At 46.4% G+C, this 70,696-nt stretch overlaps 1 protein-coding gene across 1 annotated transcript; it reads right to left on the bottom strand.

Moving 5' to 3' along the window:
- Nucleotides 1-30,807: 30,807 nt before the first annotated feature.
- eda2r (ectodysplasin A2 receptor) lies at nt 30,808-58,988 on the bottom strand. The gene is made up of 11 exons (XM_043705266.2): nt 58,854-58,988; nt 53,487-53,573; nt 51,791-51,901; nt 48,270-48,448; nt 46,809-46,894; nt 44,881-45,045; nt 44,220-44,360; nt 42,629-42,728; nt 37,343-37,835; nt 34,282-34,330; nt 30,808-31,665 (listed from the first exon to the last, which is right to left on the bottom strand). The coding sequence occupies exons 2-11, from the start codon at nt 53,523-53,525 to the stop codon at nt 31,652-31,654; spliced, it is 1,377 nt and encodes a 458-aa protein (XP_043561201.2). The 5' UTR covers nt 53,526-53,573; nt 58,854-58,988; the 3' UTR covers nt 30,808-31,651.
- Nucleotides 58,989-70,696: the final 11,708 nt, after the last annotated feature.

The raw sequence follows: 70,696 nt of genomic DNA, 5'->3' as shown, positions 1-70,696 counted from the left end.
CCTGATTAGAAGTTGCTGGGTTCACTCCCTGATTAGAAGTTGCTGGCTTCACTCCTTGATTAGAAGGTGCTGGGTTCACTCCCTGATTAGAAGTTGCTGGGTTCACTCCCTGATTAGAAGGTGCTGGGTTCACTCCCTGGTTAGAAGGTGCTGGGTTTACTCCCTGGTTAGAAGGTGCTGGGTTCACTCCCTGGTTAGAAGGTGCTGGATTCGCTCCCTGGATAGAAGGTGCTGGGTTCGCTCCCTGATTAGAATGTGCTGCGTTCACTCCCTGGTTAGAAGGCGCTGGGTTCACTCCCTGATTAGAAGGAGCTGGGTTCACTCCCTGATTAGAAGGAGCTGGGTTCACTCCCTGATTAGATGGAGCTGGGTTCACTCCCTGGTTGGAAGGTGGTAGGTTCACTCCCGGATTAGAAGGTGCTGGGTTCACTCCCTGGTTCGAAGGTGCTGGGTTAACTCCCTGATTAGAAGGTACCGGGTTCACTCCTGGTTAGAAGATGTTGGGTTCTCTCCCTGATTAGAAGGTGGTACGATCACTCCCTGATTAGAAGGAGCTGGGTTCACTCCCTGAGTAGAAGGTGCTGGGTTCACTCCCTGATTAGAAGGTGCTGGGTTCACTCCCTAGTTAGAAGGTGCTGGGTTCGCTTCCTGGTTAGAAGGTGCTGGGTTCGCTTCCTGGTTAAAAGGTGCTGGGTTCGCTTCCTGGTTAGAAGGTGCTGGGTTCACTCCCTGGGTAGAAGGTGCTGGGTTCACTACCTGGTTAGAAGCTGTTGGGTTCGCTCCCTGGTTAGAAGGAGCTTGCTTAACTCCCTGGTTAGAAGCTGCTAACCAGGGAGTTAAGCAAGCTCCTTCTAACCAGGGAGCGAACCCAACAGCTTCTAACCAGGGAGTGAACCCAGCACCTTCTACCCAGGGAGTGAACCCAGCACCTTCTAACCAGGAAGCGAACCCAGCACCTTCTAACCAGGAAGCGAACCCAGCACCTTCTAACTAGGGAGTGAACCCAGCACCTTCTAATCAGGGAGTGAACCCAGCACCTTCTACTCAGGGAGTGAACCCAGCTCCTTCTAATCAGGGAGTGATCGTACCACCTTCTGATTCGCTCCCTGGTTAGAAGGTGCTGGGTCCACTCCCTGGTTAGAAGGTGCTGGGTTCACTCCCAGGTTAGAAGGTACTGGGTCCACTCCCAGGTTAGAAGGTGCTGGGTCCACTCCCTGGTTAGAAGGTGCTGGGTCAACTCCCTGGTTAGAAGGTGCTGGGTTAACTCCCTGGGTAGAAAGTGCAGGGTTCACTCACTGGGTAGAATGTGCTGATTATACTCCATGGTTAAAAGGTGCTGGATTCACTCCCTGATTAGAAGGAGCTGGGTTCACTCCCTGATTAGAAGGAGCTGGGTTCACTCCCTAATTAGAAGGTGTTGGGTTCGCTTCCTGGTTAGGTGTTGGGTTCGCTTCCTGGTTAGAAGGTGTTGGGTTCGCTCCCTGGTTAGAAGGTGTTGGGTTCACTCCCTGATTAGGTGTTGGGTTCGCTTCCTGGTTAGAAGGTGTTGGGTTCACTCCTTGGCTAGAAGGTGCTGGGTTGACTCCCTGGTTCGTTGGTGCTGGGTTCACACCCTGGGTAGAAGATGCTGGGTTTACTCCGTGGTTAGACGGTGCTAGGTCCACTCCCTGGTTAGAAGGTGCTGGGTTAACTCCCTGGTTAGAAGGTGCTGGGTTCACTCCCTGGTGAGAAGCTGCTGGGTTCACTCCCTGGTGAGAAGGTGCTGGGTTCACTCCCTGGGTAGAAAGTGCTGAATTCACTCCCTGGGTAGAAGGTGCTGGGTAAACTCCCTAGGTACAAGGGTCTAAGTTCACTCACTGGTTAGAAGATGCTGGGTTCACTCCCTGGGTAGAAGGTGCTGAGTTCACTCCCTGATTAGAAAGTGCTGCGTTCACTCCCAGATTATAAGGTGCTAGGTTCACTCACTGGTTAGAAGGTGCTGTGTTCACTCCCTGATTAGAAGGTGCAGGGTTCACTCCCTGGTGAGAAGCTGCTGGGTTCACTCCCTGGTGAGAAGGTGCTGGGTTCACTCCCTGGGTAGAAAGTGCTGAGTTCACTCCCTGGTTAGAAGGTGCTGGGTTCAATCCCTGGTTAAAAGGTGCTGGATTCGCTCCCTGGTGAGAAGGTGCTGGGTTTGCTCCCTGATTAGAAGGTGCTGCGTTCATTCCCAGATTATATGGTGCTATGTTCACTCCATGGTTAGAAGGTGCTGGGTTCGCTCCCTGGTTAGAAGGTGCTGGGTTCACTCCCTGGTTAGAAGGTGCTGGGGTCGCCTCCTGGGTAGAAAGTGCTGGGTTCACACCCTGGGTAGAAGGGGCTGGGTTCACTCCGTGGTTAAAAGGTGCTGAGTTCGCTCCCTGGTAAGAAGGTGCTGAGTTCCATCCCTGGTTAGAAGGTGCTGGGTCCACTCCCTGGTTAGAAGGTGCTGGGTCAACTCCCTGGTTAGAAGGTGCTGGGTTAACTCCCTGGGTAGAAAGTGCAGGGTTCACTCACTGGGTAGAATGTGCTGATTACACTCCATGGTTAAAAGGTGCTGGATTCACTCCCTGATTAGAAGGAGCTGGGTTCACTCCCTGATTAGAAGGAGCTGGGTTCACTCCCTAATTAGAAGGTGTTGGGTTCGCTTCCTGGTTAGGTGTTGGGTTCGCTTCCTGGTTAGAAGGTGTTGGGTTCGCTCCCTGGTTAGAAGGTGTTGGGTTCACTCCCTGGGTAGAAGGTGCTGGGTTTACTCCGTGGTTAGAAGGTGCTGAGTTCACTCCCTGGGTAGTAGGTGCTGGGTAAACTCCCTGGGTACAAGGGGCTAAGTTCACTCACTGGTTAGAAGATGCTGGGTTCACTCGCTGATTAGAAGGTGCAGGGTTCACTCCCTGGGTAGAAGGTGCTGGGTTCACTCCGTGGTTAAAAGGTGCTGAGTTCGCTCCCTGGTTGGATGGTGCTGAGTTGGCTCCCTGGTTAGAAGGTGCAGGGTCCACTCCCTGGTTAGAAGTTGCTGGGTTCACTCCCTGATTAGAAGGTGCTGGGTTCACTCCCTGGTTAGAAGGTGCTGGGTTCACTCCCTGATTAGAAGGTGCTGGGTTCACTCCATGGGTAGGAGGTCCTGAGTTCACTCCCTGATTAGAAGGTTCTGGGTACACTTCCTGATTAGAAGTTGCTGGGTTCACTGCCTGGTTAGAAGATGCTGGGTTCACACCCTGGGTAGAAGATGCTCAGTTCACTCCATGGTTAGAAGGTGCTAAGTTCACTCCCTGATTAGAAGGTTCTGTGTTAAATCCATGAATAGAAGTTGCTGGTGTCACTCCCTGGTGAAAAGGTGCTGGGTTCACTCCTTGGTTAGAAGGTGCTGGGTTCGCTCCTTGGTGAGAAGGTGCTGGGTTCACTCCCTGTTAGAAGGTGCTGGGTTCACTCCCTGGTTTAGATGGTGCTGGGTTCACTCCCTGATTAGAAGGAGCTGGGTTCACTCCCTGGTTTGAAGGTGCTGGGTTCACTCCCTGGTTTGAAGGTACTGGGTTCACTCCATGGTTAGAAGGTGCTGGGGTCGCCTCCTGGGTAGAAGGTGCCATATCCACTCCCTAGTTAGAAGGTGCTGGGTTCACTCCCTGGGTAGAAGGTACCGGGTTCGCTCCCTGGTTAGAATATGTTGGATTCTCTCCCTGGTTAGAAGGTGCTGGGTTCACTCCCTCGGTAGAATGTGTTGCGTTCACTCCCTGGGTAGAATGTGCTGGGTTCACTGCCTGGTTAGAAGGTGCTGGGGTCGCTCCCTGGGTAGAAGGTGCTGAGTTTGCTCCCTGTTTAAAAGGTGCTGGGTTCACTCCCTGGGTAGAAGGTGATGAGTTCACTCCCTGGTTAGAGTGTGCTGGGTTCACTCCCAGATTAGAAGGTGCTGAGTTCACTCCCTGGTTAGAAGGTGCTGGGTTCACTCCATGGTTAGAAGGTGCTGGGTTCAATTCCTGATTAAAAGGAGCTGGGTTCGCTTCCTGGTGAGAAGGTGCTGGGTTCGCTCCCTGGGTAGAAGGTGCTGAGTTCACTCCCTCGTTAGAAGGTGCTGGGTTCACTCCCTGGGTAGAATGTGTTGGGTTCACTCCCTGGGTAGAATGTGCTGGGTTCACTGCCAGGTTAGCAGGTGCTGGGGTCGCTCCCTGGGTAGAAGGTGCTGAGTTTGCTCCCTTTTTAAAAGGTGCTGGGTTCACTCCCTGGGTAGAAGATGCTGGGTACACTCCGTGGTTAGAAGGTGCTGGGTTCACACCCTAGTTAGAAGGTGTGGGTTCACTCCCAGATTAGAAGGTGCTGGGTTCACTCCATGGTTAGAAGGTGCTGGGTTCAATTCCTGATTAAAAGGAGCTGGGTTCGCTTCCTGGTGAGAAGGTGCTGGGTTCACTCCCTGGTTTGAAGGTGGTAGTTTCAATCTATTATTAGAATGTGCTGGGTTCACCCCCAGATTAGAATGTCCTGGGTTCGCTACCTGGAGAGAAGGTGCTGGGTTAACCCCCTGGGTAGATGGTGCTGCGTTTCCTCCCTGGTTAGAAGGTGCTGGGTTCGCTCCCTGGGTAGAAGGTGCTGAGTTCACTCCCTCGTTAGAAGGTGCTGGGTTCACTCCCTGGGTAGAATGTGTTGGGTTCACTCCCTGTGTAGAATGTGCTGGGTTCACTGCCAGGTTAGCAGGTGCTGGGGTCGCTCCCTGGGTAGAAGGTGCTGAGTTTGCTCCCTGTTTAAAAGGTGCTGGGTTCACTCCCTGGGTAGAAGGTGATGAGTTCACTCCCTGGTTAGAGTGTGATGGGTTCACTCCCAGATTAGAAGGTGCTGAGTTCGCTCCCTGGGTAGAAGATGCTGGGTTCACTCCCTGGTTAGAAGGTGCTGGGTTCACTCCCTGGCTAGAAGGTGCTGGGTTCACTCCCAGATTAGAAGGTGCTGGGTTCACTCCATGGTTAGAAGGTGCTGGGTTCAATTCCTGATTAAAAGGAGCTGGGTTCGCTTCCTGGTGAGAAGGTGCTGTGTTCACTCCCTGGTTAGAAGATGTTGGGTTTACTCTGTGGTTAGAAGGTGCAGGGTTCACTCCCTGGTTTGAAGGTGGTAGTTTCAATCCATTATTAGAATGTGCTGGGTTCACTCCCAGATTAGAATGTCCTGGGTTTGCAACCTGGTTAGAAGGTGCTGGGTTCGCTCGTTGCGTCGAAGGTGCTGAGTTCACTCCCTGGTGAGAAGGTGCTGGGTTCACTCCCTGGTGAGAAGGTGCTGGGTTCACTCCCTGGTGAGAAGGTGCTGGATTCGCTCCCTGGTTAGAAGGTGCTGGGTTCGCTCCCTGACAAGAAGGTGCTGAGTTCACTCCCTGGTGAGAAGGTGCTGGGTTCGCTCCCTGACAAGAAGGTGCTGAGTTCACTCCCTGGTGAGAAGGTACTGGGTTTACTCCATGGTTAGAAAGCGCTGAGGTCGCTCCCTGGGTAGAAGGTGCTGGGTTCACTCCGTGGTTAGAAGGTGCTGGGTTCACACCCTGGGTAGAATGTGCTGGGTTTACTCGCTGACTAGAAGGTGCTGGGTTCGCTCCCTGTTTAGAAGGTGCTGGGTTCACTCCCTGACAAGAAGGTGCTGGGTTCACTCCCTGGTTAGTATGTGCTGGGTTCGCTTCCTGGTGAGAAGATGCTGGGTTCGCTCCCTGTTTAGAAGGTGCTGGGTTCACTCCCTGACAAGAAGGTGCTGTGTTCGCTCCCTGGTTAGTATGTGCTGGGTTCGCTTCCTGGTTAGAAGGAGCTGAGTTCACTCCCTGGTGAGAAGGTACTGGGTTTACTCCCAGTTTAGAAGGTCCTAGGTTCACTCCATGGTTAGAAGGTGCTGGGTTCACTCCATGGTTAGAAGGTGCTGAGTTCACTCCCTGGTGAGAAGGTACTGGGTTCACTCCCTGGTAAGAAGGTACTGGGTTCACTCCCTGGTAAGAAGGTACTGGGTTTACTCCATGGTTAGAAAGTGCTGAGGTCGCTCCCTGGGTAGAAGATGCTGGGTTCACTCCGTGGTTAGAAGGTGCTGGGTTCGCACCCTGTGTGGAAGATGCTGGGTTTACTCTGTGGTTAGAAGGTGCTGGGTTCACTCGCTGACTAGAAGGTGCTGGGTCCACTCCCTGGTTAGAAGGTGCTGTGTTCACTCCCTGGTGAGAAGGTACTGGGTTTACTCCATGGTTAGAAAGTGCTGAGGTCGCTCCCTGGGTAGAAGATGCTGGGTTTACTCCATGGTTAGAAGGTGCTGGGTTCACTCCCTGGCTGGAAGGTGCTGAGCTCACTCCCTGGTTATAAGGTGCTGGATTCACTCCCAGATTAGAAGGTGCTGAGTTCGCTCCCTGGTTAGAAGGGGCTAGGTTCACTCCCTGGTTAGAAGGTCCTAGATTCACTCCATGGTTAGAAGGTGCTGGGTTCACTCCATTGTTAGAAGGAGCTGGGTTCGCTCCCTGTTTCGAAGGTGCTGAGTTCACTCCGTGGTGAGAAGGTACTGGGTTCACTCCCTGGTGAGAAGGTACTGGGTTTACTCCATGGTTAGAAAGTGCTGAGGTCACTTCCTGGGTAGAAGATGCTGGGTTTACTCCGTGGTTAGAAGGTGCTGGGTTCATTCCCTGGTTAGAAGGTGTTGGGTTCATTCCCTGGCTGGAAGGTGCTGAGCTCACTTCCTGGTTATAAGGTGCTGGGTTCACTCCCAGATTAGAAGGTGCTGGGTTAGCTCCCTGTTGAGAAGGTGCTGGGTTAGCTCCCTGTTGAGAAGTTGCTGGGTTTGCTCCCTGGTTAGAAGGTGCTGGGTTTGCTCCCTGGGTAGAAGGTGCTGAGTTCACTCCCTGGTGAGAAGGTGCTGGGTTCACTCCCTGGTGAGAAGGTGCTGGGTTCGCTCCCTGGTTAGAAGGTGCTGGGTTCGCTCCCTGGTTAGAAGGTGCTGGGTTCGCTCCCTGGTTAGAAGGTGCTGGGTTCGCTCCCTGGTTAGAAGGTGCTGAGTTCACTCCCTGTTGAAAAGGTGCTGGGTTCGCTCCCTGGTTAGAAGGTGATGGGTTCGCTCCCTGGTTAGAAGGTGCTGGGTTCGCTCCCTGGTTAGAAGGTGCTGAGTTCACTCCGTGGTTAGAAGTTGTGGGATTCACTCCCTGATTAGAATGTGCTGGGTTCACTCACTGACTAGAAGGTGCTGGGTTCACTCCCTGTTTCGAAGGTGCTGGGTTCACTTCCTGGTGAGAAGGTACTGGGTTTACTCCATGGTTCGAAATTGCTGAGGTCGCTCTCTGGGTAGAAGATGCTGGGTTCACACCCTGGGTAGAAGATGCTGGGTTTACTCCGTGGTTAGAAGGTGCTGGGTTCACTCCCTGGTTAGAAGGTGTTGGGTTCACTCCCTGGCTGGAAGGTGTTGAGCTCACTCCCTGGTTAGAAATTCCTAGGTTCACTCTATGATTAGAAGGTGCTGGGTTCACTCCCTGGTGAGAAGGTACTGGGTTCACTCCCTGGTGAGAAGGTACTGGGTTCACTCCATGGTTAGAAAGTGCTGAGGTCGCTCCCTGTTTAGAAGGTGCTGGGTTCGCTCCCTGGTTAGAAGGTGCTGGGTTCGCTCCCTGGTTAGAAGTTGCTGAATTCGCTCCCTGGTTAGAAGGTGCTGGGTTCACTCCCTGGTTAGAAGGTGCTGGGTTCACTCCCTGGTTAGAAGGTGCTGGGTTCGCTCCCTGGTTAGAAGGTGCCGAGTTCACACCCTGGGTAGAAGATGCTGGGTTTACTCCGTGGTTAGAAGGTGCTGGATTCACTCCCTGATTAGAAAGTGCTGGGTTCACTCACTGACGAACCCAGCACTTTCTAATCAGGGAGAAGCTCCCTGGGTAGAAGCTGCTGAGTTCACTCCCTGGGTAGAAGGTGCTGGGTACAGAAGGTGCTGGGTTCGCTCCCTGATTCGATGGAGCTGGGTTCACTCCCTGGTTGGAAGGTGATAGGTTCACACCCTGATTAGAAGGAGCTGAGTTCACTCCCTGATTAGAAGTTGCTGGGTTCACTCCCTGATTAGAAGTTGCTGGCTTCACTCCTTGATTAGAAGGTGCTGGGTTCACTCCCTGATTAGAAGTTGCTGGGTTCACTCCCTGATTAGAAGGTGCTGGGTTCACTCCCTGGTTAGAAGGTGCTGGGTTTACTCCCTGGTTAGAAGGTGCTGGGTTCACTCCCTGGTTAGAAGGTGCTGGATTCGCTCCCTGGATAGAAGGTGCTGGGTTCGCTCCCTGATTAGAATGTGCTGCGTTCACTCCCTGGTTAGAAGGCGCTGGGTTCACTCCCTGATTAGAAGGAGCTGGGTTCACTCCCTGATTAGAAGGAGCTGGGTTCACTCCCTGATTAGATGGAGCTGGGTTCACTCCCTGGTTGGAAGGTGGTAGGTTCACTCCCGGATTAGAAGGTGCTGGGTTCACTCCCTGGTTCGAAGGTGCTGGGTTAACTCCCTGATTAGAAGGTACCGGGTTCACTCCTGGTTAGAAGATGTTGGGTTCTCTCCCTGATTAGAAGGTGGTACGATCACTCCCTGATTAGAAGGAGCTGGGTTCACTCCCTGAGTAGAAGGTGCTGGGTTCACTCCCTGATTAGAAGGTGCTGGGTTCACTCCCTAGTTAGAAGGTGCTGGGTTCGCTTCCTGGTTAGAAGGTGCTGGGTTCGCTTCCTGGTTAAAAGGTGCTGGGTTCGCTTCCTGGTTAGAAGGTGCTGGGTTCACTCCCTGGGTAGAAGGTGCTGGGTTCACTACCTGGTTAGAAGGTACTGGGTCCACTCCCAGGTTAGAAGGTGCTGGGTCCACTCCCTGGTTAGAAGGTGCTGGGTCAACTCCCTGGTTAGAAGGTGCTGGGTTAACTCCCTGGGTAGAAAGTGCAGGGTTCACTCACTGGGTAGAATGTGCTGATTATACTCCATGGTTAAAAGGTGCTGGATTCACTCCCTGATTAGAAGGAGCTGGGTTCACTCCCTGATTAGAAGGAGCTGGGTTCACTCCCTAATTAGAAGGTGTTGGGTTCGCTTCCTGGTTAGGTGTTGGGTTCGCTTCCTGGTTAGAAGGTGTTGGGTTCGCTCCCTGGTTAGAAGGTGTTGGGTTCACTCCCTGATTAGGTGTTGGGTTCGCTTCCTGGTTAGAAGGTGTTGGGTTCACTCCTTGGCTAGAAGGTGCTGGGTTGACTCCCTGGTTCGTTGGTGCTGGGTTCACACCCTGGGTAGAAGATGCTGGGTTTACTCCGTGGTTAGACGGTGCTAGGTCCACTCCCTGGTTAGAAGGTGCTGGGTTAACTCCCTGGTTAGAAGGTGCTGGGTTCACTCCCTGGTGAGAAGCTGCTGGGTTCACTCCCTGGTGAGAAGGTGCTGGGTTCACTCCCTGGGTAGAAAGTGCTGAATTCACTCCCTGGGTAGAAGGTGCTGGGTAAACTCCCTAGGTACAAGGGTCTAAGTTCACTCACTGGTTAGAAGATGCTGGGTTCACTCCCTGGGTAGAAGGTGCTGAGTTCACTCCCTGATTAGAAAGTGCTGCGTTCACTCCCAGATTATAAGGTGCTAGGTTCACTCACTGGTTAGAAGGTGCTGTGTTCACTCCCTGATTAGAAGGTGCAGGGTTCACTCCCTGGTGAGAAGCTGCTGGGTTCACTCCCTGGTGAGAAGGTGCTGGGTTCACTCCCTGGGTAGAAAGTGCTGAGTTCACTCCCTGGTTAGAAGGTGCTGGGTTCAATCCCTGGTTAAAAGGTGCTGGATTCGCTCCCTGGTGAGAAGGTGCTGGGTTTGCTCCCTGATTAGAAGGTGCTGCGTTCATTCCCAGATTATATGGTGCTATGTTCACTCCATGGTTAGAAGGTGCTGGGTTCGCTCCCTGGTTAGAAGGTGCTGGGTTCACTCCCTGGTTAGAAGGTGCTGGGGTCGCCTCCTGGGTAGAAAGTGCTGGGTTCACACCCTGGGTAGAAGGGGCTGGGTTCACTCCGTGGTTAAAAGGTGCTGAGTTCGCTCCCTGGTAAGAAGGTGCTGAGTTCCATCCCTGGTTAGAAGGTGCTGGGTCCACTCCCTGGTTAGAAGGTGCTGGGTCAACTCCCTGGTTAGAAGGTGCTGGGTTAACTCCCTGGGTAGAAAGTGCAGGGTTCACTCACTGGGTAGAATGTGCTGATTACACTCCATGGTTAAAAGGTGCTGGATTCACTCCCTGATTAGAAGGAGCTGGGTTCACTCCCTGATTAGAAGGAGCTGGGTTCACTCCCTAATTAGAAGGTGTTGGGTTCGCTTCCTGGTTAGGTGTTGGGTTCGCTTCCTGGTTAGAAGGTGTTGGGTTCGCTCCCTGGTTAGAAGGTGTTGGGTTCACTCCCTGGGTAGAAGGTGCTGGGTTTACTCCGTGGTTAGAAGGTGCTGAGTTCACTCCCTGGGTAGTAGGTGCTGGGTAAACTCCCTGGGTACAAGGGGCTAAGTTCACTCACTGGTTAGAAGATGCTGGGTTCACTCGCTGATTAGAAGGTGCAGGGTTCACTCCCTGGGTAGAAGGTGCTGGGTTCACTCCGTGGTTAAAAGGTGCTGAGTTCGCTCCCTGGTTGGATGGTGCTGAGTTGGCTCCCTGGTTAGAAGGTGCAGGGTCCACTCCCTGGTTAGAAGTTGCTGGGTTCACTCCCTGATTAGAAGGTGCTGGGTTCACTCCCTGGTTAGAAGGTGCTGGGTTCACTCCCTGATTAGAAGGTGCTGGGTTCACTCCATGGGTAGGAGGTCCTGAGTTCACTCCCTGATTAGAAGGTTCTGGGTACACTTCCTGATTAGAAGTTGCTGGGTTCACTGCCTGGTTAGAAGATGCTGGGTTCACACCCTGGGTAGAAGATGCTCAGTTCACTCCATGGTTAGAAGGTGCTAAGTTCACTCCCTGATTAGAAGGTTCTGTGTTAAATCCATGAATAGAAGTTGCTGGTGTCACTCCCTGGTGAAAAGGTGCTGGGTTCACTCCTTGGTTAGAAGGTGCTGGGTTCGCTCCTTGGTGAGAAGGTGCTGGGTTCACTCCCTGTTAGAAGGTGCTGGGTTCACTCCCTGGTTTAGATGGTGCTGGGTTCACTCCCTGATTAGAAGGAGCTGGGTTCACTCCCTGGTTTGAAGGTGCTGGGTTCACTCCCTGGTTTGAAGGTACTGGGTTCACTCCATGGTTAGAAGGTGCTGGGGTCGCCTCCTGGGTAGAAGGTGCCATATCCACTCCCTAGTTAGAAGGTGCTGGGTTCACTCCCTGGGTAGAAGGTACCGGGTTCGCTCCCTGGTTAGAATATGTTGGATTCTCTCCCTGGTTAGAAGGTGCTGGGTTCACTCCCTCGGTAGAATGTGTTGCGTTCACTCCCTGGGTAGAATGTGCTGGGTTCACTGCCTGGTTAGAAGGTGCTGGGGTCGCTCCCTGGGTAGAAGGTGCTGAGTTTGCTCCCTGTTTAAAAGGTGCTGGGTTCACTCCCTGGGTAGAAGGTGATGAGTTCACTCCCTGGTTAGAGTGTGCTGGGTTCACTCCCAGATTAGAAGGTGCTGAGTTCACTCCCTGGTTAGAAGGTGCTGGGTTCACTCCATGGTTAGAAGGTGCTGGGTTCAATTCCTGATTAAAAGGAGCTGGGTTCGCTTCCTGGTGAGAAGGTGCTGGGTTCGCTCCCTGGGTAGAAGGTGCTGAGTTCACTCCCTCGTTAGAAGGTGCTGGGTTCACTCCCTGGGTAGAATGTGTTGGGTTCACTCCCTGGGTAGAATGTGCTGGGTTCACTGCCAGGTTAGCAGGTGCTGGGGTCGCTCCCTGGGTAGAAGGTGCTGAGTTTGCTCCCTTTTTAAAAGGTGCTGGGTTCACTCCCTGGGTAGAAGATGCTGGGTACACTCCGTGGTTAGAAGGTGCTGGGTTCACACCCTAGTTAGAAGGTGTGGGTTCACTCCCAGATTAGAAGGTGCTGGGTTCACTCCATGGTTAGAAGGTGCTGGGTTCAATTCCTGATTAAAAGGAGCTGGGTTCGCTTCCTGGTGAGAAGGTGCTGGGTTCACTCCCTGGTTTGAAGGTGGTAGTTTCAATCTATTATTAGAATGTGCTGGGTTCACCCCCAGATTAGAATGTCCTGGGTTCGCTACCTGGAGAGAAGGTGCTGGGTTAACCCCCTGGGTAGATGGTGCTGCGTTTCCTCCCTGGTTAGAAGGTGCTGGGTTCGCTCCCTGGGTAGAAGGTGCTGAGTTCACTCCCTCGTTAGAAGGTGCTGGGTTCACTCCCTGGGTAGAATGTGTTGGGTTCACTCCCTGTGTAGAATGTGCTGGGTTCACTGCCAGGTTAGCAGGTGCTGGGGTCGCTCCCTGGGTAGAAGGTGCTGAGTTTGCTCCCTGTTTAAAAGGTGCTGGGTTCACTCCCTGGGTAGAAGGTGATGAGTTCACTCCCTGGTTAGAGTGTGATGGGTTCACTCCCAGATTAGAAGGTGCTGAGTTCGCTCCCTGGGTAGAAGATGCTGGGTTCACTCCCTGGTTAGAAGGTGCTGGGTTCACTCCCTGGCTAGAAGGTGCTGGGTTCACTCCCAGATTAGAAGGTGCTGGGTTCACTCCATGGTTAGAAGGTGCTGGGTTCAATTCCTGATTAAAAGGAGCTGGGTTCGCTTCCTGGTGAGAAGGTGCTGTGTTCACTCCCTGGTTAGAAGATGTTGGGTTTACTCTGTGGTTAGAAGGTGCAGGGTTCACTCCCTGGTTTGAAGGTGGTAGTTTCAATCCATTATTAGAATGTGCTGGGTTCACTCCCAGATTAGAATGTCCTGGGTTTGCAACCTGGTTAGAAGGTGCCGGGTTCGCTCGTTGCGTCGAAGGTGCTGAGTTCACTCCCTGGTGAGAAGGTGCTGGGTTCACTCCCTGGTGAGAAGGTGCTGGGTTCACTCCCTGGTGAGAAGGTGCTGGATTCGCTCCCTGGTTAGAAGGTGCTGGGTTCGCTCCCTGACAAGAAGGTGCTGAGTTCACTCCCTGGTGAGAAGGTGCTGGGTTCGCTCCCTGACAAGAAGGTGCTGAGTTCACTCCCTGGTGAGAAGGTACTGGGTTTACTCCATGGTTAGAAAGCGCTGAGGTCGCTCCCTGGGTAGAAGGTGCTGGGTTCACTCCGTGGTTAGAAGGTGCTGGGTTCACACCCTGGGTAGAATGTGCTGGGTTTACTCGCTGACTAGAAGGTGCTGGGTTCGCTCCCTGTTTAGAAGGTGCTGGGTTCACTCCCTGACAAGAAGGTGCTGGGTTCACTCCCTGGTTAGTATGTGCTGGGTTCGCTTCCTGGTGAGAAGATGCTGGGTTCGCTCCCTGTTTAGAAGGTGCTGGGTTCACTCCCTGACAAGAAGGTGCTGTGTTCGCTCCCTGGTTAGTATGTGCTGGGTTCGCTTCCTGGTTAGAAGGAGCTGAGTTCACTCCCTGGTGAGAAGGTACTGGGTTTACTCCCAGTTTAGAAGGTCCTAGGTTCACTCCATGGTTAGAAGGTGCTGGGTTCACTCCATGGTTAGAAGGTGCTGAGTTCACTCCCTGGTGAGAAGGTACTGGGTTCACTCCCTGGTAAGAAGGTACTGGGTTCACTCCCTGGTAAGAAGGTACTGGGTTTACTCCATGGTTAGAAAGTGCTGAGGTCGCTCCCTGGGTAGAAGATGCTGGGTTCACTCCGTGGTTAGAAGGTGCTGGGTTCGCACCCTGTGTGGAAGATGCTGGGTTTACTCTGTGGTTAGAAGGTGCTGGGTTCACTCGCTGACTAGAAGGTGCTGGGTCCACTCCCTGGTTAGAAGGTGCTGTGTTCACTCCCTGGTGAGAAGGTACTGGGTTTACTCCATGGTTAGAAAGTGCTGAGGTCGCTCCCTGGGTAGAAGATGCTGGGTTTACTCCATGGTTAGAAGGTGCTGGGTTCACTCCCTGGCTGGAAGGTGCTGAGCTCACTCCCTGGTTATAAGGTGCTGGATTCACTCCCAGATTAGAAGGTGCTGAGTTCGCTCCCTGGTTAGAAGGGGCTAGGTTCACTCCCTGGTTAGAAGGTCCTAGATTCACTCCATGGTTAGAAGGTGCTGGGTTCACTCCATTGTTAGAAGGAGCTGGGTTCGCTCCCTGTTTCGAAGGTGCTGAGTTCACTCCGTGGTGAGAAGGTACTGGGTTCACTCCCTGGTGAGAAGGTACTGGGTTTACTCCATGGTTAGAAAGTGCTGAGGTCACTTCCTGGGTAGAAGATGCTGGGTTTACTCCGTGGTTAGAAGGTGCTGGGTTCATTCCCTGGTTAGAAGGTGTTGGGTTCATTCCCTGGCTGGAAGGTGCTGAGCTCACTTCCTGGTTATAAGGTGCTGGGTTCACTCCCAGATTAGAAGGTGCTGGGTTAGCTCCCTGTTGAGAAGGTGCTGGGTTAGCTCCCTGTTGAGAAGTTGCTGGGTTTGCTCCCTGGTTAGAAGGTGCTGGGTTTGCTCCCTGGGTAGAAGGTGCTGAGTTCACTCCCTGGTGAGAAGGTGCTGGGTTCACTCCCTGGTGAGAAGGTGCTGGGTTCGCTCCCTGGTTAGAAGGTGCTGGGTTCGCTCCCTGGTTAGAAGGTGCTGGGTTCGCTCCCTGGTTAGAAGGTGCTGGGTTCGCTCCCTGGTTAGAAGGTGCTGAGTTCACTCCCTGTTGAAAAGGTGCTGGGTTCGCTCCCTGGTTAGAAGGTGATGGGTTCGCTCCCTGGTTAGAAGGTGCTGGGTTCGCTCCCTGGTTAGAAGGTGCTGAGTTCACTCCGTGGTTAGAAGTTGTGGGATTCACTCCCTGATTAGAATGTGCTGGGTTCACTCACTGACTAGAAGGTGCTGGGTTCACTCCCTGTTTCGAAGGTGCTGGGTTCACTTCCTGGTGAGAAGGTACTGGGTTTACTCCATGGTTCGAAATTGCTGAGGTCGCTCTCTGGGTAGAAGATGCTGGGTTCACACCCTGGGTAGAAGATGCTGGGTTTACTCCGTGGTTAGAAGGTGCTGGGTTCACTCCCTGGTTAGAAGGTGTTGGGTTCACTCCCTGGCTGGAAGGTGTTGAGCTCACTCCCTGGTTAGAAATTCCTAGGTTCACTCTATGATTAGAAGGTGCTGGGTTCACTCCCTGGTGAGAAGGTACTGGGTTCACTCCCTGGTGAGAAGGTACTGGGTTCACTCCATGGTTAGAAAGTGCTGAGGTCGCTCCCTGTTTAGAAGGTGCTGGGTTCGCTCCCTGGTTAGAAGGTGCTGGGTTCGCTCCCTGGTTAGAAGTTGCTGAATTCGCTCCCTGGTTAGAAGGTGCTGGGTTCACTCCCTGGTTAGAAGGTGCTGGGTTCACTCCCTGGTTAGAAGGTGCTGGGTTCGCTCCCTGGTTAGAAGGTGCCGAGTTCACACCCTGGGTAGAAGATGCTGGGTTTACTCCGTGGTTAGAAGGTGCTGGATTCACTCCCTGATTAGAAAGTGCTGGGTTCACTCACTGACGAGAAGGTGCTGGGTTCACTCCCTGTTTCGAAGGTGCTGGGTTCACTCCCTGGTGAGAAGGTACTGGGTTTACTCCATGGTTAGAAAGTGCTGAGGTCGCTCCCTGTTTAGAAGGTGCTGGGTTCACTCCCTGACAAGAAGGTGCTGGGTTCACTCCCTGACAAGAAGGTGCTGGGTTCGCACCCTGGTTAGAAGGTACTGGGTTCACTCCCTGGTGAGAAGGTACTGGGGTTACTCCATGGTTAGAAAGTGCTGAGGTCGCTCCCTGGGTAGAAGATGCTGGGTTCACACACTGGGTAGAAGATGCTGGGTTTACTCCGTGGTTAGAAGGTGCTGGGTTCACTCCCTGGTTAGAAGGTGTTGGGTTCACTCCCTGGCTGGAAGGTGCTGAGCTCACTCCCTGGTTAGAAGGTCCTAGGTTCACTCCATGATTAGATGGTGCTGGGTTCACTCCCTGGTGAGAAGGTACTGGGTTCACTCCATGGTGAGAAAGTGCTGAGGTCGCTCCCTGGGTAGAAGATGCTGGGTTTACTCCGTGGTTAGAAGGTGCTGGGTTCACTCCCTGGTTAGAAGGTGTTGGGTTCACTCCCTGGCTGGAAGGTGCTGAGCTCACTCCCTGGTTAGAAGGTCCGAGGTTCACTCCCTGATTAGAATGTGCTGGGTTCACTCGCTGACTAGAAGGTGCTGTGTTCACTCCCTGGTGAGAAGGTACTGGGTTTACTCCATGGTTAGAAAGTGCTGAGGTCGCTCCCTGGGTAGAAGATGCTGGGTTTACTGCATGGTTAGAAGGTTCTGGGTTCACTCCCTGGCTGGAAGGTGCTGAGCTCACTCCCGGGTTATAAGGTGCTGGATTCACTCCCAGATTAGAAGGTGCTGAGTTCGCTCCCTGGTTAGAAGGGGCTAGGTTCACTCCCTGGTTAGAAGGTCCTAGATTCACTCCATGGTTAGAAGGTGCTGGGTTCACTCCATGGTTAGAAGGAGCTGGGTTCGCTCCCTGTTTCGAAGGTGCTGAGTTCACTCCGTGGTGAGAAGGTACTGGGTTCACTCCCTGGTGAGAAGGTACTGGGTTTACTCCATGGTTAGAAAGTGCTGAGGTCACTTCCTGGGTAGAAACTGCTGGGTTTACTCCGTGGTTAGAAGGTGCTGGGTTCACTCCCTGGTTAGAAGGTGTTGGGTTCATTCCCTGGCTGGAAGGTGCTGAGCTCACTTCCTGGTTATAAGGTGCTGGGTTCACTCCCAGATTAGAAGGTGCTGGGTTCGCTCCCTGGTTAGAAGGTGCTGGGTTAGCTCCCTGTTGAGAAGGTGCTGGGTTTGCTCCCTGGGTAGAAGGTGCTGAGTTCACTCCCTGGTGAGAAGGTGCTGGGTTCACTCCCTGGTGAGAAGGTGCTGGGTTCGCTCCCTTGTTAGAAGGTGCTGGGATCGCTCACTGGTAGGAAGGTGCTGGGTTTGCTCCCTGGTTGGAAGGTGCTGGGTTCGCTCCCTGGTTAGAAGGTGCTGGGTTCGCTCCCTGGTTAGAAGGTGCTGAGTTCACTCCCTGGCTGGAAGGTGCTGAGCTCACTCCCTGGTTAGAAGGTGCTGGGTTCACTCCATGGTTAGAAGGTGCTGAGTTCACTCCCTGGTGAGAAGGTACTGGGTTCACTCCCTTGTGAGAACGTACTGGGTTTACTCCCTGGTTAGAAGGTGCTGGGTTCGCTCCTTTACAAGAAGGTGCTGGGTTCAATTTCCGTTGAGAAGGTGCTGAGTTCACTCCCTGGTGAGAAGGTGCTGGGTTCACTCCCTGGTGAGAAGGTGCTGGGTTCACTCCCTGGTGAGAAGGTACTTGGTTTACTCCATGGTTAGAAAGTGATGAGGTCGCTCCCTGGGTAGAAGGTACTGGGTTCACTCCGTGGTTAGAAGGTGCTGAGTTCACTCCCTGTTGAAAAGGTGCTGGGTTCGCTCCCTGGTTAGAAGGTGCTGGGTTCGCTCCCTGGTTAGAAGGTGCTGGGTTCGCTCCCTGGTTAGAAGGTGCTGAGTTCACTCCGTGGTTAGAAGTTGTGGGATTCACTCCCTGATTAGAATGTGCTGGGTTCACTCTATGATTAGAAGGTGCTGGGTTCACTCCCTGGTGAGAAGGTACTGGGTTCACTCCATGGTTAGAAAGTGCTGAGGTCGCTCCCTGTTTAGAAGGTGCTGGGTTCGCTCCCTGGTTAGAAGTTGCTGAATTCGCTCCCTGGTTAGAAGGTGCTGGGTTCACTCCCTGGTTAGAAGGTGCTGGGTTCGCTCCCTGGTTAGAAGGTGCCGAGTTCACACCCTGGGTAGAAGATGCTGGGTTTACTCCGTGGTTAGAAGGTGCTGGATTCACTCCCTGATTAGAATGTGCTGGGTTCACTCACTGACTAGAAGGTGCTGGGTTCACTCCCTGTTTCGAAGGTGCTGGGTTCACTCCCTGGTGAGAAGGTACTGGGGTTACTCCATGGTTAGAAAGTGCTGAGGTCGCTCCCTGGGTAGAAGATGCTGGGTCCACTCCGTGGTTAGAAGGTGCTGGGTTCACTCCCTGGTGAGAAGGTACTGGGTTCACTCCCTGGTGAGAAGGTACTGGGTTCACTCCATGGTTAGAAAGTGCTGAGGTCGCTCCCTGTTTAGAAGGTGCTGGGTTCGCTCCCTGGTTAGAAGTTGCTGAATTCGCTCCCTGGTTAGAAGGTGCTGGGTTCACTCCCTGGTTAGAATGTGCTGGGTTCACTCGCTGACTAGAAGGTGCTGGGTTCGCTCCCTGTTTAGAAGGTGCTGGGTTCGCTCCCTGTTTAGAAGGTGCTGGATTCACTCCTGGACTAGAAGGTGCTGGGTTCACTCGCTGGTTAGAAGGTGCTAGATTCGCTCCCTGGATAGAAGGTGCTGAGTTCACTCCCTGGTTAGAAGATGCTGGGTTCACACACTGGGTAGAAGATGCTGGGTTTACTCCATGGTTAGAAGGTGCTGGGTTCACACCCTGGCTGGAAGGTGCTGAGCTCACTCCCTGTTTATAAGGTGCTGGGTTCACTCCCAGATTAGAAGGTGCTGAGTTCGCTCCCTGGTTAGAAGGTGCTAGGTTCACTCCCTGGTTAGAAGGTCCTAGGTTCACTCCATGGTTAGAAGGATCTAGGTTCGCTCTCTGTTTCGAAGGTGCTGGGTTCACTCCCTGGTGAGAAGGTACTGGGTTCACTCCATGGTTAGAAAGTGATGAGGTCGCTCCCTGGGTAGAAGGTACTGGGTTCACTCCGTGGTTAGAAGGTGCTGAGTTCACTCCCTGTTGAAAAGGTGCTGGGTTCGCTCCCTGGTTAGAAGGTGCTGGGTTCGCTCCCTGGTTAGAAGGTGCTGAGTTCACTCCGTGGTTAGAAGTTGTGGGATTCACTCCCTGATTAGAATGTGCTGGGTTCACTCTATGATTAGAAGGTGCTGGGTTCACTCCCTGGTGAGAAGGTACTGGGTTCACTCCCTGGTGAGAAGGTACTGGGTTCACTCCATGGTTAGAAAGTGCTGAGGTCGCTCCCTGTTTAGAAGGTGCTGGGTTCGCTCCCTGGTTAGAAGGTGCTGGGTTCGCTCCCTGGTTAGAAGTTGCTGAATTCGCTCCCTGGTTAGAAGGTGCTGGGTTCACTCCCTGGTTAGAAGGTGCTGGGTTCGCTCCCTGGTTAGAAGGTGCCGAGTTCACACCCTGGGTAGAAGATGCTGGGTTTACTCCGTGGTTAGAAGTTGCTGGATTCACTCCCTGATTAGAATGTGCTGGGTTCACTCACTGACTAGAAGGTGCTGGGTTCACTCCCTGTTTCGAAGGTGCTGGGTTCACTCCCTGGTGAGAAGGTACTGGGTTTACTCCATGGTTAGAAAGTGATGAGGTCGCTCCCTGTTTAGAAGGTGCTGGGTTCACTCCCTGACAAGAAGATGCTGGGTTCACTCCCTGACAAGAAGGTGCTGGGTTCGCACCCTGGTTAGAAGGTACTGGGTTCACTCCCTGGTGAGAAGGTACTGGGGTTACTCCATGGTTAGAATGTGCTGAGGTCGCTCCCTGGGTAGAAGATGCTGGGTTCACACCCTGGGTAGAAGGTGCTGGGTTTACTCCGTGGTTAGAAGGTGCTGGGTTCACTCCCTGGTTAGAAGGTGTTGGGTTCACTCCCTGGCTGGAAGGTGCTGAGCTCACTCCCTGGTTAGAAGGTCCTAGGTTCACTCCATGATTAGATGGTGCTGGGTTCACTCCCTGGTGAGAAGGTACTGGGTTCACTCCCTGGTGAGAAGGTACTGGGTTCACTCCATGGTTAGAAAGTGCTGAGGTCGCTCCCTGGGTAGAAGATGCTGGGTCCACTCCGTGGTTAGAAGGTGCTGGGTTCACACCCTGGGTAGAAGATGCTGGGTTTACTCTGTGGTTAGAAGGTGCTGGGTTCACTCCCTGATTAGAATGTGCTGGGTTCACTCGCTGACTAGAAGGTGCTGGGTTCGCTCCCTGTTTAGAATGTGCTGGGTTCGCTCCCTGTTTAGAAGGTGCTGGGTTCACTCCTGGACTAGAAGGTGCTGGGTTCACTCGCTGGTTAGAAGGTGCTAGATTCGCTCCCTGGATAGAAGGTGCTGAGTTCACTCCCTGGTTAGAAGATGCTGGGTTCACACACTGGGTAGAAGATGCTGGGTTTACTCCATGGTTAGAAGGTGCTGGGTTCACACCCTGGCTGGAAGGTGCTGAGCTCACTCCCTGTTTATAAGGTGCTGGGTTCACTCCCAGATTAGAATGTGCTGAGTTCGCTCCCTGGTTAGAAGGTGCTAGGTTCACTCCCTGGTTAGAAGGTCCTAGGTTCACTCCATGATTAGAAAGTGCTGAGGTCGCTCCCTGGGTCGAAGATACTGAGTTCACTCCATGGTTAGAAGGTGCTGGGTTCACTCCCTGGCTGGAAGGTGCTGAGCTCACTCCCTGGTTAGAAGGTGCTGGGTTCACTCCATGGTTAGAAGGTGCTGAGTTCACTCCCTGGTGAGAAGGTACTGGGTTCACTCCCTGGTGAGAAGGTACTGGGTTCACACTTTGGGTAGAAGATGCTGGGTTTACTCCGTGGTTAGAAGGTGCTGAGGTCGCTCCCTGGGTAGAAGATGCTGGGTTCACTCCGTGGTTAGAAGGTGCTGGGTTCACACCCTGGGTAGAACATGCTGGGTTTACTCTCTGTTTAGAAGGTGCTGGGTTCACTCCCTGACAAGAAGGTGCTGGGTTCTCTCCCTGGTTAGAAGGTGCTGGGTTCACTCCCTGGCTGGAAGGTGCTGAGCTCACTCCCTGGTTAGGTGCTGGGTTCACTCCATGGTTAGAAGGTGCTGAGTTCACTCCCTGGTGAGAAGGTACTGGGTTCACTCCCTTGTGAGAAGGTACTGGGTTTACTCCATGGTTAGAAAGTGCTGAGGTCGCTCCCTGGGTAGAAGATGCTGGGTTCACTCCCTGGTTAGAAGGTGCTGGGTTCGCTCCCTGGTTAGAAGGTGCTGGGTTAACTCCCTGGTGAGAAGGTGCTGGGTTCGCTCCCTGGATAGAAGGTGCTGGGTTCGCTCCCTGGTTAGAAGGTACTTGGTTTACTCCATGGTTAGAAAGTGCTGAGGTCGCTCCCTGGGTAGAAGGTACTGGGTTCACTCCGTGGTTAGAAGGTGCTGGGTTCACACTTTGTGTAGAAGATGCTGGGTTTACTCCGTGATTAGAAGGTGCTGAGGTCGCTCCCTGGGTAGAACATGCTGGGTTTACTCTCTGTTTAGAAGATGCTGGGTTCGCTCCCTGTTTAGAAGGTGCTGGGTTCACTCCCTGGTTAGAAGGTGCTGAGTTAACTCCCTGGTTAGTAGGTGCTAGGTTCACTCTCTGGTTAGAAGGTCCTAGGTTCACTCCATGGTTAGATGGTGCTGGGTTCACTCCATGGTTAGAAGGAGCTGGGTTCCCTCCCTGGTTAGAAGGTCCTAGGTTCACTCAATGTTTAGAAAGTGATGAGATCGCTCCCTGATTCGAAGATGCTGAGCTCACTCCCTGGTTATAAGGTGCTGAGTTAACTCCCTGGTTAGTAGATGCTAGGTTCACTCCATGGTTAGAAGGTGCTGGGTTCACTCCATGGTTAGAAGGAGCTGGGTTCCCTCCCTGTTTCGAAGGTGCTGAGTTCACTCTCTGGTGAGAAGGTACTGGGTTTACTCCATGGTTAGAAAGTGCTGAGGTCGCTCCCTGGGTAGAAGATGCTGGGTTCACTCCGTGGCTAGAAGGTGCTGGGTTCACACCCTGGGTAGAAGATGCTGGGTTTACTCCCTGTTTCGAAGGTGCTGGGTTCACTCCCTGGTGAGAAGGTACTGGGTTTACTCCATGGTTAGAAAGTGCTGAGGTCGCTCCCTGGGTAGAAGATGCTGGGTTCACACCCTGGGTAGAAGATGCTGGGTTTACTCCGTGGTTAGAAGGTGCTGGGTTCACTCCCTGGTTAGAAGGTGTTGGGTTCACTCCCTGGCTGGAAGGTGCTGAGCTCACTCCCTGGTTATAAGGTGTTGGGTTCACTCCCAGATTAGAAGGTGCCGAGTTCGCTCCCTGGTTAGAAGGTGCTAGGTGCACTCCCTGGTGAGAAGGTACTGGTTCACTCCATGGTTAGAAAGTGCTGAGGTCGCTCCCTGTGTAGAAGATGCTGGGTTCACTCCCTGGTTAGAAGGTGCTGGGTTCACTCCCTGGTTAGAAGGTGCTGGGTTCACTCCCTGGTGAGAAGGTACTCGGTTCACTCCCTGGTGAGAAGGTACTCGGTTCACTCCCTGGTTAGAAGGTGCTGGGTTCGCTCCTTGACAAGAAGGTGCTGAGTTCACTTTCTGTTGAGAAGGTACTGGGTTTACTCCATGGTTAGAAAGTGCTGAGGTCGCTCCCTGGGTAGAAGGTGCTGGGTTCACTCCGTGGTTAGAATGTGCTGGGTTCACACTTTGGGTAGAAGATGCTGGGTTTACTCCGTGGTTAGAAGGTGCTGAGGTCGCTCCCTGGGTAGAAGATGCTGGGTTCACTCCGTGGTTAGAAGGTGCTGGGTTCACTCGCTGACAAGAAGGAGCTGGGTTCGCTCCCTGTTTCGAAGGTGCTGAGTTCACTCCCTGGTGAGAAGGTACTGGGTTCACTCCCTGACAAAAGGTGCTGGGTTCGCTCCCTGGTTAGTAGGTGCTGTGTTCGCTCCCTGGTGAGAAGGTGCTGGGTTCACTCCATGGTTAGAAGGTGCTGAGTTCACTCCCTGGTGAGAAGGTACTGAGTTCACTCCCTGGTGAGAAGGTACTGGGTTTACTCCATGGTTAGAAAGTGCTGAGGTCGCTCCCTGGGTAGAAGATGCTGGGTTTACTCGGTGGTTAGAAGGTGCTGGGTTCACTCCCTGGTTCGAAGGTGTTGGGTTCACTCCCTGGCTGGAAGGTGCTGAGCCCTCTCCCTGGTTATAAGGTGTTGGGTTCACTCCATGATTAGAAGGTGCTGAGTTCGCTCCCTGGTTAGAAGGTGCTGGGTTCACTCACTGACTAGAAGGTGCTGGGTTCACTCCCTGTTTCGAAGGTGCTGGGTTCACTCCCTGGTGAGAAGGTACTGGGTTTACTCCATGGTTAGAAAGTGCTGAGGTCGCTCCCTGGGTAGAAGATGCTGGGTTCACATCCTGGGTAGAAGATGCTGGGTTTACTCCGTGGTTAGAAGGTGCTGGGTTCACTCCCTGGTTAGAAGGTGTTGGGTTCACTCCCTGGCTGGAAGGTGCTGAGCTCACTCCCTGGTTATAAGGTGTTGGGTTCACTCCCAGATTAGAAGGTGCCGAGTTCGCTCCCTGGTTAGAAGGTGCTAGGTGCACTCCCTGGTGAGAAGGTACTGGTTCACTCCATGGTTAGAAAGTGCTGAGGTCGCTCCCTGTGTAGAAGATGCTGGGTTTACTCCGTGGTTAGAAGGTGCTGGGTTCACTCCCTGGTTAGAAGGTGCTGGGTTCACTCCCTGGTGAGAAGGTACTGGGTTCACTCCCTGGTGAGAAGGTACTCGGTTCACTCCATGGTTAGAAAGTGCTGAGGTCGCTCCCTGGTGAGAAGGTGCTGGGTTCGCTCCCTGGTTAGAAGGTGCTGGGTTCGCTCCTTGACAAGAAGGTGCTGAGTTCACTTTCTGTTGAGAAGGTGCTGGGTTCGCTCCCTGGTTAGAAGGTGCTGAGTTCGCTCTCTGGTGAGAAGGTACTGGGTTTACTCCATGGTTAGAAAGTGCTGAGGTCGCTCCCTGGGTAGAAGGTGCTGGGTTCACTCCGTGGTTAGAATGTGCTGGGTTCACACTTTGGGTAGAAGATGCTGGGTTTACTCCGTGGTTAGAAGGTGCTGAGGTCGCTCCCTGGGTAGAAGATGCTGGGTTCACTCCGTGGTTAGAAGGTGCTGGGTTCACTCGCTGACAAGAAGGTGCTGGGTTCGCTCCCTGGTTTGAAGGTGCTAAGTTAACTCCCTGGTTAGTAGATGCTAGGTTCACTCCCTGGTTAGAAGGCCCTAGGTTCACTCCATGGTTAGAAGGTGCTGGGTTCACTCCATGGTTAGAAGGAGCTGGGTTCGCTCCCTGTTTCGAAGGTGCTGAGTTCACTCCCTGGTGAGAAGGTACTGGGTTCACTCCCTGACAAAAGGTGCTGGGTTCGCTCCCTGGTTAGTAGGTGCTGTGTTCACTCCCTGGTGAGAAGGTGCTGGGTTCACTCCATGGTTAGAAGGTGCTGAGTTCACTCCCTGGTGAGAAGGTACTGAGTTCACTCCCTGGTGAGAAGGTACTGGGTTTACTCCATGGTTAGAAAGTGCTGAGGTCGCTCCCTGGGTAGAAGATGCTGGGTTTACTCCGTGGTTAGAAGGTGCTGGGTTCACTCCCTGGTTAGAAGGTGTTGGGTTCACTCTCTGGCTGGAAGGTGCTGAGCCCTCTCCCTGGTTATAAGGTGTTGGGTTCACTCCATGATTAGAAGGTGCTGAGTTCGCTCCCTGGTTAGAAGGTGCTAGGTTTACTCCCTGGTTAGAAGGTGCTGGGTTCACTCCCTGACAAAAGGTGCTGGGTTCGCTCCCTGGTTAGTAGGTGCTGGGTTCGCTCCCTGGTTAGAAGGTGCTGGGTTCACTCCATGGTTAGAAGGTGCTGAGTTCACTCCCTGGTGAGAATGTACTGAGCTCACTCCCTGGTGAGAAGGTACTGGGTTTACTCCATGGTTAGAAAGTGCTGAGGTCGCTCCCTGGGTAGAAGATGCTGGGTTTACTCGGTGGTTAGAAGGTGCTGGGTTCACTCCCTGGCTGGAAGGTGCTGAGCTCACTCCCTGATTATAAGGTGTTGGGTTCACTCCCACATTAGAAGGTGCTGAGTTCGCTCCCTGGTTAGAAGGTGCTGGGTTCACTCCCTGGTGAGAAGGTACTGGGTTCACTCCCTGGTGAGAAGGTACTGGGTTCACTCCATGGTTAGAAAGTGCTGAGGTCGTGCCCTGGGTAGAAGATGCTGGGTTTACTCCGTGGTTAGAAGGTGCTGGGTTCACTCCCTGATTAGAATGTGCTGGGTTCACTTGCTGACGAGAAGGTGCTGGGTTCGCTCCCTGTTGAGAATGTGCTGGGTTCGCTCTCTGTTTAGAAGGTGCTGGGTTCGCTCCCTGGTTAGAAGATGCTGGGTTCGCTCCCTGGTTAGAAGATGCTGGGTTTACTCCGTGGTTAGAAGGTGCTGGGTTCACTCCCTGGCTGGAAGGTGCTGGGTTCACTCCCAGATTAGAAGGTGCTGAATTCGCTCCCTGGTTAGAAGGTGCTAGGTTCACTCCCTGGTTAGAAGGTGCTAGGTTCACTCCCTGGTTAGAAGGTCCTAGGTTCACTCCATGGTTAGAAGGTGCTGGGTTCACTCCATGGTTAGAAGGAGCTGGGTTTGCTCCCTGGTTAGAAGGTGCTGAGTTCACTCCGTGGTGAGAAGGTACTGGGTTCACTCCCTGGTGAGAAGGTACTGGGTTTACTCCATGGTTAGAAAGTGCTGAGGTCGCTCCCTGGGTAGAAGATGCTGGGTTCACTCCCTGGTTAGAAGGAGCTGGGTTCACTCCCAGATTAGAAGGTGCTGGGTTCGCTCCCTGGTTAGAAGGTGATGGGTTAACTCCCTGGGTAGATGGTGCTGGGTTTGTTCCCTGGTTAGAAGGTGCTGGTTTTGCTCCCTCGTCAGAAGGTGCTGAGTTCACTCCTTGGTGAGAAGGTCCTGGGTTCACTCCCTGGTTAGAAGGTGCTGGTTTCGCTCCTTGACAAGAAGGTGCTGAGTTCACTCTCTGTTGAAAAGGTGCTGAGTTCACTCCCTGGTGAGAAGGTGCTGGGTTCACTCCCTGACAAGAAGGTGCTGGGTTCGCTCCCTGGTTAGAAGGTACTGGGTTCGCTCCCTGGTGAGAAGGTACTTGGTTAACTCCATGGTTAGAAAGTGCTGAGGTCGCTCCCTGGGTGGAAGGTACTGGGTTCACTCCCTGGGTAGAAGATGCTGGGTTTACTCCGTGGTTAGAAGGTGCTGGGTTCGCTCCCTGTTTAGAAGGTGCTGGGTTCGCTCCCTGTTTCGAAGGTGCTGGGTTCACTCCCTGTTTCGAAGGTGCTGGGTTCGCTCCCTGTTTTGAAGGTGGTGGGTTCACTCCCTTACAAGAAGGTGCTGGGTTCACTCCCTGACAAGAAGGTGCTGGGAGCGCTCCCTGGTTAGAAGGTGCTGAGTTAACTCCCTGGTTAGTAGGTGTTGGATTCACTCCCTGTTTCGAAGGTGCTGAGTTCACTCCCTGGTTAGAAGATGCTGAGTTCGCTCCATGGTTAGAAGGTGCTAGGTTCATTCCCTGGTTCGAAGGTCCTAGGTTCGCTCCATGGTTAGAAAGTGCTGGGTTCATTCCCTGGTGAGAAGGTACTGCGTTCACTCCCTGGTGAGAAGGTACTGGGTTTACTCCACGGTTAGAAAGTGCTGAGGTCGCTCCCTGGGTAGAAGATGCTGGGTTTACTCCTTGGTTAGAAGGTGCTGGGTTCACTCCCTGATTAGAATGTGCTGGGTTCACTCGCTGACTAGAAGGTGCTGGGTTCGCTCCCTGTTTCGAAGGTGCTGGGTTCGCTCCCTGTTTAGAAGGTGCTGGGTTCACTCCCTGACCAGAAGGTGCTGGGTTCACTCCCTGACTAGAAGGTGCTAGGTTCACTCCCTGACTTGAAGGTGCTGGGTTCACTCCCTGACTAGAAGGTGCTGGGTTCAATCCCTGACAAAAGGTGCTGGGTTCACTCCCTGGTTAGAAGGTGCTGAGTTCACTCCCTGATGAGAAGGTACTGGGTTCACTCCCCGGTGAGAAGGTACTGGGTTTACTCCATGGTTAGAAAGTGCTGAGGTCGCTCCCTGGGTAGAAGATGCTGGGTTCACTCCTTGACAAGAAGGTGCTGGATTTCCTCCGTGGCTGGAAGGTGCTGGGCTCACTCCCTGGTTATAAGGTCCTGGGTTCACTCCCAGATTAGAAGGTGCTGGGCTCACTCCCTGGTTATAAGGTCCTGGGTTCACTCCCAGATTAGAAGGTGCTGAGTTCGCTCCCTGATTAGAAGGCCCTAGGTTCACTCCATGGTTAGAAGGTGCTGGGTTCACTCCATGGTTAGAAGGAGCTGGGTTGGCTCCCTGTTTCAAAGGTGCTGAGTTCACTCCCTGGTGAGAAGGTATTGGGTTCACTCCCTGGTGAGAAGGTACTGGGTTTACTCCATGGTTAGAAAGTGTTGAGGTCACTCCCTGGATAGAAGATGCTGGGTTTACTCCGTGGTTAGAAGGTGCTGGGTTCACTCCCTGGATAGAAGGTGTTGGGTTCACTCCCTGGCTGGAAGGTGCTGAGCTCACTCCCAGGTTATAAGGTGCTGGGTTCACTCCCAGATTAGAAGGTGCTGGGTTCGCTCCCTGGTTAGAAGGTGCTAGGTTCACTCCCTGGTTAGAAGGTCCTAGGTTCACTCCATGGTTAGAAGGTGCTGGGTTCACTCCCAGATTAGAAGGTGCTGAGTTCGCTCCCTGATTAGAAGGTGCTAGGTTCACTCCCTGGTTAGAAGGTGCTGGGTTCGCTCCTTGACAAAAAGTTGCTGAGTTCACTCTCTGTTGAGAAGGTGCTGAGTTCACTCCCTGGTGAGAAGGTGCTGAGTTCGCTCCCTGGTTAGAAGGTGCTGAGTTCCCTCCCTGGTTAGAAGGTGCTGAGTTCCCTCCCTGGTTAGAAGATGCAGGGTTCGCTCCCTGGTTAGAAGGTGCTGAGTTCGCTCCCTGGTGAGAAGGTACTGGGTTTACTCCATGGTTAGAAAGTGCTGAGGTTGCTCCCTGGGTAGAAGGTCCAGGGTTCATTCCGTGGTTAGAAGGTGCTGGGTTCACACCCTGGGTAGAAGATGCTGGGTTTACTCCGTGGTTAGAAGGTGCTGGGTTCACTCCCTGATTAGAATTTGCTGGGTTGACTCGCTGACTAGAAGGTGCTGGGTTTGCTCCCTGTTTCGAAGGTGCTCAGTTCGCTCCCTGTTTCGAAGGTGCTGAGTTCACTCCCTGGTTAGAAGATGCTGAGTTTGCTCCCTGGTTAGAAGATGCTGAGTTCGCTCCCTGGTTAGAAGGTCCTTGGTTCACTCCCTGGTTAGAAGGTCCTAGGTTCACTCTATGGTTAAAAGGAGCTGGGTTCGCTCCCTGTTTCGAAGGTGCTGAGTTCACTCCCTGGTGAGAAGGTACTGGGTTCACTCCCTGGTGAGAAGGTACTGGGTTCACTCCCTGGTGAGAAGGTACTGGGTTCACTCCATGGTTAGAAAGTGCTGAGGTTGCTCCCTGGGTAGAAGATGCTGGGTTCACTCGCTGACTAGAAGGTGCTGGGTTCACTCCCTGACAAGAAGGTGCTGGGTTCACTCCCTGACAAGAAGGTGCTGGGTTCGCTCCCTGGTTAGAAGGTGCTGGGTTCGCTCCCTGGTTAGAAGGTGTTGGGTTTACTTCGTGGTTAGAAAGTGCTGAGGTCGCTCCCTGGGTAGAAGATGCTGGGTTCACACACTGGCTAGAAGATGCTGGGTTTACTCGGTGGTTAGAAGGTGCTGGGTTCACTCCCTGGCTGGAAGGTGCTGAGCTCAATCCCTGGTTATAAGGTGCTGGGTTCATTCCCAGATTAGAAGGTGCTGAGTTCGCTCCCTGGTTAGAAGGTGCTAGGTTCACTCCCTGGTTAGAAGGTCCTAGGTTCACTCCATGGTTAGAAGGATCTAGGTTCGCTCCCTGTTTCGAAGGTGCTGAGTTCACTCCGTGGTGAGAAGGTACTGGGTTCACTCCCTGGTGAGAAGGTACTGGGTTTACTCCATGGTTAGAAAGTGCTGTGTTCACTCCCTGGTTAGAAGGTGTTGGGTTCACTCCCTGGTTAGAAGGTGCTGGGTTCACTCCCTGGCTGGAAGGTGCTGAGCTCACTTCCTGGTTATAAGGTGCTGGGTTCACTCCCAGATTAGAAGGTGCTGAGTTCGCTCCCTGGTTTGAAGGTGCTAGGTTCACTCCCTGGTTACAAGGTCCTAGGTTCACTCCATGGTTAGAAGGTGCTGGGTTCACTCCATGGTTAGAAGGAGCTGGGTTCGCTCCCTGTTTCGAAGGTGCTGAGTTCACTTCCTGATTAGAAGGTGCTGGGTTCACTCCCTGATTAGAAGGTGCTGGGTTCACTCCTTGATTAAAACGTGCTGGGTTCGCTCCCTGGTGAGAAGGTGCTAGGTTCACTCCCTGGTTACAAGGTCCTAGGTTCACTCCATGGTTAGAAGGTGCTGGGTTCACTCCATGGTTAGAAGGAGCTGGGTTCGCTCCCTGTTTCGAAGGTGCTGAGTTCACTTCCTGATTAGAAGGTGCTGGGTTCACTCCCTGATTAGAAGGTGCTGGGTTCACTCCTTGATTAAAACGTGCTGGGTTCGCTCCCTGGTTAGAAGGTGCTGGTTTTGGTCCCTGGGTAAATAGTGCTGGGTTTACTCCCTGGGTAAATGGTGCTGGGTTTACTCCCTGATTAGAAGGTGCTGTGTTCACTCCCTGGGTCGAAGGTGCTGGTTTCACTCCATGGGTAGAAGGTGCTGGGTTCAGTCCTGGTTAGAAGATGCTAAGTTCGCCCCTTGGTTAGAAGGTGCTGGGTTTGCTCCCTGGGTAGAAGGTGTTGGGTTCACTCCCTGGGTAGAAGGGGCTGAGGTCGATCCCTGCGCCGGAGGTGGTTGGGTCACTCCCTGGTTAGAAGGAGCTGGGTTTGCTCCTGGATTAAAAAATGCTGGGTTTGATTCCTCATTCGTGTTGCACATCTTGTTCAAAGAATTTTGTGTACACACTAGGTCAGTCCAAAGTTGTGCAGGTTGGGTCAATTGTCCATGCTAAATCACCCATAGTGTTTAGGGATGTGAAGGTTATGCGTGTTACCCATGGCAATGCAGGGTTACAGGGATAGGGTAAAAGGATGGGTCTGGGCAGAATGCTCTTTGGATGGTTGATGTGGGCTTGTCGGATCGAATTGCCAGTTTCCACACAGTCTGGATTCTACCAAAAAAAACTGGAAAGAAAGCACCATTCTCGCTTCTCGCTGCCACACCGTGCATGGAAGAACCTTTAAATGGCAAAATGACTGAATCATCATCTTTGCCAACAGTCACTGTCCAGATTTTTTTATTCAAGTAATAACGTGCAAGGCTGTGGGCCTAACTGCTGGAAATTGAGATTAGTGTCAATACATCGATACAAATCTGATGGGCCGAAGGGCCTCTTCTGCACTCTTTGACTATATGACTACGAGTGGCAGGGAGTTGGTCATGTCTGGGTTTTATCTTAATTAATGCCTTAAGGAACATACAAGTCATTTACTACAGGGAAAACGACCTCTTAATCCGAACCTGCAAACTCTAGTCTGAAACCATAGGCCCTGAAATTCTCGGATTTAGATTGGGAAGTTGATTTAATGGCATACTGGCAGTTCTGGGGGGTAAGGAAAGAAACAGAACTTGAGGTATAACCAAACTCGGGCAGAATTTTGCCCCTTGTTAATCCTGAGAGAAGCCTGGCACTTCATCAATGGGAATCCAACTCCAAAACTGGCAACGAACTACCTTCCAGTTTGAAAAGGGGAGAAGCAGGTTGGATTAAAAAGAATCTAATTTCACTTAATTGGCAATAGGGGAGCAGAGTTTATTTTTAAATCTACAGTGAGGTAAAATGCCAAGTAAATGATTCAATCTCACCACTCAAATGGAGTCAAAGCTGAGCTAGAAGTAACATAGATGACTCTTTAAATCCCAGTGTTTCAGACAGGGTGAGTCATTAATATGGTCAGTGCATCTGACAGAAGTTTTGTTGCATTTTCTCAATATTTTCCCAGAAAATTCAGAGCAACAGCATTTGGGGTTGGATGGGAGTCAGAAATCTTACTCATTTTGATTTTACTGCATTCTTCATTTGTATTAAAATGAACAACTCCTACAGCAAAAAATCTACGAATCATTGTTTAATTTAAAAAGTTACATCAATGAACGACTCAATTATCAAAAAACTGCTAATATCTAATGTTAAATTCTTCAGACTTGGATCGCAGTATTAAGTTTGCCTTTCAGATCTCCAGTCTGTGTGTAATCTTGTTCGCTACAGAGTTAATCGGAATTTGAACTTGTTTGTGTTTAAAGCAGACAAATAACATCAGTCCTCATAAGGCATTTTGACTGAGTTTCTTTAGACCCGTTTCAGGTGCTGTTACTATATGTATATACAGGGACTGCTGAAGTAAAAGCAGTAGATACCAACAAAAGGTAAACAACAGCATCATCTTAAAATTAATTCCACTATAGAAAGACATTATCGGAAGAGCAGAGACAGAAATGCAGCCTCAGATGATCAAGTTGAGGATTGTAATCAAGTTGTTTATGCACCTTTTAGCTTTAAGAAAGTAACAAGATCCTGTATCGCTTATATTACTAAAGATCAATTGATCCTCATGGTTGACAGCAAACTGTGCAAACCCTTTGAAGCTTCCAGATACATTTCACCATGTTAGCACGGAATTAAAACTGAACCCTTAATGTCACAAATTATTCGCTCCATTTTTTGATCCATTTTGATGAAATACTAGATTCACCCAAGATGTGTAATGGCAATGGGTTTTCCTAGCTTCAGGAATCACTGCCTGGAAACATGAGCCATAGTAGCTAAAGGAGATTCAAGCCCCTTCATGTCATTCAGCATTTACTGGGAATTCCCATTTTCTAAATGTTGTAACTCTTCGTTCTCAATGGGAAGATCTTCAGCTTAAGTTCCCAAGCTTCAACCAAACTCTGAAGGAGCTAAATGTGCACACCTGCAGGAGAGTCAGGAAAAAAAAAGAAACAATTCAAAAATATGATTAGAGAGATGAATTAATGGAATTTTCCATTAATTTAATTTTCAGGAAGTAATGAATAAAGACAAAGCCTCCTTTGTTCATTTATTTTCAGTTCCCTATTTATTCCAAATTCTCAACACTGATTTTCCATCACTTGTACCTATTTCTGCATCTTTTACCTCCTCTTCCATATTTTCTTGAACTCCATAATTTGCCTCAGCCCCTGATAAGAATTTCTTCCAATGTGAGAACCCTCCAAGAATTCATCTGTGGTCAAGAAGTTGCCTTTATCAGCTAAGATCCAGGATAGTTCATTGACCAAGCCAATAAAAGTACTAAGTGGCCATGCTTGGAAAGGTTAGTTCAACAGAGCAGACCTCTGGATATTTCCCAATTTGACAATGTCTTGGGAAGCACAATCATGCACCTCAGCTTGGTTCAATTGGTAACATCCAATTTAGACATTTATTGCACATCTTCAACAAACATTCAATGATCATACCTGGGCTTGATCTCATACTCTAACCTAAGGAAGTTATGATGAATTATTGCAAAACAGTAGCTCATTCTCAACAGTGTCCACTTCTGGGCACCATACTTTCACAAAGACAGAAAGGTTTTAGTGGTTGCAGAAGGGTTGGAGAAGTGGGGCTAGCTAATTAGCTTTCACCGAGAGCCAAAATTGGCTCAAAAAGCTTAAAGGCATCATTCTCTGCTCTAATCATTCAATGACACTCCAGTAGAGTATTGAAGGTAGTTCTACAATTTAGATGAGAGCTGAAAACAAGACCCAATTCAGGATATTAATAATACTCTGAGACTATTTGAAAATCAGGGTGTCCTGACTAACAGATTCTCCTTTACCTGCCAAGAAATAGATCTCATGATTTGAAGATGCCGGTGTTGGACTGGGGTGTATTTGGAAATGCCAGTGTTGGACTGGGGTGTATAAAGTTAAAAATCACACAACACCAGATTATAGTCCAACAGGTTTAACTGGAAGCACACTAGCTTTCATATCACCTGATGAAGGAGCGGCGCTCCGAAAGCTATTGTTCCTCCAATTAAAGAAATAGATCAGCTGAGTAATTATGTTTTAGCTGATTGTAGGACATTAGTGGCAGTGAATGAGTGACATTGGACTTTGATGTGATTCATAAATAAGTGTAAGCAACTTTCATTCCTTTTTTAGGTGATGGACACAGAGTTAATGCTAATACTAATTATTGTAAACTTCCTAAATGACTATCTTTGATGTAAGAACAAGAGGGCCATATCTTAATTAGATTAGAAGTGCGTGTATTTCTGCATTGTACAGGTTTGTGGGTAATTGATTTTCTGAATATAAGAAATACAGCTTGCATTTATTTAATTGCCTTAGCAGGGAAAACCATTAAATATTCAGCAGGTGGAAGGATTAAATACTCAGAAATAGGTATAAGGAGGTTTCTGGGGGAGAAAATAAGTTTAGGGAAAGAGTCAGAGTGTGCGGTTTACAGAACAGAAAGTAAGTCTCAAAGCAGGCTGAATTAGGTGAACTACAAAGCAGTGCATTGGACTTGTGGGGTGAGTATTGTATAAAAGGATTATGATTATGCTGAAGGTTACAACTGGCAGACAACAGGTAGCAAAAAGGAAGGGGATTGGGAGAATGAGCTTGGAGCTGAGAAAGACATGAAGTTTTCACCAATGATACACTGAGATAAGAGCAGTGATGGGGAAATGATGCGGAAATGAAAATATGGGATTGGAACAGATATACAGACAGATAGTTCATTTCAGGTTACTGCGAACCATCACAAGAAGGAGGACACAGGCTGCAACACTGGCTTAAAATCTTTTTTTATTTATTCACAAGATGAGGGTGCCGCTGGCATCCCCAATTACCCAGAGACAACCATATTGGTGTGGGTCTGGAGTATGTAGGCCACAGCAGGTAAGGTTGACAGATTTCAGACTCAAATAGAACATCAGTGAATCATGTGGATTTTTCCAACATTTGTTTCCTGGTCATTATTAGACTCGTAATTCCAGATTTTTATTGAATTCAAACTCCACCACCTGCCACACTGGGTCCTGGGTCCTCAGAACATTACCCGGCTCTCTGGATTAATAGTCTAATGATAATACCACTGGACCATCGTCTCCCCTCTTGGTGTCAGGGATTGAAGACAATGGTTGTTCCAATATTTCTGAAGAGGAAACTGCAGCAACCTTTAACAGCAGCCTAACAGTTGGCCTTATCAAAGTGCCATGTACCTCATGGCAACTCTGACTGCTGCTCATATACAGGAATTGTGGTCATAATTACTGTGGGTAGGATTAGGCAAATATGAAGGGGAGTGGTAGAGATGAGTTAGTCATGTCCCCTTAATCCTAATTGAAACTGGGGGTCTCAAAGGAAACTGGGTATGTTTTTGGAAGGACAGTTTGGATGTATATATTTTGTGGCAGTTTTGAGGCAAGTAACCATCAAAGAAACATTCATCTTTGTTGTGTTTCTCCCAAACCTGACAGTAATTGCGAGAAACCCAAGGAGGTAAGCCCATAGTGAGTGAAGAAATGAAACATAGAGAGGAAAAAAGGTCTCACCTTGAGTCAGCCCACTTGCATGGTTGAGCAGATTTTCTAAGTCACAAACCTAACAAAGAAAAGTATGAATTAGCTGGATACACTATTATCAAATCATAATAATCTGAATCTGTGATCCACAGAGGAGATCTTTATGGTTTTAGATGCGTGAGCATTATCTAGAAACATATTTATTCTTAGCACGTGATGATTATTAAGTTACAGAACAAACAACCATAAAAACTATCAAAGACTGCATACCATAACCTGGCTTGCATAAATGAGCCAAGTAAAAAATGTGAACTGGTGTTGGTGTCAGTAGCCATTTCAAAATGTGACAACAAGTTTAAGTCCAATAATTCCAATTAAATCAAATATAACATTTAATTGGATAAATTAAGTCTACAAAGGGCATCTTAAACTACAATCAAAGTGCTTTAAGATACATCAACTTCAGTTTCTTCAGCATCATGTCCAAACAGTTCATCAAATTAATTCAGAAGCTATGGCATCATCAGGAGGATCCCATCCTGACTCAGACTTAGCACCTTCTGTTTTCGAATCATCCCTCCACAAATTGTCTCATCTCCATCCATTAAATTCAACATTCTGCTTGTACTGAATGATCAGAGGACAGTTTGTACATTAGCAACATCTCAGGAATTGATGACAAAAACATCAAGTAAGGCTATTCCGACTTCTATGAAGGTTTTTCTCTTGATTAACTATCAACTTATTGCATTTGCATGATCATCATCCTTGAATAGCAAGGTGAGGCATATATTCGAAGGTTAAACGACAGACATTATACTCCTTGACTGCAAATTAAATTTTATTTCTTCACAGTTACCTCTTGATCTCATTCTAACATTGGACCTGAGCATATCCTGCTCTAATAAGCTGAACCCTTTGCATAGGCCTCCAAGATTCTATTCTGCACATTACTGATACACAGCAACACACCATCCTCAATCATTTAACCATTGTCATGGGTGTGCAAAAAAACAAAAACCCTGCAGGTAACTTCATTTTCAATATGTTTTTGGGTCCAATCAGGTCTAATTCACCATTCAATGAGATCCTGGCTGATCTATTAATCCTTAATTCCACCTTTTCTCCATACGTTACTTGATCAGTTAGCAAATGCTACTTCTTTTAGGTTTAAACCAGCTATGTGCTTTGCTCTTTTGATTTGTCAGAAGACCTAGTTCTGCTTCTGGTTCAACACATGCAATCTGCTCTTGTATGCACTTAAACTCACACCTATCCGCTTAGCAAACACATTCCATGGTGCCTACATGGTCCGGACACTGCCTTGTAAGGCGAGCTAACACATGGAATTTGGAGGTGATAAAACAATTGAAGTTGGCTTCTAATGCAAAAATGGCATTTCTTAGCAGAAAAGTGAAATGGGGTTTGGAAGTTTCAAAGCGAAGCAGAAGCCTAAAAATGCATTTTTGGCATGGAGATAATGGAATTCTCTTAAAGTTCCATGACAACTTATATACAACAATTCCATTCTATATCCAGAGAAGATAAAGAAAAATCTCCTTATAGCAGTGGCCAGAAGTCCTGCCCTTCACGCATAAGAGTGAAAACTGGACCGTGGTCACTTTAGAGTTGGAGAGGTCAGGAGAAGCCTTAATCTGACCCTTTGGCCACAGAATTTGGAAATTTCAACACGTGAATTTGAATTAGCTTTACTGTCACACTCACATGAGTGTAGTGAAAGGTTTATAAGCTGCCACTTGAGCCAAGTGGGGGAAGAAAAAAGAGAAAGCAGAGAAAAATATGATAATATCATCACATTCAAACTGAGATAATACAAAACAGTAAAACTGAGATAATTAAGCTGGAGCTAGAAAAAAAGAGAGAATGCTGGCCAGAGATGAGAAAATACAGTTGACAAGCTTCTTCTTGTCCATTTTGTTCATTGGACAAAATTTTAAGAAGTCTAGACATTTGGCGCCCATTACAGCATGCCCCATACAAACATGCCAAGGGCCCATCACAAAGAGATTTTGTCTTATTTTTGCTTTAAAAACATAGGTCACCATTAATAACAACTGCAGCTCCATACACTTAGAAGTGGGATTGCAATGGGTGTCACTCTTACTGATCATAAATTTCAATGTCGACAGTTCTCTAATGTAACAAGTTCAGGCAGTTGACCAAGTTCCATTGATAGCATGAGTCAGAGAGTTACAAGGTCAAATAGTGTGTGAAAATGGAAACATCACACTGGTGCAATTATAAGAACAAAGAAAATAAGGAACAAGAAAGAGCCTTTTAAATTTATTGAGCCACTCTTCCCAGTGGATAAGAAGGAACCAACATGGTCATGGGGTCTACCCAATTCAGAAAGACAGCTAAAGCCTGGTAATGTTTCCAATAAAAAAGCTCTGAACGCTATCCCTGATCTCAAAGCCTATAAAAGAATAACAATCCAGGATATCAATGTAACATTTAATCCTGTTCTGTTGAACCCTACAGATGACAACTGTTACGTTCCAAACAGCTTGCGAATGTTAAGACTTCTACACAGCACTTTTTTTTCAAGGTCACTGATGGAATTGCAGAAAATAACCTTCAAGCCAGCATTGAAATTTAGGAAATTACTGTAATCTCAAACAGAATTTAACTTACAGTCACTATTAACCAATGTCGTGATGATAAAATTGATGGAATCAGGGAATTTGAATCCCTAAATCCTGGAATTCCGTGCAAGGTAATCATAATTTGTCTTAAGTCACTGCAAAATAGTGGCCAATCCACAGTTGTCTGTCTATTTGCATCAGGACACCGTACAATTTTCTTTTATAAATATATATTTGCGAGTTCCTTTTATGACTTTTACACAGAGGAAAAATATGCGTAGAAAAAAAGGCTTCAGTACATCTGTACATGGATTATTAATGCACCCATTTCTCAGCTGGAGAACAGTGCCTGGTACGAAAGGGGAAGATGAAAAGGCTAACACTACATTAAGAGGAAAACAAGAAACAAGTCAACAATTGTTTCCAAATGTGGCTCAAACATCCAATAAAAAAAAATACATGTTTTAATTGAAACAACAACATACCCAGTTATTTCCAGTGGATAGATTGCGGTGCTCAGAGTTACCACATCTACTGCTGGAGCATTCTTCTTGTCTGCTCTCATCACGATCCCACATGCGTGACTCTTTTGTACAAGGACCAGATCCAAAGCTACAGGATGCTGTAGTTGGCCCTTCATGTGGTCTTGAAGCCTGGGAGTATGCTGTAGTTTCCTGAGCGACAGCATCAGTCAGATACTCTTGAAGATCTAGCTCTGTACATTCCACTGGAGTATGCTCCTGTCTGTATTGCGACACTGAAGCACAGTGGGACATCTCACCTCCTGCTTGTCCTAATGAAGCATCAGCATCATCATTGTGTCCCAGAAGGAATTCACCATTCGTTTCACAGTTTGAGGTCCATGCAGGTCGACAGAGAGCAGCGCAATCAGAAGTGTGGGCCAGCTGTTGGACTTCAGGCGTATCAACCTGGCAGTAATTTTGTGATGAAATGGAGAACGCAGGACACGTAACTGCACTATGAAAAAAGATTTCAAGAGTAATTAATAAATAGTTTCAAACACCATAGATAGCAGGAGAAACTCAGCACGTCTGTCTGCAGAGAGAAACAGTTAGCATTTTGAGTCCTACATGACCCTCATTTTAAGGAACAATCAGACAGAACTCAAAACGCCAACTCTGTATCTCTCTCTGCAAATGCTGCTGAGTGTCTCAGAATGGTTACACTGTCACCTGTAATGCAGTGTGTTTGTAGGCTTTGTGGACTAAATCAAACACCATGTCCAACAAAGAATTCACAGCAACAACTAGCTAGCGTAGCCATTTTATGGAATGAAAGAGTCTGATATTGAAGGTCGAGATTGATCAGGGGCTACAAACTGACGAGTTTCCAGAGGTTTCTGAGACAGTGGCTGAAACAGGAGTACCCATTATTTCAGATCAGCAACGTTTTGACTATGATCAGCAGCCAAACTGGAGAGGAAATGTTTGAAAACAGTTTAGGTGAAGACGAGAAGATATGGGAAGACCCTATTGATGGTAGGACTGGTCCACAGGGCTGATGGAGCAAAACTAAAACCTTGCTTCATGTGATCAGGCCAACAATCAGTCCATGGCTTGATGATGCATTTGATTTTTATTGGCATTTCCTTCAGGGCAGATTCCTTCTTCTTCCTATACCCACAGCATTCCTCTACAGATGCCATATTCTCTCTCTGCTGCACAGTATTTGGTGAGTTAGCAAACGGTACAACTATTAGCTTTAATATGGCTTTGTATTTCATTCATTTTTCATTCACATGTCGTGCCTTGCAAGGTTTGTTTGTGGATATATCTTAAACATCTGCACATCTTCTTGAAAACATGGTCTGTTTTGCTGCTTGATCCCCAGCGCTGACTTGTATTAGAAGGGAAGTAAAACATACATTTCCACACTGAAATATTTCAGTCATCTACTAACAGAAGTATAGCAATTCATAGCTGAGAGGAGGCTATGGGAGGGAGGGATAGCTTACGTAGTGAATGTTTCCAAAGCATGGTTTTTGGCTGCAAAATATAGTCACTTTATATGCTGGATCAATTCTGATGCCGTGATCTAAGGTATTTCCAACTACATGTAACATCCAATACTACTTTACTCAAAAATATACATTAATGAAGGATAATTGCATCTTCAAATCAGAAGTAGGGATGTCTTAGTGCAGCTCTGCACGGCCATGGTTGAGCCATTTTGGTCTCTACCCAAGATACACTTCAGATAGAGGGAGTACAGTCAAGGATGTACTGGAGGATGGCAGGACTGTTATATGAGGAGTTCTGGATTAGTGGTGCTGGAAAAGCACAGCAGTTCAGGCAGCATCCGAGGAGCAGTAAAATCGACGTTTCGAGCAAAAGCCCTTCATCAGGAATACAGGCCTCACCCTCACCTGTATTCGTCATGATTTAGAAGAATGAGAGGGACATTTGAAATGTATAATGTTTTAATAGCGACTTGAAAAACTAAACACAGGGAGCATGTTTCCTCTAGAGAGGGAGTCTAGAACCAGGGGACACAGTCTCATGATTCAGACTAGGCCATTTTGGACAGAGAGTAGGAAAATTTTCACTTGGAGGGGAGTGAATCTGTGGAATTCATTAACACCAAAGGCTATAGAGACTGGGTCACTGACGAAATTCAAGAAAGACATTGATGACCTTTTGGATTTTGGAGACATCAAGGCATATAGGAAGAAAGTGGGTACATAACATTGAGATAGAGGATCACCCTTGATCAAATTGAATGACAGAGCAGTCTTGAAGGGCCTAATCCAGCTCTTAGTTCCTATGATTGTTTCAATAGGGAGTTACAAGTGTGTCTTTTGCATGCAATAGCAAATTGTGGCCCTGTCCGATCTCTGAGGTGAAAGTTAAAATCTCAGTGTATTACTTCTCATGAGAGCTGGAGAGTTCTCTTGAGTCCCCTGATCAATATCACGGCATCAACGTTGATTTGATCAGTATCCTCACCTCCCCTTCTCCCCAACTTATCCCAGATCCAACCTTCCCAACTCAGCACTGCCCTCTCGAACTGTCCCTCCTGTCCATCTTCCTTCTCACCTATCCACTCCACCCTCTGCTCTGACCTATCACCATCACTCCCGACCCCCCACCTGCAACAACCTGCCTTCCCCCTAGCTCTACCCCACCTCTTATTCATCTCTCAGTCCCCTTCCCCCACCTCCCCCCCCAACATTCCTGAAAAAGGGCTTATGCCCAAAACATCGAGTCTCCGGCTCCTCAGATGCTGCCTGATCTGCTGTGCTTTTCCAGTGCCACACTTTTCGACGCTGATCTCCAGCATCTGCAATCCTCACTTTCTCCTGGTCAGTAACAACCCCTCAACATAGAACTAAAAATCAGAGAACCTGGTCATTATCACTTGGCAGTGCATAGGAACCTGTTCTTTCACATTTCCTACATTATGTTGAGCATTACAACCCAAGAATAATTAATTATCTGCAGACCACTTTACATGTTGTGAACATCACGTACATCAACCAAGTTGTCTCTTTCAAAAACATTCCGATATTTTCGGCAGCACAGGTAAGGAATTTAACAGATCTGAAGGAGCAGGGGAGTGAGAAATATGCAATGAGGCTTTCTAAAATAGTTAAATTTGAACCATAAGAAGAACAAGGTAAAGTCAAGAGGACTATATATGAAATATTGTTTCTGCTGAGACTAACAACTAGCCTTCTCCCAACTAACCCTAAACTAGAAACCAGATGAAACTCTTTATTTCATTGCAAACAGACTCCAAGTGACAGGACAAGTAGACAAGAAACTGGATATTCTGACAGCCCTACGAAAGACTTCACATGGAAACTGTATGGCGTATCTTAAAAGCTGTCCAGGAGACCAACATTCTAGTAACCACAAACTTAGATAAGTTAATCTGATACTGAATGGAATTTAAAAGCAGGGCAACCAAAGGCCAAAAATGAAATTCATTCTTTCTGATGAAGTAACTTGAATAGTTATTTCTACTTTCTGTTTGATTGAAGTTATATAAATGGCAAATTTTAAAAAAATGTATTCATTGCAGCTTTGTGATTTTGCTGAAACCAAGTCAAAATGTGTGTCAAATTCATTTCTTTCTCCAAAGAAAATGGGAAAAACTATTTTTTTTTTCTCTGCCTGGTGTTATAGAGGCATAGCATTCCTGTGTTGAGCTGGTTCAGCTCAGTCGTGTAGTAGGCTGCCATTACTCTGTGTGGCCTTTACCTATGAAAATGCGAATGATGCAAACTCGCAACCATTATTTTATCAGATTCCCACTGAAAGAAAACGCAAGTGCGAATGTCTCCGAGGGCAGGGTCATACTTCAGCTGAGATGACCCTCATCTTATGCAGTCCAGTTTCCCAGCTAATATTTGAGGTATGGGGTTTACTGACACTGACAGAACCCAAGTCTGAGGTAGTGTCTTCAGGAAAACTACGCGTCAAAATCAGAACTCGGTAGCAAAGATTGAAAGATAAGCATCTGAACCAGAACTGGTTGCCACATTATGCTAAATGTGCTGCAGGGATCATGCACTCTGGTGCCTTCCATCAAAAACTGTAGAGTCAGCGGGGGAATCATCAAATGAGCACAGGTTTGTGCCCAGGCATAATTCAGGTGCTTGTGTGGCCCCTGTAAACAACATTTCCTGCGTCAACAGGGAAAAAGAGAGTTGCTCAGACCTTCCCCAGCTCATCCTCCCCACTGACCTGCAATTTGTTAAGAGGCGTGGCTAGACAGGATAGTGAAGAAGATCAGAGTGGTGCTGGAAAAGCACAGCAGGTCAGGCAGCATCTGAGGAGCAGGAAAATCGACTTTTTGGGCAAAAGCCCTTCATCAGGAATGGAGGCAGGCAGTGAAGAAGGCGTTTGCTATGTTCGCCCTTCATTGGTCAGTGTAATGAGTGTAGGGGCTGGGAGGTCACATTGCAGCTGCACAGGACATTAGTTAACTGGGTAATACTGCATTTAATCCCAGTCTCCCTGCTTTGGGAAGGATGTTGTAAAACTTGAAAGGGGTCCGAAAAGATTTACAAGAATGTTGCCAGGGTTGGAAGGTTTGAGCTATAGGGAGAGACTGAATAGGCTGAGGCTATTTTCACTGGAGCGTCAGAGACTAAGGGTTGACCTGAGAGAGGTTTATAAAATGACAGGCATGGATAAGGTGAATAGAAAGGGTCTTTTCCTGGGTTGGGGGTGTTGAAAACTAGAGGGCACAGGTTTAAGGTGAGAGGGGAAAGAGTTAAAAGAGATCTAAGGGGCAACATTTTCACACAGAGGATGGTGTGTGTATGGAATGAGCTGCCAGAGTTATTTCCACTGGGGTTTGCTAGTCTTCCACACACATTCTGGTGGATGGCTGTTGGGAACGTGAAGAAATGTCAGTTCCATGTGCTAGATGGTCATTTTCTCAGTTACATCATCTGCAGCTGTGCCTTTTGCAATGAAATGCATTTCTACTTCCATCAGGTTATTACTATAACAAGTACATATTAATAGGATTTATTACAGCATAACACACTGGGAGTTCAGCATTCCAATAACATGAAAGACCTTTAAGAATTTTGATGGAAAATTAATTCTACTCTTGGCGCAATTCTATGCAAACTAACTTTTTAAAGTCCAATTTGAACATTGTCTGCACCCCCTCAGTGATTTAATGGATACAAGTAAAATGAATAACCAGTGCTCTGGTTCAGGTTAAATTCACCCCAACCAGGTGATGTCATCCCACTATACTCTTCTACAGAATAGGAATTTTCCAACGTTTACCTCCTGCCTTTCGCTTGAGGTCCTGATGGAGAGAAATAGGCCACGATACATGATCTTAAGGTACATGGTGCATCTTCAGACTGAATCACATCTGCTGGTGCTGAGTGTAAAAACAGAACACAAGAAACGTTGGTACTTGAATGACATTCTGCAGTTATGCTCACTTCTTGTAGTCAGAAGTGTCAATTCAGTTATACTTTCACTGCACTACTGCAGTCCTGTGGAGTCAGGACACCCACAGTGGCATTACAAAGAAGGTTCCAGGAAATTGACCCAGCTACAATGAAGAAACTGTGATACAGTTCCAAGTCAGGATGGTGTACCCATGCATCAACTGTTTTTATCTTACCAAGTAATAGAGGTGGAAGATTTGGAAGTGTCTTTCAGAGCATCCTTGGTGAGTTACTGCAGTGCATCTTGCAACTGTTACACTACTACCTCTGTGCATTGGTGGTGAAGGGAATGAGTATTAAAGGAAGTGGGAAGGTACCAATCGCTCTTGTTGGAGATAGTGATTAGCTGGAACATATGTGGCACAAATGTTACCTGCCACTTGTCAGCCTGAACCTGGATGTTGTCCAGATCTTACTGTATTTAGACACAGACTGCTTCAGCATCTGAGGAGTTGAGAATAGTGCTGAATATTACATAGTCACCAGCAAATATCCACCCTTATGGTGGTGGTCATTGATAAAGCTGCTGAAGATGAATCTCCAATTGCCATAACCCTCTCCTTTGTGTCGGGTTTAACTCCAACCAATGGTGAATTCTCTCATCTAATTCCAACTGACTCCAGTTTTGCTCAGGCTCCTTGATGCTTCACTCAGGCAATCACTCTGAGGTCAAGATCAGCTCTTTTGTCCATGGTTGGACCAAAGCTTTAATGTGGTTAGGAGCCAAGGGACCTGGCAGAAAATAAACTGAGTGTCAGTGTTCAGGTTATTTCCTTGGAATTGCCATTTGATCACATTATCGATGAGTCCCATCAGCTTGTTGACAGTGACATTATCATTTGTGAAACTCATTCATACATTATGTTAAATACGTGAACACCTTCACTAAACTGACAGAGAGAGAAGTTCCACACAAACATGTCCAGTGCCCATACACTGCTAGTCCGCAACCTGAAGTGGGAACCTGCTATATAGAAACATTACTCAGTGCATAACTGAGAATGATCTTCTGTATCATACTCCACAATAAGACATTATGATTGACACCTCGGATATATTAATGAATGGTCTCAAAGAAATGTACGATTACAATTCTGAGCTGGATCCTGGGAGGAAATCTACCCTGCCTCAAAATACGGGTCTCATTTATTTATGACTGAGATGCTGAGAACGTTCTTCACTCAGAATGATAATATTTGGAATCCTTTTCTTCAGAGAGCTGTGAATGCTCAGTCCTTCAGCATATGCAAGGCTGAGATCTTTAACTTTTTGAACATTGATGGAATCAAGAAGCAGTGTGGTGAAAGCATAGAAGAGGGCGTGAAGTCGGTCAGCCATAGTCTTGATAAAGAGCAGAGCAGGTTCAAAGTGGTGTGTGGCCAAAGGCTGCTTCTGATGCTCACTTGGACTTCTCTTACCTTCAGGCTGTGCTGTATTGTGATCAGAAGTGACCTTCTGACAGTGTATGATTAAACTCTCAGTGCTCGCGTCATCCACTTGTCCCTCAGAACATGAAGATTCCATTCTGGCTCTCTCGGTCACGGGGGCTCTTGGGTGTCCTGAAAAGTGAAGTGTTTGCATGCATCATCCAACCTGCCATGATACATTGTGTGTTATACTCAACATTTTGGACCCCGGGGGGGCGGGGCGGTTCTTTCTGTATCAACAATGAGATATTTGAGTGAGAGAAAGTGACTCAGTGCCGAAGGAAGAAAATAGGAATCGCAAATGCCTTTTATAATTTCTGGACATCCCAAAGTTTACAAGCAATTTAACAATTCTGAAGTGTAGTCACTGTTGTACGCTAAGGAGCAGAAAAGTAATTGAGGAGGCAAAGCCAAGGTTTACTACATAATAAATTGTAAAGAATGGGAAGAGATGTTGAACAAATTCGATCTTGGGAACAAATACAGAAAAAAATAAGAGAATGTGTCACTAAATATTGACTTTAACAGAATGAAAATGTAAGGACAAGGGAATGCATTGAAGGCAGGTAATTCCTCATGAGCTCCAACTATACTCAGTAGTGAGAGAGTTAATGCCAGCGCAAATCAACTCAGCATGATGAACTTCAGTTACCATTGTTCTGCTTTTCTGCGACCAGCTTTCTGCAGTAGATGAGACAGAGCAGCAGGGTGGTCAGCAACACCGTCGTCAGGACACTACAGATCACAGCTACAAGGGCAGTGTTGTAAGGACCAGTGTCAGAGCTCAAAACCCTTGTCACATCCAATCTGGAGACACCTATGAAGCAGACAGAAGGGAAATTGTGAGAAATCCAAATGCAGAGTTCTTAATTCTTCAATGGTCTAAGCTCTCTACTGAGCTGGTGATGCATATCCCGATGGTTAATGCTCACTTCTATGGCTGTCAGCATCCAATCATTATCTTGTTGCGTTCTTTTAAGAGACTTTTTTTTCTTTTTGGACTATAAAATGGAAGTTGGATGGCTACACAGCTAAGAGTACCAGTAGAGTATTGCAACTTTAAGATCAAGCAAGTTTGGGTGGTGTGCACTTTAGCTAGACAAGATGATAATACCTTTTTGGAGCAGCAAGATGAATACTTTATAATAGAGTGGCACCACAAGTCTTTAGTGAAGGAAAAACTGCGTAATGACAGATTTAAAATCAGCATGAGCAAACTCACACAGTGAAATGAGTAAACAGAGGGAAATTCTGTGGGATTGGAGCTTGCTTAATTGGTTTATGGATCAGAGTTGACCCAGTGGTCCATGCCCCCATTGACTAAAGTTAAATGTGTCATAACCGTGATTACTTGGATATATATTGGGAGGAGATGTTAACTCATTTCCAAATACATCTCTATAATAACCTTACTTGTAGGGTTTTTGTGATGCTTTAAAGATAGGCAATTTAAGATGTGTAACAGATACTGCAGTCAATGCACAGCAGACCTCTCACCATGCAAACGATCTCTCACTGGAATAATCACGTTCACATATTAAATACCCTGTGAACCTTACTCCCTACATTTTCAGCCACAAAACTTGGTATCTGTTTGCCACTGTGAACAGCAGAGGGGGAGCATGATGCCTGACTGTGAAATAAACTATCCTTTAAGTTTGTTTGATCATTACTTGTGGATTGGGACAGCAAAAAGATTGAGAAAGACACTGGTAAACTGCTAATAGACAGTATGTCATTTATAGGATCTCATTCGTCACTGCCACTGTTTTTTCCTATGCTTAAAGAACACTTCAGAAATATTGCAATTTTAAGTTCTCATTTTGGCAAAAAAAAGATTTTAGCAAGATTTCTGCACAAGAAATGTTTTCTGTCTACATTACTACCATCCATTTAACATGGATTTTTAAAAATTCTCTGTTCTATATAATATCCCTGCAGACAGAATGGATGTACAACCTGTTCCAAGATCTCTGCCAGTACCTCTCTATTAATAGTCATTGCAAAACATATCATTGGGGTTTTCACTTGCTCCTATGACCTGACCTTTGTATGACACTGTCCTTTATTTGGAAGGAGAAATCAGAAGACTATTATATGGAGGGATTGTAGACATGGATCTTGTGCTCCAATGTTCTACAGCATTCCAATCTCAACAGCCCACATTCAAGTTGCCAAAGAACATCCTGGAGGCCACAGAATTTGAAAATTTATCTCCAGGACACTGGCTCAAGAGGCCCAGGGAAAAAAATCAGAAGGCGGTTGAATGTTTAACAACTTATTAAAATATCGTGGATGAGATATAAAGGTATCTGTTTCTAAGTGGGAATTAAAGGCTTTTTGCTGTCATGAAAAAGTAATATGTCACAAGAACAATTGTAGCAATCGGCCAATGATAGGGGAATAGGGGATGGGATCAAGAAGCACAAATCTCCAGGAATGCGTACAACCAGTGTGGATAACTCAATTCCCACACATCCCAACAGACCACCCTCCCTTGTACAATTTCCTGTGAAAATGAGGACTATGAACGTTCTCAAGCCACATAATAAGACCGCACAGGGTGAAGTGATCACTTACACTGAGGGTCACTGGGAGTTGCTGGATCTGTGCAGGGAATGCACTCTTTATCTGGCAGTCCTCCAAGCCGGGTCTTCCTATAGAATCTACATGGAAGAAAAGACTTAGTGAGTAACCCCAGAAGATGTGCACCATCTATATCACGCAGACTCAAACAAGACCGTAACAAATATAAGAAAATACTCATGGAGAACTTGCAATTAGGCAACACTGGTTTGATCTTTACAAGACTGGAGACTGGATGACATTTTGAGCAATTTCCAGAGAAAAAAAACTGCATTTGCAATTCAACTGACAATAACAAACAGAGAATGTTTTCATGAACACATCTATATAATGGTCTGAATATTCGTCCACTCCTTGCAATATTGCACAGGAACTTTACACTGCAGCTGGCTATGTGAAATCTGACCTGGGGAGTCAGAATCATACAGCACAGAAACAGATCCTTTAGTCCAAACAGTCCATGCTGAACATAATCCCAAACTAAACTAGTCCCACCTGCCTGCTCCTGGCCAATATCCCTCCAAACCTTTCCTATTCATGTAACCATCCAAATGTTTTTTTAAATATTGTAATTGTACCCGCAGCCAACACTTCCTCAGGAAGTTCATTCCACACACAAACCACCCTCTGTGTAAAAAATTTGCCTCTTAGGTTTCTTTTAAAATCTCTCTCCTCTCACCTTAAAAATGTGCCTCCTCGCCTTGAAATTTCCCATCTTAGGGAAAAGACCATCAACTCTATTTATATCCCTCATTAATTTATAAATTTCTATCAGGTCACCTCTCAACCGCATACACTCGAGTGAAACAAGTCCCAGCCTATCCAGCCTTTCTTTATAACTCAAACTTTCCATACCTAACAACATTCTGGCAAATCTCTTCTGAACCCTCTCCAGCTTGATAATTTTCTCACTATAACTGGGCGACCAGAATTGAACACAGTATTGCAGAAGAGGCCTCACCAATGTCCTGTATAACCTCAACATAATGTCCCAATTCCTATACTCAAAGGACTGAGTAATGAAGGCGAGTGCGCCAAACACCTTCTTAAACACACTGTCCAAACATGACACAAACTTTAAAGAATTGTGTATTCTTGAAACTGAGACAGTGTAACCAAATTGGAAAGTAGTTCTGTTCCGTGGAATTGGCACCCTTCATTTGATTAATTACAATTCAAAAATTAATAATATGCATTCTCTCAATCCTTTAAGATTACTACCCAGTAATGCCCTCCATGTAGCATGAGAAAAAACAGCCAATGTGATTCATAACTAACTTATCACTTACAGGTACAGGCTTATTATGAGGTCATAAAATGTAGTTTCTTGCGTTAGATGTTAGCAGAGACATGACACGTACAAAATGGATTATGCCAAGCTTCTCACTAAAGTTAGTGAATAGAGGGAAAATGCATCTCAAGAAGCAGAACGAGAATTGTTGCATTTCCACTTACCCTGGTGAGCATTTCCCACACACAGCGTTGCGAGACACCGTGCAGTTCTTTACTTGAATCCGATTCACGAGCGCACAAGAAAGGCACAGTTTGCATTTCTGCCGGCCCCAGCTGTCTTTGTACCTGTTGGGCCCACAGATCACACACTCTGTACCGAGCCCAACTCCAAATCCACAGTCCTGTAAGAAATTTTAACAGTCAGCAACTCAGTAAGCTTCTAAAAAGGAGCACTGCAACATAAAGGATGATTCTATGCTTCCAAGACTGGCACTGTCAGAGGGAATGCAGGTCAGGAGAGTCCTCTGGTAAGCTTGGACCATGTGTTCCAATGTTCTCCAGCACTCCAGCAGCAGACTTTTCTGGAATCTCCAGGATTTGAGAATTAAGCTCGCACTGCTGGCTTCTCAATTTAGTGAAGATTGGAAGAGAGAACTATTCCTTTAATCTTCCCGTTTGAAACCACATTTCAATCCCTCCCAAGGATGTACAATGGACAACAAAATAACCCCAACAATTTTGGCATTAAGCATGTCACCCTTTTCTTACAAAGGTGAAGGTGGAAGATAATGTGGAAGTGCACAGAACATAGGTGAGGCATTGGTGAACCCATTTACAAATATGTTTCAAGAAAATACTCACACCTTTACAGGAAGGATTGGTGCAATGCTTTAAGATGGGCAATTTAAGATATGTAATGAATACTGTAGTCGAAGCACAGCAAGTCTCTTACCACCAGATAGTTCCATGAGTATAAGCAGTTATCTCACTTAAATAGCCACTGTGTGCAAGGATGGCCAATGAACTGGAAACAACTAGCCAGAAGGGAGACATGATAAAACACCTTATCTGATTGTGTTCTTAAGTGACTGAAAGAGACATATCGCAAAACTGCAAGTGCACTGTAAGTACTATTGAATATGAGAATGGCGAGTTAATTTAGATAATAAGAAAATGGTGGATGCCTTCAGTTTATAGAATAAAGAAAATTCCAGCAATAGCTGTAAATCAGGAGGTGGAGGGAGAGAGAAACTTAGCAAAATGACAATCACAAGGGAAATAGTACTCAGCAAATTAATGGAATTGTAGGTTGATACGTCTTTGGATCCAGATGGATTTCATCCTAAAATCTTAAAAGAAGTTGCTAATGTGTAAGAGATATGTTGATATTCATTTTCCAAAGTTCCCTACATTCAGGGAAGATTCCATCAAACTGAAAAGTCGCAAACATTGATTCCTTTATTCAAAAAGGGAGAGTGACAGAAAACAGGAAAATATAGGCCAATCAGCTCGAGATCTGCCATGGGTAAGGCATTAGAATCAATCATTAAAGAGATTACAGCTGCACACTTAGAAAAATTCAACGCCATCAGGAGAGTCAGCATTTTTACATCAAAGTCACATTGAACCAACTGACTGCAACTCTTTTAAGTTGTATCATGTGCTGTGGATAAAGGAGAACCTGTAGATATACTATAATTGGAACTCCAGATGGCATTTGATCAGGTGCCACATCAAAGGAGGTTATTGCAGAAATAGAAGCTGATAGTGTTGGGGTAACAAGTCAGCATGGATAGAAGATTGGCTGGCTAGTAGGAAACGGAATGTACATAAATGGGTCTTTGACTGGCAGGATGTGGTGAATGGAGTCCCACAGCAGTCAGTGCTGAGCTCTCAACCTTTGACAGTTTACATCTGTGACTTAGATGTGGGGAACGAACTTATGACAGCCAAATTCACAGACACCAGGCTAGGTAGGGATGTTTGTTGTGATTAAGACAAAAAGATGGATATACATAGGTTGAGTAAGTGAGCAACATCTGGTAGATAGAGTTTGACGGCAGAAAGATTTTTAAAAAGCAAAGCATTACATCAATGGAGAATGATCGCATAATTCTGAAATGCAGAGGGATTCAGGGTGTTCTGGTCCATGAGACGCAAAACATTAGTACACCAATACAGCACATGATCAAGTAGGCTAACAGGATGTTATCCTTTAATTTGAAAGGAATTGAACATAAAAGATGATGGTATGCATCAGTCATACTGGACATCAGTGAGAACTCATTTTGAATATTGTATACAAGTTTTGGTCTCCTTGTTCATAGAACATAAATGCATTGGAAGCATTTCTGAGGAGTGTTAATAGTTTGATACCTGGAATGAGTGGGTTGTCTTGTGAGGATAGGTTGGACACTTTTCCTCTTGAGACTAGAAGACTCAGGGATGACTTGATCGAAATGCATAATATTCTGATTGATCTTGCCGTGGTGGAAGTAGAAAGAATGCTACCTCTTGTGGCTCAGTCCAGAACCAGGCAGCAATGGTTCAAAAATAGGGGTCACCCTTTCAGAGCTCAGATAAAGAGAATATTTCTCTCTCAGAAGGTTGTTTGACTTTGGAACTTGCTGCCTCAGGAGGCAGTGGACATTGAGTCATTGAACATTTCTAAGATGGAAGTGGATAGATTTGTGTTAGACAGGGGAATCAGGATTATAGGTGGGAGAAGTAATATAAACATATTAACCATGATTTTAACAACTGGCTAAGTAGGTTTGAGGGTCTGAAAGATCTACTCCTGCCCCTACTTCACATGTTTCTATATTCATACTGCTTCCCATTTTTGTTCTTCAGCATCGATGGTCAGAAACTCATCGCATTGGCTTTCACAGAAGATGGCTATAATGTGTGGGGTTCTCCGTCAGAAGGGAGGTGCCTTGTTCTAAAACAATGGCAGATAGCTGTGTTATGTCCTCCTTCCATTCGCAATGCCTCTTTGCAAGTGTTTTTATGTTGTCCAGGAGGTTAAAAGACTGAAGGGAAAGCTTAATAAATACATAAAGGAGAAAGGAATGGAAGGATACATTGACAGATGAGATGAAGTAGGACGGGAGCAGGAGCATAACTGGCTGAATGCCATCCCTCTACTTTAAACTTCATGCCATTGTGTTTAGTTTCACTGTTAATGCAACATTAGATATTGAGTATGTGACAGAAGCAAGATTTAAAAGATGGACATTTTCTCATGTTAATGACTTGCCACCAGTAATCAGGACTATGTTTGTATTCCTTCAACACATTTCATCAAACTATACACTGTGCAATAAACACAATGATTAGTGGTATGACCTTTAATAAATTATTTTATTTTCCTTTTTAATGCTTTAAGATTGATTACTTCAAGCACCATAACAAAGACCCACAGCACGCACTCTGATATGATCTCTCACCACCCTTTTTCCTTTGCAGGCAAATCATGTCCCTGCTAGCAGCAAAAGTTGAAATCTGAAATTGCATTAATCATATTAAAATTGATATTGAGTTTAATCAAAAGTGAATCTACATTGTTAACAGTTGAAGATGATTGTAGAGAATCTGCTCTTTGTTTGAGGCAACTCTCATAAAGCAAATTCACTAACCTCTCATGTCTGTCCCTACCTGAAGTCATCAGACATTCCCTTAGTTAGTATAAAGTGTCTCTGTATTGATTGCACTTATTGCTGGCTCACTGTGCAATTTCATACCTTTGACAATTCCATTCCAGGTCCACATTCTTTACAAACTTTGCAGGTCCCATCGACGTCCCAATACTCATTCTCCTGGCAATCCCTCATGCTGGTTAAAATACCAAGAAGCTAAAGGAGGAGTCAGAAAGAATAAATAATAGATGTTATGCTGCTCTGCAAGTATGTCATCATCTCAAAGCCAGTATCCAGCTGAACAAGGTATCTGATCATTACTGCTGAAAATGTGTTGCTGGAAAAGCGCAGCAGGTCAGGCAGCATCCAAGGAGCAGGAGAATCGACATTTCGGGCATGAGCCCTTCTTCATCTGATCATTACTGAACGAGGTATCTGATCATTACTGGTTTACATTGTGTAAATGTTGTTTTAAAATTTTACTCTTATTTGCTTTGTCTCTGTGTAAAACAATTCTTTGACAGCAATGATTGTTCCAATTACAAAAACATCTCACGTTGACATCTGACATGAGACGTGAAATATGAGCACTATTCACAAGATCCCATGGATTAAAAGCTGTTCAGCAGGGCGCTGCTCAAATAGACTGGACAGACCAGCACATACCAGCTGTTCCTGGGATCAAAACAGAAATTCTTAAGTCAGAGCAGCAAAAAGCATCACTTGTGTTTTATTTACAGCCCTAGTTGTATATCTTGGGAAAGGTTCAAAGTTTCCAAATGAATGAAACCTTTGCCATGATTTTATTCTTGCCAGTGAGGCAAAAAGGTCACAAATGTAGTCAGGTGCCACGTAATTCATTTCTGCAATAGAATATCCTTCATTCCACTACTAGGGTCTTTATCACTAGTCCCACACACCACAGGCAGGTCTTCTAAATATGTAAGTATCGTTGTCTAATTTGGACTTTAGTGCTGTGCGTTGCATGAACTGTACAAGTCAATGAAGCTGGTGGACAGGTGGCAGCATCTGGATTACGACCTGGAGCAACTCAGGGACATTTTTTTCAACAGACATGTAATTCCATTAAAACTTAAAGCTCATACTTTTAAGTGGGAGGTGAGAATCCCTTACAACACAAATGGAGGGTGTCGCAATTGATAAAGGTGGCAATCCGCACCCTTACTCCCACCTCACCCCTAACCGTGGTGTAAACTCCATGCTATTTTAGCTCCTCTGCTCCAGTCCACACCACTGACTTCCACCTGGGAATTGATGATTGAAGATTTAATTCAACTTCAAGCATTTGAATATCAACAAGATCCTTCCCCCATCCCCGCCTACAAGTAGGTCAAATCTGAAAACCCAATGGAATGGCTGGGAACTAGTTTTCAGCAAGACAGTAGGATGCATCCCGCTGCCTGATTAATCAGCACTGCCCCTACAAATACAAAGAACTTCTGATGCTGGAGAAATGAAACAAACAAAATCAGAAATTGCTGGAGAAACTCAGCAGGCCTGGCTGTGTCTGTAGAGATAAAACAGCATTTACGTTGAGTCCAGTGATGCTTCTTGTTCTGAAGAAGGGTCACCAATGTTGCCAGACCTGCTGAATTTCTCCAATCTTGAAAATGATGTTGCGCACTACTGTGGGTAGCAAGGGATGGAAAGAATTAAGGAATATGCTGGCATATTCCCTGGGAAAGTGCCTGATCTTTGCATTTGGTAAGCAACTGGATGCCTGAGCTAAAAACTATTACAACCATTCAATCTTTAGTATGAAAAGGAGAGTAATACTTACCAGAGAAAAGAAAATGAGAAGCTCCAGCCATGGTGTCATATCCAACACTCTTCCCTAATATTTCAAGAATTGATCAGAACTTGCAGCCTGCAGTTTGAACACAGATTTTTATATGCATCTGGTCAAATTAAGATTTTTCATTGCATTAAGGTAGCAGCTTCACAACTGAGTTATGATGCAGGTAAGATTCTGCCCCTCCCTCAATAAGCTTCTGATCTCACTAATACTGCTATTCAGTCAAGATAGGCATCAACTACCTATGTGAATGGGTTACTCCACCAGCTTATCTTGCCTTAACCAGTGACAATAACCAAAGTGTAACTAGTTAAAAAGCAGATACTCAGTTATTAGTCTTGTGTAATCCCTACCTTGACCAATCCTTTCCTTCACCGATTCCTGTAAATTTTTAAACAATAAAAACGGTTTAAAAATTGCAAGGAAAAAATATTTTGTAAAGCTCCTAAAGGTGAAAACTCTTTGCACAAAGGCAAAAGGAGAGCTCATATAAATATTCTGCATTCATGGAACGCAGGAAAATGTCCAACTCCATTAAATTCAGCAGCAATAAAAACATTTTCAATACAGTCTGCAAATAACTGCTGGCTAACTGCTCAACTAAAACTAACCATGTTTCCTCAAACTGTCTATTTGGTTATTCAGTTATGTATGGGTTGCCCCCTAATTTGGTTTTGGTTAATACTTGGTTTCCTCAAAAATAATTGATTTACATCCACATTTCCTAAAAACTGTGCAATTTGTAGGTTACTAACGTCAGGAAGCCACTGAACTTCATAGGTCAGGAGGCCCATTACTCCACAGAGTCCAGGCCAGTTCTTTAATCCAAACTGATTTTCAGCTCTGATGAAGAGTCACCTAGACTTGAAATGTTTGCTTGCTCTCTCTCCATGGATGCTGTATGACCATCTGTGATCTCCAGCATTTGTTATTTTCAGTACAATTTGCTGCATCTTCTGTAACTTTTTCCTAATCTTACATCCTGCTCTCTTCTGAAGTTTTTTTTATCTTCTTCTGTCTCGAATATTTATCCAATAGGATTCAGTGGTCTCTGCCTCATCCACTCACTGTATCAAAGCAGTCATTGTCTCAATAATCTGCTGCTTAAAGAAATTCCACATAAACCCTCCTAACATACGATGACAACATTGAATTTATAAGCTCACATCACTTGACAGTCCCTTCCTTATTTATCCTCATTAAACTCTTTTGTGTTTTGCATATATGTAAAATCTCATGATCTTCTCTCCTCTCAAGAAAGTACATTTGGTTCAATTCTATTCCTACGTATTAGGAACAGTGTCAGGCTAAGGGTGACATCCATAGACATGAAGAGCTGAATGGCCACCTTCTGGACCATAAATTATGATACTTGATTATAACAACAGCAATAGGCCTTGCTCTGTTTATGCTCCTGTCTTTTGAGGTTAAACAGAGGCAAGTAAGCAATCTGGCACAGGCAGAGTTGCAAATTGAATTCATATATTTAAATCAGATCCCAATGTTACAATTCTGACTTTGGGAAGACTCTTTATTAAAAACAACATCTTACTTTTAATCATTTGGGTTAGCAGGTCTGGAGGCAAGAACGACAGAGAAAATAAATACATTTTCAATGTTTAATCCAGGACTGATGAACAGATCACCATTTGAAATATTAACTGTTTTTTCGCTCTCTCAGATGCAGACAGATCTGTTTAGAATTTGCACATTTTCTGTTTTGCATTTGGTTCAAAGTGCTTGTGTTTTCCCGAGAAGCAGGGCGACATCACCTGTGGCTCAGTTGGTCGCACCCTCACCAAAGACACAGGATTTTGATCACTTCAGCAAATGAACACAGCATGGGTGGACACTCCAAGCATAGTACAGAAGGAATTATGCACTTTTTTTTGGATGAGGCATTAAATGAAGACCCTGTCCACCTTCTGAAATAGATACAAAGTATCCCATAACTCCATGTGTGGAGTTTGCACAATCTCCCTGTGTCTGCGTGGGTTTCCTCCGGGTGCTCTGGTTTCCTCCCACAGTCCAAAGATGTGCAGGTCAGGTGAATTGGCCATGCTAAATTGCCCATAGTATTAGGTGCATTAGTCAGAGTGAAATGGGTCTGGGTGGGTTACTCTTCGGGGGGTCAGTGTGGACTTGTTGGGCCAAAGGGCCTGTTTCCACACTGTAAGGAATCTAATCTAACATAAATTCAAAGAGCAGGGGCATTATCTCTCGCTTCCTTGCCTTTCCCTCAAACTGCATCATGCAAACCCTACTAGCTCAATGTTTTGTGAGACCTTACAAGAGTGATGGCACTTTGAAAGTTCATAATCATTCCGAAGTGTTTTATGGACATTCAGTGGCCATGAAGACTTGATGTGAACAAAAATCTTTATTTGCTTTTAACCTTCAGGTCCCTTTACTCTGTTGATTTTGTCACCTTCACCAACTGCAATGCCCTCACAATTCCTGCTTTATAACCCTTTACAAGTATCAGAGACCATTCCTTCAAATGCCTGATGTTAAGTGCTGTAGGTCAAAATCTGCTCCCAACTGCCAGCCAGCACTTCCCATGGGATTGAGACAGATGAAGAATTTAAAAGATATATCTGGGCATGTACATTGGTCTTGATGTGAAGGAAGCTAATAGCCATTCATCGGATTTGCACTGAAAGGTTAAATATTAGGACACTGAAAATTTATATTTATATTGCACTTATAGTGTAATAGGTGGAATATTACTGTATGGTGTTTTAAAGCTGGCCATCTTGAAACTGGAAGCTGAAATAAACACAGAATGCTGGAGAAACTCAGCAGGTTCAGCAGCATCTGTGGAGAGAGAAAGAGAGTTAACATCTGGTGTGACCCTCCTTTTTTTTTTAAAGAACATTTTTTAATTGACTGGCATAGATTTTAGGACCTACCAGCTTATTCAGTTAACTGCTACAATGGTAAGGATTAGTTAGCAGTTTCACACACTCTCTCCCCAACTCTGAATGACACTGGTCTTTGCTCAATCCAACTCTGCTCAATCCACCCGACCCAGCCACTGACAAGATCCAGTTTCATAAGATATGACATGGAGGATATTCCAGACCTTTGGGTATAGGCAGGCACCAGGCCCCACCCTGACTGATGAAGCCATTAAAATTTGCAAGGTTCAAGATAAGCATGCACACGGGTTTCAGGGGTACAGAGGATTGGCTGTCTCCAGGTCAGTCTGAAGCAGGAGCATGGCACTGCACTGATCTTCTGTATTCAATGTCTGAGCAAGTACAGAGAAGACACAGACAACCATTGCAAAAATCAAGTCTAAATTTGCCATCTCACCAAGACAAATAGAACTGAATGAGGCAAAGTTAAAATTACACAACACTAGGTTATAGTCCAACAGGTTTATAGAGTCATAGAGATGTACAGCACGGAAACAGACCCTTCAGTCCAACCCATCCATGCCGACCAGATATCCCAACCCAATCTAGTCCCACCTGCCAGCACCTGGCCTGTATCCCTCCAAAAGGTTTATATGGAAGCTCTAGCTTTATAGCAAAGTTCTGTGTCTTCTGGTCCTGCTCCACAACAACCTGAAGAGGCACTGCCTCAATAGCTAGTGCCTCCAAATAAACCTGTTGGACTATAACCTGGTGTTGTGAGATTTTTAACTTTGTCCACACCAGTCCAACACCGGCATCTCCAAATCATGAACGAGGCAAGGTAGTGTAAGGGCTATAAATGATTAGGGTTCACTCTAACTATTATCTGCTGGCAGAATTGTTAATAACTTTTGAATGGAGCATTCACAGATCTGTGCTGACTTTTCGATACACATGGTGAATGACCCAGGGGAGTGGAAAAGGAATGGCAAAAGGGCAAGCCCTCATCATACTCTCCAACTCCCTGAGAATGCCATACTTTACCAGTTCAGCCCTCCCATCACATATCCGATTTTCATTGCTTCACTATTAGTGGCTGTGCCTTCCGTTACTCTTTAGCTTTGGAAATTCAAATCCCAAATTCTAAACCTTAACAAACCCCAATTGGGGTGACACGGTGGCTCAGTGGTTAGCACTGCTGCCTCACAGCACCAGGGACCTGGGTTCAATTCCCACCTCGGGCAACTGTCTGGTGTTTGCACATTCTCCCCATGTCTGCGTGGGTTTCCTCCCACGGTCCAAAGATGTGCAGGTCAGGTGAATTGGCCATGTTAAATTCCCTGTGGTATTGGGGGGAGTGGGTCTGGGTGGGCTGCTCTTTAGTGTGGACTTGTTGGGCTGAAGGGCCTGTATCAACACGTAGGAAATCTAATCTAAAATCTCTCTCCTCTTTTAACAATGTATCTTCAAACCTAACTCTGTGACTAAGCTCATCATCACCTCTCCTCATGTTTGTTTAGATGAGTGAGAATTTTGTCTGATCACACTGCTTTGTAGCTCCTGAGGGAATGTGTTCAAGTAAAACCTGTTGGACTATAAGCCAGTGTGGTCTGATTTTCAAGTCGTGAAGTATCGATAAGGAAAAAGGCTTGGGCAGAAAACTACTCATCATTTTCAATACCGCACTCTACAAGTGGTCTATTAACTCTAAAAACACGGACATACCATTAACTATATGAGCAGTACAACTTTTATTAACGACATGAAGTCTTCCTCTACCTTGTCTAGCGTAATGATGTTATTTCTATAATTTCTACAATTCAATAAGCCTCCAGCCCTCGGAAGAATTAAAACCCCTCAATATCAGTTTGTATACTTGAGCTCCCTTTAGATTAGTGAAGGGGAAGTTTGTCACAATATGTGCAGTGAGGATTTTTTCCCTCCAGTCCATCCTGCTGTACATGCCCCAACATGCCCCAATGTGCACATTGCCTTGCAGTGATGAGAAAAACTAACAGGAGCGAATTATACCAACGCGTTCCGTTCATTTTAAACAATTATGTAGATACACAGCATGGCTTCAAAGCCAATTAGTTGGATAAACAATGGTGAAATGTTTCCTTGAAATCAATCGGACTGTTGCAGAGGATCATTACTGCACATTATGAATATATCACTCCGGTCTGATGTGGCATTTCCAACAGGTACCAGTTTGTTAATTTAGAAGCGACTTAAAAACCCAAATATGGACATTATTTCACGGAATATGTGCACTCATTTTCATGAGTGCTTCTCAAGTGTCTACTGGATTTCAATGTCTGAATTCTTTACATGTCTCTGCCAGATAGCAAGCGAGATATTCAACAAGAATAAACTGATACTGGATCGAAGTCGCTAATCTCTCGAATTGTGTTTTTTACTGCTGTACGAATTCAAATATTCTTTTCTCCAAGAGAACGGTGTGAACTAACTCCCTTCTCTCTCTCATTACCTTTCTCCTGTTTCCTCACGGACTGTGCTGACATCAATTTTGAAACCTGTATTTCATTCAATCCTGAGCAACGTCTGGAGCCAGAAATTCACGTGGATTTTTGTCAATTCCTTTCCAGTTTGTGGCCCAGCTCCGCCACTCCCCCTGGTTAATTGGTGCGGAAACCCTCCTTTAACTCTTTGCCTGCTGCTCAATCCCTTTCGAACTTTCCGTTTTCGACAGGCTTCTTCGGATGGGACTGTGAAAATACATCCTTTCCCCTGGACCACCACGATTCCACAACCGAACTGGGGGAGGGGGGGGTGCGGTTTATAACTGATCTGAGTTGCCTCTGACTGACCTGCATCTTTTCTGGTCTTCTAAAAGTAGGAAACCCACGCAGTAGCTGAATACTAGTCACCGAGTTTTCCAGGTCCACAGCACAAAAAAAAGGGCTATTTTTCATTTGACTTATTGTTGTCACATATACTGAGATGCAGTGACAAATGCTGTTCTGCGTGGCCCAAGTCTGTAATATAAGAAAATGCACCTAAAAAGATCCAACAAACAACACTTGTAATAATGATTTTATAATCTAATCTCTTAGTGACATTAAGGTCAGAGGTCACATGACATTAGGTTATATACCAACAGGTTTATTTGAAATCACAAGCTTTTGGAGCACTGCCCCTTTGTCAGATGAAGAGAAGCACACAGGCATAGAGTTTATAATGTGGAGGTAAATCACATGACACTGGAGGGTAACTAAGGAGAGAATACAGCCCCTCAAAGATCAGCAAGGCGCCCTTTGTGTGGAGCCGCAGGAGATGGGGGAGATACTAAACGAGTATTTTGCATCAGTGTTTACTGAGGAAAAGGATATGGAAGTATAGAATGTAGATGTGACATCTTGAAAAATGTCCATATTACAGAGGAAGAAGTACTGGATGTCTTGAAAGTGGATAAATCCCCAGGACCTGATCAGGTGTATCCGAGAACTCTGTGGGAAACTAGGAAAGTGCTAGGCTCCTTGCTGAAATATTTGTATCATCGACAGTCACAGGTGAGGTTCCGGAAGACTGGAGGTTGGCTAACGTGGTGCCATTGTTTATGAAAGGTGGTAAGGACAGGCCAGGGAACTATAGACCAGTGAGCCTGATGTTGGTGGTGGAAATCCAAAGGGACAAATTGTGCATGTATTTGGAAAGGCAAGGACTGATTAGGGATAGTCAACATGGCTTTGTGTGTGGGAAATCATGTCTCACAAACTTGATTAAGTTTTTAGAAGAAGTAACAAAGATGATTGATGAGGGAAGAGCGGTAGATGTGATCTATATGGACTTCAGTAAGGCGTTTGACAAGGTTCCCCATGGGAGACTGATTAGCAAGGGTAGATCTCATGGAATAAAGGGAGAACTAGCCATTTGGATATAGAACTGGCTCAAAGGTAGAAGACAGAGGGTGATGGAGGGTTGTTTTTCAGGTTGGAAGCCTGTGACCAGTGGAGTGCCACAAGGATCAGTGTTGGGTCCACTACTTTTTATCATTCATATCAACAATTTGGACGTGAGCTTAAGAGATGTAGTTAGTAATTTGCAGATGACACCAACATTGGAGATGTAGTGGACAGTGAAGAAGGTTACGTCAGATTACAATGGGATCTTGATCAGATGGGCCAATGGGCTGAGGAGTGACAGATGGAGGTTAATTTAGATAAATGCGAGGTGCTGCATTTTGGGAAAGCAAATCTTAGCAGGACTCATACACTTAATGGTAAGGTCCTAGGGAGTGTTACTGAACAAAGGGACCTTGGAGTGCAGATTCATAGCTCCTTGAAAGTGGAGTCACAGGTAGATAAGATAGTGAAGAAAGCATTTGGTATGCTTTCCTTTATTGGTCAGAGTACTGAGTACAGGAGTTGGGAGGTCATGTTACGGTTGTACAGGACATTGGTTAGGCCAATGTTGGAATATTGAAAGAGTTCAGAAAAGATTTACAGGAATGTTGCCAGGGTTGGAGGATTTGAGCTATGGGGAGAGGTTAAATAGGCTAGGGCATTTTTCCCTGGAGCATCTGAGGCTGAGGGGTGACCTTATAGAGGTTTATAGAATCATGAGAGGCATGGATAGGGTAAATAGATATAGAATCCCTACAGTGTGGAAACAGGCCCTTCAGCCCAACAAATCTACACCAACCCTCCGAAGAGTAATCCACACAGACCCATTCCCCTCCATTTACCCCTGACTAATACATCTAACCTTCACATCCCTGAACACTATGGGAAATTTAGCATGGCCAATTCACCTAACCCACACATCTTTGGATTGTGGGAGGAAGCCGGATCATCCGGAGGAAGGGTTTAGAGGGATATGGGCCAGGTGCTGGCAGGTAGGACTAGATTGGGTTGGGATGAGTTGCACCAAAGGGTCTGTTTCTGTACTGTACATCTCTATGACTCTATGTGAATGGTTTGGAGAGGAAGTTGCAGGTAGTGGTCTTCCCATTTACCTGTTGCCCTTGTCCTTCTAGATGCTAGTGCTTGTGGGCTTGGAAGGTCTGCCAAAAATGTCTTCGTGAATTCCTTCAATATATCTTGTACATCATACATGCTGCTGCTACTGAGCATCGGTGATGGAGTGACTAAATGTTTGTGGGTGTAGGACAAATCAAGCGGGCTGCTTTATCCTGGATGGTGTCAAGCTTCTTGAATGTGGTTGAAGCTGTGCTAATCCTGGCAAATGGACTCCTTTATGCAACATTTCTTTCACATGTGGCCTTAATGACAAGCCAGTCACTTTGTGTAATTTCAGTCTTTTGTCCAATAATTGGCTGTAATGTTGTCAAGATTTGAGAGGCCTTGACAGAAAATAAACTAAACATCACTGAACCAAGAGCGATTTGTAGCATTGCTGATGACACCATCGAGTCATGGAGTCTTAGAGTCAGAGAAAAGTACAGCACAGAAACAGACTCTTCAGTCCAACTCATCCATGCTGACAAGTTATGCCAACCTAATCTAGTCCCATTTGCCAGCACTTGTGCCATGTCCCTCTAAACTTTTCCTATTCATGTACCCATCCAGATGCCTTTTAAATGTTATAATTGTACCAGCCTTCACCATTTCATCTGGCAGCTCATTCCATACATGTACCACCCTCTGCGTGAAAAAAATTGCCCCTTAGGTCCCTGTTATATCTTGTCCCTCTCATCCTAAACCTATACCCTCTAGTTCTGAACTCACTGACCCCAGGGAAAAGACTTTGTCTATTTATCCTATCCATGCCTCTCATGATTTTATAAACCTCTATAAGGTCACCCCTCAGCCTCTGACACTCCAGAGAAAACAGTCCTAGCATATTCAACCTTTCCCAATAGCTCAGATCTTCCTACATCCTTGTAAATCTTTTCTGAACTCTTTCAAGTTTCACAACATAGGAAGAAGACCAGAATTGCAAGCAATATTCCAAAAGTGGCCTAATTAATTTCCTGTAGAGCTGCAACATGACCTCCCAACTCCTATACTCAATATTCTGACCAATAAAGGAAAGCATACCAAATGCCTTCTTCACTATCCTATCTATATATGATCTACTTTCAAGGATCTATGAACCTGCACTCCATGGTCTCCTGGTTCAGCAACACTCCCCCAGACCTTACCATCACATGTATAACGCCTGCTCTGATTTGCTTTTCCAAAATGCAGCTCCTCACTCTTATCTGAATTAAACTCCACCTGCCCTTTGGCCCATCTGATCATGATCCCGTTGTAACCCAAGGTAACCTTCTTTGCTGTCCACTACATTTGGTGTCATCTGCAAACTTACTAACTGTACCTCCTATGTTCACATCCAATTACTGATGATCAAGAGTAGACTGATGGGGCAGTGGTTGGCTGGGTTGGATTTGACCTGTCTTTTACGTACAGGAAGTAACTGAGCAATATTTCACTTTGTTGGGTAGATGCCAGTGTTGTTACCGTATTAGAACAGATTGGCTCGGGGAGCAGCAATTTCTGGAGCACAAGTCTTCAGTAACATTGCCAGCATGTTGTCAGGGCCCAGAGCCTTTGCAGCATCATATGCCTCCAACCCTTCCTTGGTATTGCGTGGAGTGAATCGAATTCGCCAAAGGCGGGTGAATATAAAATGCTGGAGACCACTGGAGGAGGCCGAGATAGATTATCCGCTTGATACTTCTAGCTGAAGATTGCTATGAATGTTTCAGCCTTATCTTTTACACTTGTGTTGAAATCCCACAACACCTGCTACAGATCCAGTCCAGCAACAATATCCTTTCGACCTCAACAAGTGTTGGTGCTGGGTCAAGAGTGTGGTGCTGGAAAAGCACAGCAGGTCAGGCAGCATCTGAGGAGCAGGAGAATCAAAATTTCAGGCAAAAGCCCTTCATCAGGAATGTGGCTGTGAGCCAAGGGGTTGGAGTGATAAATGGGAGGGTGGGTGCGGCTGGAGGGAAGGTAGCTGGGAATGTGATAGGTGGATGGAGATGGGGGTAATGGTGATAGGTCAGAGAGGAAGGTGGAGTGGATATGTGGGAAGGAAGATGGACAGGTAGGACAGGTCATGAGGGTCGTGGTCCATCTCCACCAACCGTGATCGATTCAATATTGACATCTTCTACAAACCCACCAAATCTCACAGCTACCTGGATTACACCTCCTCCCGCCCTATAAAACCACAATCCCTTATTCCCAGGGATGGTTAGAACTGGGATAAGGTGGGGGGGAGGGGAAATGAGGAAACTGGTGAAATCCACATTGATGCCGTGTGGTTGGAGGGTTCCGAGGCGGAAGATGAAGCGTTCTTCCTCCAGGCATCAGTTGGTTAGGAAGTGGCAATGGAGGAGGACCAGGACCTGCATGTCCTTGGCGGAGTGGGAGAAGGGGTTGAACTATTCGGCCACAGGGCAGTGTGGTTGGTTGGTTGGTGCGAGTAGGCATCCTGGAGATATTCTCTAAAGTGATCTGCGAGTAGGCATCCTGTCTCCCCAATGTTGAGGAGACCACATCAGGAGCAACAGATACGGTAAATATATGGAAGTGCAGGTGAAACTTTGATGGATGTGGAAGGCTGCTTTGGGGCCTTGGATGGAGTTAAGGGGGATAGGTGTGGGTGCAGGTTTTGCAATTCGCGAAGGGAATGGTCTTTATGGAAAGTGGATAGAGGTGGGGAGAGAAATATTTCTCTGGTGGTGGGGTCCATTTGCAGGTGGCGGAAATGGCAGAGGATGATGTGATGTATTGGGAGGTTGGTGGTGGGGTAGAAGGACAGGGGGTTCTGTTTTGTTGTGGTTGGAGGGATGGGGTTCGAGGGCAGAGTTGCAGGAAGTGGATGAAGTGTGCTAGAGAGCATGATCAACCACGTGGGAGGGGAAATTGCAGTCTTTAAAGAAGGAGGCTATCTGTTGTGTTCTGTAGTGGAACTGGTCCTCCTGGGAGCAGATACAGCGGAGACAGAGGAATTGGGATAAGGGATATTTTTACAGGAATTAGGGAAGGAGGAGGTGTAATCCAGGTAGCTGTGAGAGTCAGTGAGTTTGGAGAAGTTGTCAGTATTGAGTCGATCACCATTGATTTAGATGGACCGCTGCCCTCATGACCTGTCCTACCTGTCCATCTTCCTTCCCATCTACCTGCTCCACTGTCCCCTCTGACCTATCACCATTACCCCCACTTCCATCTACCTATCGCACTCTCAGCTACTTCCCCCCCCCCCCCAGGCCCACCCCCTCCCATTTGCCTCTCTACCCGTTTGGCTCACAGCTTCATTCCTGATGAAGGGCTTTTGCTGAAACATCAATTCTCCTGCTCTTCAGATGCTGCCTGATCTGCTGTTCTTTTCCAGCACCCCACTCTCAACTCTAATCTCCAGCATCTGCAGTCCTCATGTTCACCTTAGTATTGGTCCTGCTCAAAGCATTTCTGGTGATGGACATTGGAATCCCTTACCCAGAGTATATTCTCTGCTGTTTCCATGTTCAGTGCTTCCTCTAAGTCATGTTCAGCATGGAGGAGTACTTATCATCTGGGGCAGGGAAGGGGTGGCAGTACTTGGTAATCAGCAAGTATTCAGTATATTTGTCAAGTTTGACTAATGTCATGAGAATTCATGGTGTCCAGAGTCAATGTTGAAGACTGCCAGGGCAACTCTCCCCCAACTCTATACCACAAAGCCAACCTGTCCTGCTTATGGGGCAGAACATAGCCAGTGATGGTGATGGTGGTGTCCAGGTCATTGTCTGTCAGATATGATTCCATAAGTATGACTCTAACAGGCTGTTGCTTGACCAGTCTATGAGACAGCTGTCCCAAATTTGGCCCAAGTCCTCAAATGTTAGTGAGAAGGGCTTTGCTGGGTTGACAATTTTTGCCATTGTTGTTTCCGATACCAAGTGGTCTACCCAGTTTCCTTCACCTTTTGGTCACTTCATACAACTGACTGGACTACTAAGACATTTCTGCAGAGGGTATTTAAGAATCAATCACATTGAAGTGGATTTGGAGTCTAATGTAGACCAAGTGAGGATGGCAGTTTTCCTTCCCAAAAAGGACATGAGTGAACGTTAGTTATTTAGAATAATCAACAACGGTTTCAAGGTCATTGTTAGACTTTTAATTCCAGATTTTTACTGGATTCACATTCCACCATCTGCTATGGTGTGATTCAAATTTGGGGTCCCCTGGATATTACCTCATTCTCTGCATTACTCATCCAGCAACAATATCACAACCCTGTCACCTCCCCCCACATCCACAAAAATGTATTTACTCTCTCCATCACCATCACAGCAGTGCATAGTACAGCAAACGTTTTATTAACCAGCCCCTATGAGGCGGGAGTGGGGCGGTAGATTAAATATTTCTCTTGATCAAGAAGTCCACATAATGTAAAAACACACATTAAATAATAGAAATGTCATGCGGGGGTGTACACATCACTGTTATACTTTATTTCCAGCATTAAGCACTGAAACAATAATGCATCTTTGTCTTAAATAAAACTTATCAGCAGGTAGCCTTCTCATTCTCAGATCATCAGCTGACGATTCGGAGATCGTGAGATCACCGAAATCACGAGAGTACAGTCAACCTTCGGTATACAATGTTTTGCCAATTTATTGAAAGTGCTGATTCATAAGGTGTCAGTTAAAACCACAGTTGCACACTGCAAGCAAACAAATTCACCAAAGCTCCCAAGAGAACATCTTCCAATTCTGTGGCCATGACCATCAAGAAGGGCAAGAGCTGTAGTTACATGAGACTACCACAACCTGCATGTTCCTTTACAAGTCATTCACCATCCTGTCTTGAAAACATTTTGCTGTTCCTTCAGTGTCACTGGATCAAACTCCTGGAATTCCCTTCCTAACAGCATTCTGGATGTACACATGAGGATTGCAGCAGTTTAACACATGAGCTCATTACCACTTTCTTTTTTAGATTAGATTCTCTGCAGTGTGGAAACAGGCCTTTCAACCCAACAAGTCCACACCAACCCTCTAAGAGTAACCCACACAGACTGATTTCTCTCTGACTAATGCACCTAACACTATGGGCAATTTAGCATGGCCAATTCACCTGACCTGCACATCTTTAGATTGTGGGAGGAAGCCAGAGCACCAAGAGGAAACCCATGCAGAGACGGGGAGAATGTGCAAACTCCATACAGACAGTCACACGAGGCTGGAATCAAACCTGGGACCCTGGTGCTGTGAGGCAGCAGTGCTAACCACTGAGCCATCGTGCCATCCCAAGAGAAATTATGGATGGATGAAAAATGCTGGGCTCACCAGTGAAGTCCACAAGTTCTAAATACATAAGAAAAGATTTAATTCTGGTGTCCGTTGATTTAGCTGATCTCAGCCAAATCAGCATTAAGTTTGACCATTATAATTGAATGCAGCTTCACTGGACAAAGAAAGAGAAATATTTGTCAGTTATTCCACTCTTGATTAATACCAGATTCTGCAAAGCCACATGTGAAATTTCTATGAGGAGATTATCGATAAAATGCCTTCACTGGCAAATTAGATTGCGTTTCCTCACTGGTTAGTGTGACATATGAAGAATGGTGACTTGAGTATGGGAGGTTGACGACCATGGGACTATATGTCTATTTTATAGATTTAGCTCTCAGTCCAATCTGCTGTCTCAAGTAGATAGAGTCATACAGCATGGAAACAGATTCTTCAATCCAAACAGTCCATGCCGACTATAATCCAAAACTAAAATAATCCAACCTGCCTATGCTTAGCCCATATCCCTCCAAATATATCTTATTCATGTACATATCCAAATGTCTTTAAACGTTGTAACTGCACCCATATTCACAACTTCCTCTGGAAATTCATTCCACATACAAACAACTCTCTGTGTAAAAAAAAATGCCCCTTATTATGTTTTTAAAACCTTTCTCCTCTCACCTTAAAAATATGGCCCTTAGTCTTGAAATCCCCCACTCTAGGGATAAGACACCTGTCATTCACCTTATCTCCCCCTCATGATTTTATAAATCTCGATTAGGTCATTCTTCAACATCCTACACTCCAGTGAAAAAAGACTCAGTCTATCCAGTCTTTGCTTGTAACTCAAGCCTTACAATCCCAGCAATATCCCTGGTAAATCCATTCTGAACACTCTCCTGCTTAATAATATCGTGCCTATAACATCATGTTGAGGTTGTACAGGACAATGGTGAGGCCAACATTGAATTCAGCTCTTTTGTCCATGTTTGAACCATGGCTGTAATGAGGTCAGGAGCTTAGTTGTCCTGGCAGAACTCAAACTGGATGTCATTGAACAGGTTATTGCTGAGCAGGTACTGGTTGGTCGCACTGTTGATGACACCTTCGGTTCTTTTCTTGATCATCGAGAGTAGACTAATGCGGCAGTAATTGGCTGGGTTGGATTTTATGCTGCATTTTATCTACAGAACACACCTGGGCAACTTTCCACATTGTCAGATAGACACCAGCGTTGTAACTGTCCTGAACGAGCTTGGCGAGGGGAGCAGTAAGGTCTGGAGCACAAGTCTTCTATATTATTGAAAGAATGATTTTATTGTCAATTGTTACAGAGAGAAACAGTAAAATACAGTGAAAGTTTTTCCATTGTCACCTTCTGTGACTGAGTCTCTATCATGGATGATGTTGGGAATCAGACTGAAACTTTGTTTTGTTGCTTGTGCTAAGGCCTTTTTCGTTTTCTTCTGTACACATTGCTTTATTTGTTTATTTCTTCTTTTGTGAAGAAATGTTTGTGCTTTTTATTTGTTTACAGGATGAGGATGTCACAGCCTAGACTAGTATTTATTCCTATTCTGGCAGTTAAGAGTCAGTTAAGTTGCTATGGGTCTGGAGTCACATGTATCCCAGAACAGGAAAGGATGGCAGCTTCCTTCCCTAAAGGACCTGAGTGAACCAGGTATAATTTGTTAAGCACATCAGAAGCCATACAGGGATATGTTACAATGACTAACTGTCGTGTTAGCTGACTGCAAAATTAAACATCTGATCAATCAAGACAAGTCTGAGATCTGACTTGTCCAGTGTGACAACGCTCTGGGATCATAAAAACAAATGGAATAGTTTTTTGTCTTATGAGGAAATATTTTCCAAGTGAATGGCAGCAGGCAAGAAAAGCAGCCTGGGCCAGTGAAGAATGGGTTAAAATCAACTAGGAGAAAGTGAGAACTGCAGATGCTGGAGATCAGAGCTGAAAAATGTGTTGCTGGAAAAGCGCAGCAGGTCAGGCAGCATCCAAGGAGCAGGAGAATCGATGTTTCGGGCATAAGCCCTTCCTCATTCCTGAAGAAGGGCTTATGCGCGAAACATCGATTCTCCTGCTCCTTGGATGCTGCCTGACCTACTGTGCTTTTCCAGCAACATATTTTTCACCAGTGAAGAATGGCCAGGTAAGATTTTATACCAATCCTTGCTTTTACGAGCTGAAAGAACAATGAGGTTTATTTGTTTATCTTGGCAACATCCTTCCCAATGATGATGGATAGTTACTGGATTTCATCACACAGGTCAGACCAGCCCAAGAGTGGCATCTAACTGCTGATATCCTGATTTTCTGTTCCAATATCTCCATTGAGATCCTGCAGTGTTTTTCACACATTGTACCATCTCGCAAATGCTTCAGCTCATGCATATGTATTTGAGCCTAGAGACCAAATGAATGCATGTGTTTAAAAAAAGCATAATTGATGGAGATAATAACATGTTCTACTGCATTAAAATGCATCACATTTCTATTTTCCCTGCCTTTCTTCCTCTGCTTCTGAACAGAATCTCCTCTCATTCTTGTATTCTTCTCACTTTAACTTACTCTTAGAACCCCTACAGTGTGGAAACAGACCATTCAGTCCAAAGAGTCCACACCAATCCTCCAAAGAGCATCCCACCTAGACTCACCGCCACCCATCCCACAATAACTCTGCATTGGGGCATGGATAGGGTAAATAGGCAAAGTCTTTTCCCTGGGGTCAGGGAGTCCAGAACTAGAGGGCATAGGTTTAGGGTTAGAGGTGAAAGATATAAAAGAGACCTAAGGGGCAACTTTTTCATACAGAGGATGGTACTTGTATGGAATGAGCTGCCAAAGGAAGTGGTGGAGGCTGGTACAATTGCAACATTTAAGAGGCATTTGGATGGGTATATGAATAGGAAGGGTTTGGACGGATATGGGCCGGGTGCTGGCAGGTGGGACTAGATTGGGTTGGGATATCTGGTTAGCATGGACAGGTTGAACCGAAGGGTCTGTTTCCATGCTATACATCTCTATGACTCTATTTCCATGGCTAATCTATCTAACCTATACATCCATGGTGAACTTAACATGGCCAATCACCTACCTGCATGTCTTTGGACTGTGGGAAGAAATCAGAGCACAGGGAGGTATGGAACAGGACCCACTCAGACACAGGGAGAATGTGTAACTCCACACAGACAGTCACTTGAGGCTGGGATTGAACCCGCATCCCTGGCGCTGTGAGGCAGCAGTGCTGACCACTGAGCCACCGTGCCACTCTGTTGCTTGGACCTCATTAATTTCTTGTCAAGAGTGCAGTGCTGGAAAAGCACAGCAGATCAGGCAGCATCCAAGGAACAGGAGAATCGATATTTTGGGCAAAAGCTCTTCATGATTCCTGATGAAGGGCTTTTGCCCGAAACATCGATTCTCCTGCTTCTCCTGCTTCCTACTGTGCTTTTCCAGCACCACACTCTCAACTCTCCAGCATCTGCAGTCCTCACTTTCGCCTCATTAATTTCTTGTTTCTTGACCACAGCTGGAAAATTCCTGAAGATCATGTTATCATATGAGGGGTTAAAGCATTCATGTTAAATTCCCCTAGCTATCATTTTAGCATAATTATAAACACATCTTTACGAAAATTATCAGGAGCATCATTTTAATCAACTGCATACGGTAGCATCTGCCACAAAAATGTTCAGATCTAAATTGCTTCCACTCTGGAAATCTCTCTGATGCATTTTAAGTTTCTTCCCATTTCCTTTCCCTTACTCTCTCCATTTTGGCTTTTTAGTTTTTCTTTTTCACTGTGTTTCCCGATAGTTATTCCAGTGAATAAAAGCAAAATGGGTGTGGACGCTGGAAATCTGAAATAAGAGTAGAAAGTGCTGGAGAAACTCGGCAGATCTGGCAGCATGTGTGGGGAGAGAATCAGTTTCAAGTGTGATCTGACTCCTTTTCAGAACTGAAGGTGTTTGGGAAATGGTGGTTTTCAGGCTATTGATGAAGGGAAAGAGGAAAGAGTGGAACTGACTGTGAAGGTGCCCAGAGGATAAGACAAAGGGGTTGAAAATTGAGTTAAGGAGGAATA

Source organism: Chiloscyllium plagiosum, unplaced genomic scaffold (genome assembly GCF_037043375.1).
Source record: "Chiloscyllium plagiosum isolate Xiang-an unplaced genomic scaffold, Cpla_swu_hap1 HiC_scaffold_11, whole genome shotgun sequence".
Classification (NCBI taxonomy): Eukaryota; Metazoa; Chordata; class Chondrichthyes; order Orectolobiformes; family Hemiscylliidae; genus Chiloscyllium; species Chiloscyllium plagiosum.
The sequence above is the reverse complement of the archived record's forward strand: the minus strand, read 5'-3'. Positions and strand labels throughout refer to the sequence as shown.

Excerpts from the sequence above, each read along its gene's own strand:
- eda2r (XM_043705266.2), bottom strand. The coding sequence starts at position 53,525 with ATGACACCATGGCTGGAGCTTCTCATTTTCTTTTCTCTG. Across the intron at positions 37,836-42,628 it reads CCTCAAGCGAAAGGCAGGAG|TGCAGTTACGTGTCCTGCGT; the intron begins GTAAACGTTGGA and ends CTTTTTTCATAG. Across the intron at positions 34,331-37,342 it reads TATCCACTGGAAATAACTGG|GTTTGTGACTTAGAAAATCT; the intron begins GTATGTTGTTGT and ends TTTCTTTGTTAG.